We start from the raw sequence: 72,089 nt of genomic DNA on the forward strand, positions 1-72,089 counted from the left end.
ATTAAAAATGTTCCCATACCTCAAAGGATCAATGACATTTAAACTACCTTGTTTTAAGCTGAATTCACCCCCAAAGTTTTATTTTCATCTGTTGCCTTCTAATCATCAGTTCTCTCTTGTGTTTCCACATCTCATTTATCATTGGGAAAAAGGGAGTTTTGGATGAGTGATATCTTCAGTCAACTGAAACTACTCCCTAAAGTGTTAAAACATTTATTGTAATTGCATTTGACTTATTTATTTTCCTACCTTAATAGAAGACATTGAAAATAATAGAAACTTTTGGATAACTCAGGAATATGATTTGAGATTTCATTATTAGAAATAACAAAATATATTATAGAATATATTGGATTTGAGTCAGAAAACCTGGATTTCAGATCTGGTTCTGCCACCTATGACTGTGTAACCTTAGCCAAGTTACTTAACTATTGAATACTTTGAGACCCCAATTTTCTTATCTGCAAAATTGGTAACAATAATTCATAACTCATGGTTGTTGTGATGCTTGGGTGAAAGAATATAAAAGACTGTAGTTCATGATTTCCTATTACTATATGCTTACTTGGTGTATATACTGCTTATTGATGTAAATTTTTTTCACAGACAGATACTCCATTTAATATACTATGTTTAACAATGGGGATGGTACCTTTTGCGGTATGCGGGCCTCTCACTGCTGTGGCCTCTCCTGTTGAGGAGCACAGGCTCCGGATGTGCAGGCTCAGCGGCCATGGCTCACGAGCCCAGCTGCTCCACGGCATGTGGGATCTTCCAGGACCGGGGCACGAACCCGTGTCCCCTGCATCGGCAGGCGGACTCTCAACCACTGCACCACCAGGGAAGCCCCAGGATGGTACCTTTTTAAGTAACCAATGTAATGAGCTAAGCACAGGATTATGAGATGAAATCATTTCTAGCAACAACTAGCTTGTTAACGTGTTGGCCTTGGTCTCTTCATCTTCAAAAATTAAAGACCTGAGAAGCTGACCCCTTCCAGTTTTGATTTTTCCCAGTAAAAACAATAATATTTACTATGCCTTTATGTTATGTGCCAACATGGTTTTAAATTTTTTAATCTTCCTCTTAACCAACTAAAATTTTGGCAATTAGAAGGAAAAATCCAAATGCACCTGGATCTCTGCCAAGGCACTCAGTCTTCCCTCCTCTTTACCCTGGATGAACTACCCATCCTCTTATCCAAGGCCAACTCCTCCACTTGTGCACTAGACTCCAGCCCTTCTCGCTCCTTTTGGCAGTAATTTTCCCCACTCGCTCCTGCACCACCATTTCTCTCTCTTTCTTGGATCATTTCTAGAAGCATACAACCATGTTGTAATTTCTCTCATCTTATTAAATTAAAAAAAAAAATCTCTTGACCTTACAGTTGCCTCCAGCTACCCACTATTTCTCTGCCCCTCTTTTAGAGGAAAATTCCTGGAAAGCATTCTCTATACTCACCAGCGACAGTTCCTCTCTTCCAATCATCTCTAAAATATTTTGCGACCAGTCTTCACTCTAATTAAACTGTTTTAATGTGATCATGATCTCCAATGACCTCCACGTTGCTGTTCCTCACCTTATTTGACCCGTGAGTAGCATCTGACATGCTGATTGCTCACTTCCTTGAAATACCCTCTTAATTTGGGTTTTAGGACACTCTCCTCTCCTCGTTGGCCTCCCACCTCACTAGCCTTACCTTCTCAGCCTATCGTCCTTATCGATCCTCATCTCCTGGATCTCTTAATTTTACAGCACTCCAGAAATCAGCAGCAATCTTAACCAACCTCATGGTATTAAACATCACCTATATTCTGAAAACTCTCACCATTATATCTCTAGTCCAACTTCTCCCCTAAATTCTGCATTCTTGTGTTCAACTGCCCAGTATTTGGGTGTCTAATGGACATTTCATTCACACCTTACATATAATAACTATATTATTATTTTTTCATAATATACTCTTCTCAAGGCCCCCTCTCTCTCAGTTACTGATGATTACATTGGTCCTGGTGCTCTGGCCAGAATTTTGGATGCATCCCTGACTTCTCTTTTGCTCTCATGCCACTCAGCAGTTCCTTCCAGCTCTCCCTTCAAAACAAGTCCAGTGTATGACGGCTCGTCACCTCTTCCTCTGTTGCTACCCTGGCCCAACCTTTCAGGATCCTGCCTCTGAATTATTTTAATCACCTCCACTGTTTGTTTGTTTTTCCCCTTCTGATCTGGGTCTTCTACAGTCTATTCTATTCAGAGAAATCCTGCTAAAATCAAAGTCATACCATCTCCCTCCTCTGCTCAAACCAGCCCTCCACCCCCGTGTCTTTCTAGAATAAGTGCCTTACATGATACAGCAACCTCTGTCCACCAGCTCCGCACCTGCGGTTGCAATGTGCGGGCCCCATAGGCCTACTTGCTGGGTCTTGAATGTACCAGGCAGCTCCTTTCCCAGTGCCTCCCTGCTCAGGGTCCTCAAACCATTGGTCACGTAAGAGAGATGACAAGCTGTCACTCTCAAGCCATCTGGAATGTTTTTACTCAGTACATCAGAGCCTGATTCCTCATCTCTTTCAGGTCTTGACTCAAAGATTATCTACTACGTGATGTCTTCTCTGACGAGTTTAATTAAACAGCATTGTCTATCTCCTTTCTCTGATTTGTTTTTCTCCATAGCCCTTAACACCATTGACATAGTATATATTTCCCTCTGTTGTTTGTTATTTGATTCATTTATTAGTTTATTTTCTGTCTCCCCCACTAGAAGGTAAGCTCGTGTGGGCAAGGATGTTTCTCTATTTTCTTCACTGCTTTAGCTCCAGGGCTTGGAACAGCGTCTGGCACATATTGGGCGCTCAATAAATGCTGTTAAATGAACAATGAATGAGTCATAGAAAGAAAAATCCCTAGCCTTTTCAGAAATAACCAGGTTCACAGACACAAACAGAAAGATAATGTTAGGGAAAGAAAAGAACTCCTGGACATAAACCCCTATGTTTTTAACTCTGAAAGATGTTAAGAAATGTTAAGAAACTTCTTATGAATGCATAAAACTTCCCTGATTTTGGTATGTTTATCCATTAGTCCTCATCTCTTCTTTTGTGAAGCAGAGCAAGAAAAAAAATCTTGTAAGTGAAAAGCAAACCATTGATCATACAAGACAGAGAACAAGCTGTTAATGAGTTTCAAGTTGTTACAATGTATGTGTTAAGGCACAACTGAAGGTGCTAATAGATCTTAAGTTGATATGATTTTGTACTGGCATGGTTATTTCCATGATTCTTCACTTCATCTCCCTAAACGCTTTTCCAAGGACTCAATTCATTTCAACAAGCATTTATGGAAGGCTTGTGTGAGAAAATACCTGGAGTGTACTTTTTGATTAAAAAAAAAAAAAAGGGAAATGAGACTGGCCTTCTCTTTGTAATGCAAATACAGAATTTTCTTTCGGTTCCCAATTTTTGTTTAGATCTGGACATACCTTGCATAGATGGTAACCCCTCTGGGAGGGATCAACAGCTCCCTAAGTCAACAAAAGAAAATGATGCCATGTCAAAATAACAGGGAGAGGTAGAGACACTAGCACAGAATTCAAGCTTGAGAAGTAGGGTGATGAAGAGAAAGCGACAGGGCTTTGGTAACAGAAAGAAAAGGATTTGTGCTCCACTACTTCTAAACTATGATCCAAAATATCTATTTTGCGATGCTTAGGAAAACTGTGACCCTTCTGATCTCTCCCTCAGCCACGTCCCCAACCTCCCAACTTCTGTTCGTCTCCTGTGTGACCTTTCAGTTGTCTCGGCTATGCACATTCACGGAGAAGCAGAAAGAAAAATGGTGACCTGATCTCTAAGCTCCTGCTCTGGCTCTAAAGAGACTGCAGCAAGGAATAAAAGAGATAACAGAAGATATGGTGGAGTTCCCCTTCCGATATGGTGGTGTATCTCCCTTACAGACCAGTCCTCCCACTTACAACAATTATAGACTCTGGAAAAAAACACTTAAAGATTTTGAAGAGTAAACAAAAGCAGGCAGATTATGGAGAGAACTAGAAATCTGGAGCAGCAACAAGCATGGGGGTGAGTTTTGTGTTTTCCTATGGCTTTGCCTCAAAGTTGGGCTGCAGTAACAGAGTTTATTGCAACTCAGGAAGCTAAAACTGTAAGAGAAGCCCCACCATCTTTCTTGCTGGAAGAACCAAGGAAAGAGCCTGGACAACAGCCACCACTGGAGAGTGGGAAGAGAATCCCAGAGGAGTAAATCCCCTAATTCTATGCATGAGAACTTTTTAAAAAGGTTAAGGATGACCCTGTTACCATGCATATGTGGGACAGATTTAAAGCACTACAGCAATGGCTTAAAGAATTGAACTAAAATTTAGATGACTGTCCACAGAAAGTAATAAAAGAGTTATAGCTTATGTCTTACCAGGTTAATTGATGGTGAAAAAGGAAACATCAACAAAATTTCTCAGAGGAATATAATAGAACCCAGAGTCTATACAACAAAACTTTCAGAATGCCCATGATAGAATCCAAAATGTCTCAAAATACAAAGAACCAGAAAAATACAACACATTCTCAATGACCTAAAATTCCACCGCAAGAAGCTAAAATCTGAAAATTACATCAAGCAAAGGACTTCAATCCGGAATATATAAAGAACTCTACCAACTTGCCAGTTTACAAATGGGCAAAAGATTTGACAGACATTTCACAAAAGAAGATACACAGATGCATAACAGCACGTGAAAAAAAATGTTCATCATTTGTCATCAAGAGAAAAAAATTAAACAATGATATACCTAAATTAAGCACTTTTCAAAAGAGCTAGGATTAAAGACACAGGTAATGCCAACTGTCGGGGGTGATACGTCCTCATAAACTGCTGGTAGGAATGTAAAATTGTACAAATGCTTTGGAAAACATTTTAGCAGATTTTTAAAAACTTAAACATACACCATGTATAACCCAGTGATTACACTATTACCCAATTCCATATGAAAACATGTTTACAAATGATCGTAGCAGCTTCATTTGTAATATTCTAAAAGTGGAAATAATGCAAATAGCCATCAGCCGTGAACAGATAGACAAAATATGGTATGACCATACAATGGAATAGTATTCAACAGCCAAAAGGCACCACCTACTAAAATTTGCATCCACATGGAATGACTTTCAAAATTATTATATTGAATAAAAGAATCCAGGCAACAAAAAGTGCATGTACTGTATGTTTACATTTTTATAAAAGCCTATAAAATGAAATGTTACCTATAACGATAGAGACAGATCAGTTGATCGCATAACATAAGGAATAAAGTGAGACATGAGGTACAAGGGCACATAGAAATTTCGGAGGTGTTAGAAATGTTCAGTACCTTGATTGGGGTAGTTTTGGGGTGTAAACATATGTCGAAAGTCATCAAATTGTACACTTGAAATATGTGCAGTTTATTGTATATAAGTTTTATTTTAATAATAAGTGAAACTAAATTAATAAACGCTACTTGCTTGAAAAAAAGAGGATATGGTGCCTGCTCTCGAAGACTTTTGTAAGCTAGATATGGAGATGAGATAAAGATGAAACAGTAAAATTTTTACTAATTAAGGTAGCTAGGTCCAAAAAGTAGAATGAAAAGCAATACTTAATGAATGTTGAATTCTCATGCGTTAGGTGTACTTCCTTTTTTAGATTTTTTTGGTTCTCTGCTATTTTTACCATACTGTTTCATTTAAATTTCCTACATGCTTTGTGCAACTGAAATAAAATTTCAGTATACATAAAAAAAATAATTTTGTGCTAGTAAATGTTAAACTCTAATTTTTAGATGAATCAGCGGGGCTTTCTCACCATTTATGACTTTGTTCACGCAAAGGTAACCAATGAATCTGATTATTAATATTCAAAGCATATGGGCTTCCCTGGTGGCGCAGTGATTGAGAGTCCGCCTGCCGATGCAGGGGACACGGGTTCGTGCCCCGGTCCGGGAAGATCCCACATGCTGTGGAGTGGCTGGGCCCGTGAGCCATGGCCGCTGAGCCTGCGCGTCCGGAGCCTGTGCTCCGCAACAGGAGAGGCCACAACAGTGAGAGGCCCGTGTACCGCAAGCATAAAGCAGGTCTCAGTTGTCTGTTTAAGTTTTAATTAAAAAACATATTAGGACTATGTTTGTAAATGGACTTTAAAACTTCCCCTGTGCTTACTCTAGACCTCTGCATCTGTGGGCCTTTAATTCTCAGTCATGAGGACAATGACGATGGAAAGTACAGTTCCTTCTCCTGAAGAGCTTTTCCTAATGTGTGAGACTTAAAAGAAAGTCTCTGGAACTTCAGAGCACCCCACATCTCCATCTTATGGTGCATTCACTGAAAGGGACTTGTTTTAGGTTGCCAACTATTTATTAAATTTCATAACGTGTCTGGTACTGTGCTAGGCACTTTGTGGAAGGAGGGGATACATGGCACGAGACACTGTCCCTGCTTTCATCAGTGGCTAAATTAACCAAGCATGCATAAAACAATTAAGGAATAACGATGATATAATAATAAATGTCAAATGTGCTTGTAGTGGTTAAACTATAAATGTAATTAAAAGATAGGAGAAAAAAGCAGCACTGAGATAGAGAAAGGAGTGAAGGATCTTATGTCTGGACTTGAGAAAGATAGATGGGAATGAGAAGTAAGGGAACCATTTAATGTAATTCCTTCCTTCCTTCCTTACTTCATGCATTGGCTATTAAAAATCTACAATGTCCTAGGCACTGAGCTAAATGCTATGCATATACTCCTTACCCCATATGCTGCTTACAGACTACTGGAGGGAGCAGTCATCAAATAAATAAACGTGCAAATAAAAAAAATAATTGCATAAAGACGTAGACAATGGACTTGAAGACATGGGGAGGGGGAAGGGTAAGCTGGGACGAAGTGCAAGAGTGGCATGGACATATATACACTACCAAATGTAGGAACAGATAGCTAGTGGAAGCAGCCCCATGCACAGGGAGATCAGCTCGGTGCTTTGTGACCACCTAGAGGGATGGGATAGGGAGGGTGGGAGGGAGGGAGACACAAGAGGGAGGGGATATGGGGATATATGTATATGTATAACTGATTCACTTTGTTATACAGCAGAAACTAACACACCATTGTAAAGCAATTATACTCCAATAAAGATGTTAAAAAAATATATATATATAATTGCAAAATATGGTTAGTGTTATGAAAGGATGGAATGGGAAGTACTATGAATAAAAGAGGGATCATATTTCAGTTGGGAGGGTCCAAGAAAGTGACATTTCACCTGGGATTTAAATGAAGGGAAGCCAGCAGGGAAATAAAAGGGTTGGGAGTGAGTGGGATGGGGTAAAGCGATCCACAGAGAGAGAAGAACTTGTATGAAAACTCAGAGGACAGAAAGTACTTGGTACCTTTGAAAAGCTTCAAGGACAATGTGACAATGCACGGTGCATGGGTGCAAGAGAGGCAAGAGCTGAGAAAAGGTAGAACATGGACAGGATATGCAGGACCCCACCAGGCATGTCCAGGAGTCCAGATTTCATGCGCAAATTTGTGAGCAAGTTGCGTAAAACAAGCGTGCCCTCTGAGGTCAAATAAATTACAGTAGAAAGATGGTACATGAGGTTATATGGTCCTGAAGCATAAGCTTCCTCCAATCACCCCTCCCAGCACCACCAGCCTCTCTCAGTCTCTACTTATCTTTGGGTTCACTTCTAAAGCCCCCAACCATCCTGTTCCCTTTGACTATTGCCTGATTCACTCTTTCTTTCCCCTTCAAAGTCCTGAGAAACACTTTCTGATCATCCCACTTTATTACCTTCATCCTTGTTTGGGCAGAGCTTTTTGTACCAAGCCAGCGATACACTGTTGGTCAGTTTATAAACTGGTTGCCCTTGGGTCACATCCCTGGTAGCAGGATGGACGAGGAGTCATATGGTACAGAAATGGCCACCTAAGTAGGAAGAGCAGTTTCCTTCAGAAAGGACCCTGAGGATGGCAAGGTCCATGACTGATCTGCTCAAGACAGTGAGAAATAAGGTTGCTCAAGCAGAATAGAAGTGAAAAATGGGAGGCCTTCAGAAGTCAGGGAAACTGAGACTTTTTATGGAGATGACTGGAATCATATGAAGGACATAGACAGAGACTAACACGATGGAAGAGTAGTTTCAGGAAGACAGGGGGTTTATCTTAATTCTCTACTTCTTTTGCAATTAGACCATACGTTGAGATTTAAAGGCCATAATATTGCCTTTCTATTGCCTTTATTTTAACCATAATTTGCCTTTCTTTTAACCATACAGATCAGATGTGATGAGAAATACATACAGAACAATCAAAGGGACGAAGGTAAGATATCAGCCTTATTCTTGGTAAAGCTAGATAATAGAATATGCTTTAGCTTTGCCCTTCTCTTGTAACATCTGCCAGTCCCAGGCAGGGTAGGGGCAGCGCCTGAGGGAGAGGAGGTGAGGACACTGCACTGTGGGAGGGTTAGCCTAAGGGAGAGAAAGAAGATGGGGGGGGCGGGGGGGGGCGGGGGAGACTGATTGATTGATCCCAGACCCGGTCTCATCACACAATCACCTCTCTGACCTTGTGAAACAGTGAATCAAAGTAGGAGCTGTTTCTCGTAATTGGTCCTTTCCGAAAATTTGGCCAGTGACAAGAAAGTACTTTCTTCCAACATTATTTCTATCCTGAAGATTTGTGATTTCTCACCCCTGATTTGTCTGTTTCATCCTCTGCCAATACACGAGATGCCTCCCTCCTCTGCTGCTGCACCATTACCTGTTACTCCTCTCTCAAAAATCTGCTCAAAATTCAGGCTGTACATGATGTCCCCCTAAGAGAAATGCCCTGACTTACCATACCTTTATTTTTTTGCCCCTCAGAATGTGTGTAAATATTTTTAAATGTAGGTATTTTTCACTTTACATCATCATCCTAACTAAATTGGTTGTAAGATGATTCTCGCTAAAGCAATTGACAAAGGGCTCTCTTTTTTAGATCAGAAGTTCTCAATAGGGTAAGGTGGGAGGTGGGGGAAAGAAATTATATCAAAATACAAATGGAAGTGAGAGGCTAAGGGAAGAAAGAGTAAGAGAGAGAGGGGAAAAAAAGGTGTAATTTTAAATAGTTTTCCAGGCATTCCATTAGATACTGAAGCAGTAGATGTTATACAGTTTGGGGCAGGGTGAATGTAGTCAACACTGGTATTTTTAAACAAGTATCCAATCTTCTAATATATTAAGAAATCTGAAGACCATGCTTTAGACCATGAACAGCAATGCAGAAGGCTTTCCATCCAGTACTCTATGAAAAAGTTTGAAACACAAAAACTTCAAGAGAAGTCGTAGTAGACAAGGGTACAAGAAATTCTGGCAGGTGAATTATTCACTTTATTCTGCCTCATTTACTACTCACCATGAAGTATCAATGATCACAAAGCCCTTATAGTTAGTTTTTACTAGTTCGTTTGATGACCATAAAACTTGAAAAGGAGGAGTAGAATATTTGCTTCTAGCCCAAAAAAGGAACAACCATCATCAGGACATGTGGTTGTGAGACAATCAACCACAAACAATAGGCAAATTCATACACAGTTTGAGCCTTTTCATCCCAAAACATGTTTGTCTCTTTAAAGCCTCATGCTCTCATTGACGGTGTTTACAAATATCTCCTGATCCTGGCTAAGTGTGTCTGAATAGCAGACTTCGGTTGGCAACAACTGTGACGCTTAAGGAAAAAAGACATTAGGCACTTAAATACCCAAAACGGTTGACCAGGGCATACAAATTCTCTAAACCTGGGGGAGGAACCATTCTTTGGTGTGAAGTAGTGATTTAATTCATGCATTTCTTTACTTTTCCCCCCATACCCCCTCCCTCTTGAGCCTCCCTCCCACCCTCCCTATCCCACCCCTCTAGGTGGTCACAAAGCACTGAGCTGATCTCCCTGTGCTATGCAGCTGCTTCCCACTAGCTGTCTATTTTACATTTGGTAGTGTATATTTGTCAATGCTACTCTCTCACTTTGTCCCAGCTTCCCTCCACACCCGTGTCCTTAAGTCCATTCTCTATGTTTGCATCTTTATTCCTGTCCTGCCACTAGGTTCATCAGTACCATTTTTTTTTTATTTTTAGATTCCATATATATGCGTTAGCATACAGTATTTGTTTTTCTCTCTCTGACTTACTCTGTATGACAGACTCTAGGTCCATCCACCTCACTACAAATAACTCAATTCCATTTTTTTTATGGCTAATATTCCATTGTATATATGTACCACACCTTCTTTATCCATTTGTCTGTCGATGGGCATTTAGGTTGCTTCCATGACCTGGCTATTGTACATAGTGCTACAATGAACAACTGTAGCATGTGTCTTTTTGAATTATGGTTTTCTCTGGGTACATGCCCAGTAGTGGGATTGCTGGGTCATATGGTAAGTCTATTTTTAGTTTTTTAAGGAACCTCCATACTGTTCTCCATAGTGGCTGTATCAATTTACATTCCCACCAACACTGCAGGAGGGTTCCCTTTTCTCCACACCCTCTCCAGCATTTGTTGTTTGTAGATTTTCTGATGATGCCCATTCTAACTGGTGTCAGGTGATACCTCATTGTAGTTTTGATTTGCATTTCTCTAATTATTAGTGATGTTGAGCAGTTTTTCACGTGCCTCTTGGCCATCTCTATGTCTTCTTTGGAGAAATGTCTATTTAGGTCTTCTGCCCATTTTTGGATTGGGTTCTTTTTTTAATATTGAGCTGTTTATATATTTTGGAGCTTAATCCTTTGTCTGCTGATTCATTTGCAAATATTTTCTCCCATTCTGAGGGTTTCTTTTCATCCTGTTTATAGTTTCCTTTGCTGTGCAAAAGCTTTAAATTTCATTAGGTCCCATTTGTTTGTTCTTTTTTTTTTCCATTACTCTAGCAGGTGGGTCAAAAAAAGATCTTGTTGTGATTTATGTCAAAGAGTGTTCTTGCTATGTTTTCCTCTAAGAATTTTACAGTGTCCAGTCTTAATTTAGGTCTTTCATCCATTTTGAGTTTATTTTTGTGTATGGTGTTAGGGAGTGTTCTAATTTCTTTCTTTTAATGTTGCTGTACAGTTTTCCCAGCACCACTTATTGAAGAGACTGTCTTTTCTCCATTGTATATCCTTGCCTCCTTTGTCATAGATTAGTTGATCATAGGTACATGGGTTTGTCTCTGGGCTTTCTATGCTGTGCCATTGATCTATGTTTCTTTTTTTGTGCCAGTACCATATTATCTGGATTACTGTAGCTTTGTAGTAGAGTCTGAAGTCAAGGAGCCTGATTCCTCCAGCTCCATTTTTCTTTCTCAAGATTGCTTTGGCTATTCGGAGTCTTTTGTGACTCCATACAAATTTTAAGATTTTTTGTTCTAGTTCTGTAAAAAAAATGTCATTGGTAATTTTTTTTTTTTTTTTTTGGGTACGCGGGCCTCTCACGGTTGTGGCCTCTCCCGTTGCGGAGCACAGGCTCCGGACGCGCAGGCTCAGCGGCCATGGCTCACGGGCCCAGCCGCTCCGCGGCATGTGGGACCTTCCGGGACCAGGGCACGAACCCGTGTGCCCTGCATCGGCAGGCGGACTCTCAACCACTGCACCACCAGGGAAGCCCGTCATTGGTAATTTGATAGGGATTGCATTGACTCGTGTTGTTTTAAGTCACTATGTTTGTGGTGATTTGTTAGAGCGGCAATAGGAAACTGATACAAGTCATAATTTCACTGAAACATGTTTTCCTTCAGTGTACCGTATCTTGGTAAATGGCATAAACATTAGCTGTTTGTTCAAGACAGAAACATGTGCCATCTTCTTCTTCTCCTCACACTCCCAATCCAGCCAACATCAAGTTCTCCAGATTCTACTTACCAAATACTTTTTCAAAGTTACCCACTGTACTACTTCTCTAATACAGACCATCACCATCATTATCACCTTCCTTTGGCAGGGAACAAGGAGACAGTACATACTCAGCATTCTCCATTTAGCCGCCACAATAAACCTTCTAAGTTGACTATTTCTGGCAATTATTCCTGTCTCCTGAAACTCTTCCATGGCTTGCTCTTTCACTCAGAATAAAGCCCAAACTGCTTGACATGCCTTACAAGGTCCTCCGAGGTTTGCCTCTCTTCAGCCTTATTTCCTGACCCACCCTGATGCTAAACTTCTGACCCTGGAAGCATCTGGAGGTCCCCTTGCCCCATTATCCCCTCACAGAAGAGGCTCCAGTGTTCTGCACCCTCTGCCATTCACCATCAGGGCCCAACTTATTCCCTTCAGATTGTCCCTGATCCCCTAAATTGTTAGCACCTAGATATTAGGACCTTGAACTTTTGCTTCTAGACACTCATCACAATATTTAGTAGTCTGTCCCAGGAGTGCAGAGTTTTTGTCTGACTTGTCCACTACTCTATCGCCACTTCTAGCACCCATCACATAGTAGGTGCTCAGTAAATATTTGTCAGATGGCAATTGCTCACTAAACAGCTGTAAATCACTATGCTTAAAATCTCCACTATGGTTCCTATGACATTTTTAATAACATTTTCCTGTGAAGTCCTTACCAATGGAGTGTCCACATACTATTTAAAACACAGTAATTTAGTGCCTATCACCAGTTTTCACATTCTGGACTTTCCTCCTCCTTTGGAAATGGACAGGAAGTGGTAGGAGAGAGAATGGCTTTATTCTAATTTTTTTTACATTTATAATGTCATACCATGTATTTATCGAGCACCTTCTATGTGCCAATCACTAAGCATTGAGAATACAGTAAGCGAATAAAACATAGTCTCTGTTTTTACAAAGTTTGCATTCTAGTGTGTGTGAATAAGGCGAGGAGAAGTCTGAATGTAAACAAACTGAAAATTATATACAACATAGTGCCAAAGTCAGAAAGGTGATGGGGGTGGGGGGATAGTGTATGTGAGAGAGAAGTGTTAATTTTATACTTCCGATGATCGGGAAAGCTTCCCGAATAAACCGACTTTTCAGCAGGGACCAACAACAAATGGGGAGTTGGTGTCAGGTCACAGTGAAGCATGAAGATCAAAAACTCAAATCGCAGGTTATCAGTTGCAAGGTGTATGCGACTAAACATGTCAAAGTAGTCCCTCTGGGCCTGCCTTCTAGTTGTGAAAGAACAATACTACTACACACTTCGTACGCTTGTTATAAAAAAAAAAAATGATCAGCAAGGAAATTAAGACGAAGTAAGCGTTCTATCAAGAATTCTAACCATTGGCTGAGACTGGGAAACCAAGCGGTGGAAAGCCCACCGGCCTTCCCCCACGCCCACCGCCCCCTCTGGCTAGAGTACAGCTGGTGATTGGCTATTCAACCCGCCCGTCCCGCCCCTCCCGGCCGTCCAGCCCAATCCCGGCCGACCTTGCGCTGACACAGGTTCCCAGGGACCCCGCCGAGGGCGCGGTCCCCGTGACGTTTGATGACGTGTTACGTCACCGTGGCGGAAGTCAAGGCAGCTGTGTTGAAATCATATCGCCCGGTCTTAGAAGCTTCTGCTCACGCCGAGGCCAGCGACGGTCGGGCGGACCCCCTGACGCCTACTCTGCAGCCCTGCTGACCTGACGCCGCTGCCACGCCATGTCCACCCCTCCGTTGGCTGCGTCAGGGATGGCGCCCGGGCCCTTCGCCGGGCCCCAAGCCCAGCAGGCGGCCCGGGAGGTTAACACCGCATCGCTCTGCCGGATCGGGCAGGAGACGGTTCAGGACATCGTGTACCGCACCATGGAGATCTTCCAGCTCCTGAGGAACATGCAGGTGGGAAGGAAGGAGGGCTCCGGTCACGGCCGTGCGTGGAGAAAGCGGGATGTTTCTGCGAGGGAGGGGGCTGCTGGTTTAATTGTTACGTGGGGCCCCTGGGCGTCGACGCGGCTGCCCTGGCCAAACCTCGAGCATGTTGGTCGCCCCCATTTACATTCAGAAGCGTTCCCCAATAATGTGTCTGTCCCCAAGATGTGGAGGTGATGTTTTCTAGGCCGGATTTCTGGAAGATTGAAGCCACATTTTCTAGATTCGACCGGGTTCTCAGGTTTCTAGGCGAACTCTTGTTATCTTTCAAGGTAGAGGTGAGTCTCATTCCGCCATGCTCTTGGGATTATTTTAATCTCATATTTTTTCACAGAATACTTTTTGAGGGTCCAAGGTGTTGAATTCAGATTCTGCTAAGCATTTTGTTAAACAGCTTTATTTTGGTATAACTGACGTACAGTACAATGCATTTAAAGTTTTGACACATGTGGACGTGTGAAACCATCCATCACCCCACAAAGTTTCCTCGTGCCCCTTTTAAATCTTTACTTCTGGCCTTCCATCCACAGCCAATCTCTGCTTTGCTTTCTGGCACCGTAAATTAGTTTGCATTTTATAGAGTTTCATATAACATACACTATGATTTTTGGTACAGGCGGGCGGTGTGGCTCCTTTCACTCAGCATATATCAGTAGTTCCTTCCTCTTCATTGCCGAACAGTGTTCTACCGTATGAATATAACACAATTAGCGTATCTGTTCATCTGTTGATAGACATTTGGGTTGTATCGACTTTGGAGCTCTTATAAATAATACTGCCATGAGTGTTCAGCTACAAATGTTTGTGTGAACATGTGTTTCATTTCTCTTAAGAAGATAGATGCCTGGGAGTGGAATTGCTGGGTTATAAGGGAAATGTCTGTTTAACATTTTAAGAAACTTTTCCAAAGTGGCCGCACCGTTTCACATTTTCATCAGCAGTGCTTGAGCCTTCTAGTTACTCCTCATTCCTGTCAGCACTTGTTATTGTACGTCTTTTCTTTTTTTTTCTGTATTGTATGTCTTTGTTTTATCTCCCAGTCTGTGGCTTTTCATTCTCTTCATATTGCCTTTTGAAGAACAGATATTTTAAATTTTGATGGAATCCAATTTATTGATTTGTTCTTTTACAGATTTTGCTTTTGGTTCCATATCTAAGAAATCTTTGTCTAACCCAAGGTGGCAAAGATTTCCTATGTTTTTTTCTGGAAGTTTTATAGTTCTAGGTTTTACATTGAGGTCTGTGATCCGCATGGAGTTAATTTTTTTATATAATGATAGATACGGATTTTTTTTTTTTTTTTGCATTTGGATATCCAATTATTTCAGCACCATTTTGCTTATCCTTTTTTTTTTTTTTTTTTTGCGGTACGCGGGCCTCTCACTGTTGTGGCCTCTCCCGTTGCGGAGCACAGACTCCGGATGCGCAGGCTCAGCAGTCACGGCTCACGGGCCTAGCCGCTCCGAAGCATGTGGGATCTTCCCGGACCGGGGCACGAACCCGTGTCCCCTGCATCGGCAGGCAGACTCTCAACCACTGCGCCACCAGGGAAGCCCTTGCTAAGCCATTTTTAATGCTTATCTTTACTACTATGGGATGTGGATATCATTCTTGTTTTATGGATGAGGATTCTATGATTCTGAGAGGTGAAGTGACTTGTCCAAATCTAGTCAGTATAGGGTAAATTTGAATCCAGGCCCTCAGACTCTTAGAACTTTAGAACTCTTATTTTCAGTTGGTGCACTAAAGAATGTTTTATTGCCTTTTTTTTTTAATGGTTGAGGGGTTTTTTTCCTATTGATTCTAGAAGTAATACAGTTGTATGGAAATATTTTAAGACCATGTCAATAAAGCCAGCGTGAAATAAAATACAAAGGGAATCCAAGAGAAGATATGAAATCTTTGGCAATAGTTTTAAAAATTAATGGATTAATATATAAGATGACTAAAGTATGGGTTAAATGATCTCAGAATTTAGCAAATATTTCTTTATTTTCAACCTGCTGTATTGGACTAGTAGAGCTAATAGCTAACATTTATCAAGTACTTTCCTTGGTCAGGTATACTGTTATACGAACAGTTCTAAGAAGTATTTTTATCCCTATTTTACAGTTAAGGAAATTGAGACTTAAAGAGAGAAGACTTTACCCAACATCACACATGACTGGTAGCTCATCCTGCTAACCTCTTTATAATACTAACTTGCTGTCAAACAATTTGTACTATTAACAGAAATATAATACACATCCATAACTGACACTGAAAGAACTGAACTCTTTCAAAAAAGTATTATTAATAACTAGATTACATGTGGACATATATTCTAAACCAATTTGTAAGGGACTACAATAGTTATTTCTTTGTGCTTCTTGTATTGTGAATCCTGTGATTTAACTCCTCTAAGACCCTGTGGGCCATATCATAATTGGCTGGAAATGAAGCAACAGTGTGCTCCTTCATTTATAAAAAGCTGAGAGAAGTGGTACAAACAAGACTACATATAAGCTATTTATTAATGCATTCTTTTAAATATTCAAATTTTTAAAATTATCTTCTATATTATTAATCTAGAAGGATGAAGTGCCATAAATATCAACTGCTGAGGTTATTTCTGAGCATCTGTTTTAGAGAAACGGTTCTTTATTAGTTGTCCTTTAGCCTCTTGAAAATCTAATGAAAACCATGGACTCTCTTCTGAGAAAAATGCACATGTAAACATTTTGAATAAAATTTCAGGGGGTTAACAGAGTCTCCCTAAAGATCGCTAGATCCCAGATTAAGATTCCCTGCATAAGAAAGTATTGCTTTGGTTCTATTTATTATGCTTTAAATCTTAAAAAAAAATTGTTTTGAATATATAATAGAATATATTCGTATATTCTGAACATATTCAGAATTCAGAAATAAAAAAGGACATTACAGTGAACATTCCCCCTCCCATCACTAGCTGCTAGCTAACTTCTCTCCACAGGTGATGATGATTATTGATTTCTATTACTATCCTAATATATCCTTCCACATAGCCTGTGCATATTTAAGCAAATGTATATTCTTTCATTTCCTCCCTTTTTGCACAGATAATACTGGTATATTATGCACATTTTGCACCTTGCTTTTTTCATTTGGTACATTTTGGAGTTTATTCATATCTATACAGAAAATACTTCCTTTTCCTTTTAAGGTGTATAGTATAGTAATCCACTGCATGGACATACTGTGCTTTATTTAGCCAGTCCTCTAGTGAAGGGCATTTAGATTGCTTTTAATCTCTCACTGTTATACTGTAGTGAATACCTTCCTACATAAATGCTCAAGTATACCTGCAGCATAATTCTTAGAAGTGGCTTTGTGCTTCTGTAATTAGAAAAATTATGATGAATTGCGCTCCATGGGAGTTGTACCAGCTTATATGCTACCATTTCCTGACCAACAATCAGGCTGAGACTAACAAGCAAATTATATTTCTGGATCTTTGATCATTTGATAGGTGAAAATCTACTTTACATTTCTCCTAGTCTTAATGAGTTCCAGCATCTCTTCATATTTTTATGAATCATTTCTGTTTCCTTTCCCGTTAACTGCTTGTTCATATTATTTGCCCATTTTTCTTTTTTTTTTTTTTGGTCTTTTTTACCCTCTCCCCCAACTTATAAGATTTGGCTATTTACATATTAGAAAAACTTGCTCTGTATGATATAACTTGCAAGCATTTTTTCCCCCAGTCTGTTGTTTACCTTTTGCCATAGATATATTTGTTTAAGGTAGCTGAACTTATCAGTCTTTTTAGGTTCAATGTCTAAGTCAAGAAGTCCTTCCCCACTCCAAAATCAGGAAAAATTCAGTTTTGTTTCAATTTTTATACTTAAAACTTTGAACTGTATGGAATTTATCCTAGTATGAAGTGTAAGGCATGGCCCCAGCTTTACTTTTTCCAAAAAGTTGATTGAATAATTCGTTTTCCTCCTCCATTGATTTCAGATGCTACTTCATATAACTGAATCAATTTATGGATGCTCTGTTCCACTTAGCTGCCTTCTTTTATGTAGTAATGGCAAACTTTCTTACATTTATTGAGGCTCTATAAAGTATTTACACTTATTTTTCAAAATCGCCTTGGCCATTCTTGCTTATCTTTCCACATGTACTTTAGAATCACCTTAATAGTTCTGAGAAAATCCTGTTAGTGCTTTTATTCCGTTGATTTAACCTAGAGAGACTTTATATTGGTATGATGTTGAGTGTTATTAACCGAGAACACAAAATATCCTTTTCTGTGTCTCTATGAAGTATTTTAAGTTTTCATATTTATCTTGACATTTTTTAAGTCAAATATTTTATCTGGATATTTTATCTTTATTGTTGCTGTTGTAAATGGGGTCTTTTCCTTTCTCATTTTCTTTTGTTTTTATATATGAAAGCAGAGCTATGGTTTTCTGTGTATTAATTTTATACCCATCTCTCTCTTGACTTCCTTTATTGATAGAACTTTATATCATTTGTAAATAGTGACGATTATGCCACAGCTTTTTAATATTTCAACTTTTTTTTCCTTCTCTGATTGCATTGGCCATACCTCCAGAACAGTGTTCACTGGTAGTATTAGTGGTCTTAGTAGACATCCTGTTCTGTTCCTGACTTTAGTGCAGATGCTTGTAATATTTCCACATTCATCATGGTGCTGACTTTTTAACTGAGATAAATGTATTGGGGAATTTTTATTAAGAGTTTTATATTTGTTTTAAGAATGGATGGTGAATTTAATTGAATGCCTTTTTAGTGTCTAGCGATATGATCACATATTTATTTACAGATATTCAGTATTCATTAGTGAGATGGTTACTGATGAGCTTGTTAGCTAAGCATCTACATTATATAGTATTATCCCAAGAGCTCCTAGGCACTATTATATACTCTATGGTATAGGAAGCTTATCTCTCTCATGTTCACTGCTCTACCTCAGCTTCTAGAACAGTGCCTGACAACATGAAAAGTAAATTTTTTGAATGAATTAATTGCTCCCTTCTTTGAGAAGCTGATGCTCTATGTGAAAACTAATACCCAAACTTGCTAAGAGGGTGAATTTGAGGAGGGTGGTTCTTTGTATTTCAAAGGATTTTGTTTTCCTTTATGAAAGGATTTATCAAGAGTTCTTTTGCATAACACAGAATTCTTAGTGAATTTTAAGTGTCCATTTATGGAAAAAATAATTCATGAAAGTAAAATAATCCAGACTGTACTTCAAGACTTTCTGTGTGTGTGCACTATACTAAATACAGGGATATAAATGTCAGCTGCTTCTAGTCTTTATTAAGTACAAAATATGGGCAAAGTACTCAACGTAGTCAGTACCATAATAAAGGTAGAGCCTGCTTCTGTATGCAAGATGTAATCATTATACTTATTATCACCCAAACAAGAAAGCAGTGACCCTTTGAAACTTTTCTCTTATTTGATGATGTTTGTGAAAGTTCATAAATTGAAAGGTCATGAGAAAGCCTATGTTGTATTGGGGGGTGAACTCTTATAATGCTTTTCTCCTTTAAACTATTTTGACTAATTCAGTCCTTGGTACTTTTATCACATTTCTTTGAGATATAATCCTCAGAATGTTTTAATTCTTGAGAATTTCCAAAAATCCTAATAAAACTCATTTCAAAGAATTTCAGAAGATCCATCTCCTTAACTTATAAACATAACATTACAGGAAATTTGGAAATGAGAGAAAAGAAGAAAATGAATTATTAAGCCTACCTTCCTATTACATCTTTTATCAACTATTACACCTTTTAACAACTACGTATAGGCCTTTACAGTCTTTTTTTTTTTTTTTTAGTGTTTATGGTTTTACCTACTTGTAACGATAGTGTGTCTTGTTTTCTTTCTTCTCTGAACACTCTACCAGGCTCCTCTTTTTTTTTTTTTTTGCATTCCTACCTCATCTGTTTAGAAAAGAAAAAAAGGATGAACTGAGGTTTAGAAAGACTGGACTGATCTTCTAGCTATTAGACAGTAGTTTGGGTCTTGGTTTTAAGTCACTTTATTCCCCAAGGTAAGTGTATGTATGAGTGCTTATAATGAAATTACCTCGTATACTAGAAAACATGGTACAAATTTTGTTAATTCTAATTTCAGGATGATTTCACAGATCAAATTGTGGGAATAAAATACTGTAAAGATGTACAGAGAAAGGAAGATTTTGTTTGTGAGTTTCAGCACTGCACAAAAGGTGCATTTAGTTCTAAATAGGTAGTAGTTTTTCCATTTATCTGTGATTTTTGTCATTTCAGTATATATTTTTGGCTTCTTTTGATAAAATTCCTGAATTAAAAATATATAAGCATCCAACACAGAGTTATGATCATAGCAGTTACTTGTAATAATTTATTAATGATATTCAAGTACAGATTGATTTGCACCTATCTCCTGCTATTGATTTCCTTTTAAAGTAAAACTTCTGTACACGGGCCTCTCACTGTTGTGGCCTCTCCCGTTGTGGAGCACAGGCTCCGGACACGCAGGCTCAGCGGCCATGGCTCACGGGCCTAGCCGCTCCGAAGCATGTGGGATCTTCCCGGACCGGGGCACGAACCCGTGTCCCCTGCATCGGCAGGCGGACTCTCAACCACTGCGCCACCAGGGAAGCCCTTAAAGTAAAACTTTTGGTGACAGCTTTATGTTTTAATGCATACCTTGAGTATCTTAATTATCTTATCATATTTAAGGTATTTTGAGATTATTTTTGCAACAGTGGCAGCATACTCTTCTTTTTCTTCTGCTGAAAAGTCCTGATCTTAATTGTTTTCTTTTCTTCTTCTTTTTCTTTATTGAGAAGCTGCCAAACGGTGTCACTTACCATACTGGAACATATCAAGACCGGTTAGCAAAGCTACAGGATCATCTTCGCCAACTCTCTATTCTCTTCAGGAAGCTGCGATTGGTCTATGATAAATGCAATGAAAACTGTGGAGGGATGGATCCCATTCCAGTAGAGGCAAGTTTTAGTGGTAGAGGGAGGATGAGTCTAAGATAGTCTCAGGACATTTGTAATTTTTTCCTTTCTCTCTTCTGTTTTCACCATATTTCCAGATTATGAAACATACTGGTTTTGCTTTTGACTAGAGAAGATGAAATTGTGATATATATAGATATATATATATGCATAGAATTATTACTGTCTTTTCTTGTTAATAATTTCTAGTAGACTTTAACATCCAGGCTGATAGTAAATTTTTGTTGTTGGGAGGAGAGGGTTGTCTGTGGCAATTTTTATTATTGCTTCCAGTGTCTCATTTTAATTAAATCAGTGCATGATGTTTTAGTAGGCATATTAATAGTATTGTAAAATCCTTTTAAAGTGGTTTTCATGTAAGTTCTTTACAGATAAAAGGTTATAACTATTTTTATCATTATTAATTTAAATTATCTTAGTGGAATCACTCTAGTTTTTTAAATATTTTTTAAATTTAATCTCGGCTCATAGATATATTTTAGTTAATTAGGTATATGATATTTTTATAGGTGCCCTTTTCCTGTTGACAAGTTATATGTCTGCAACCAAAGGTAGCTGGGAAGGTTTGGATGTTCTCTCATTACATATAAGGAACAGTTTCCTGTGATCAGTGCTTTCTTTTTTGAGTGATCAGCATGTAAAGAGTGCACAGAGAAAGAGTAAACTGCAATACAGCCTGAAAAGAAGGGGTCAGAGATGTGGAAGATGGGAAATGTGGTTGACATTGACAGATGCTGCAGAGAAGTTAAGGAAAATAAAGAATGAAAACTGTCCACCAGATTAATTGTTGGTATATTTGAGCAGAGCTTCTGTGAAAAGGTAGCAACAAGAAGTCAGATCATAGTGAGCTGAAGATTAAACAGGAAATAAGGAACTGAAGCCAGAAAGTGGATATCCATCTTTCAAGGTTAGATTAAAAGCAAGAGAAGAAAGCAGTAGATGGAAGGAGGGATAGAGTTGAGGGTTAGGGATTTTTTCCTCCAAATGGGAGAACATGTTTAGATAAAAAGGAAGAAAATGGTAGGGTGAGTTTGGGGAAAATAAATAATGAAGACAGGAGGGCAGAGGAATCAGGGCACAGGAATGGAGACAAAGTGTCTTCAGGAGGAAGGACCACTCTGCTTGCGTTAGGAAAGAGGAAAGGAAGAAAGTGGCTGTGAATGTGGGCAAGTTTATATTTGTCCCAAGAAGTCATAGAAGTTTGGGCAGATTGACTCCTGATTGTACCAGTTATTTACCTCTGTCCTGTTCCTGCATTGGTAATATAAGATGGAAGGACTAGATAATTCCTGAAGTCTCTGTCACATCTACAAGAGGCTTCATCAAATAAACTTCATCACAAATCATACGTATTTAATTATAATCCTGCTAGAAGTTTCAATGCTATATAAATTTTCTTCTCTTACAAAAAAACTTTCTCCCAACTAAAAGACATCTAGAAATCTGCACAGATACTAGATAGTAAGTAAATGACATTTATATAATACGCATCCATGAACTTCCTTTCTTTTTAGTATAGATGAAGGAAAGCCTGTTCCATCTCAACGAACTATAAATTTCGTAAGGGTAGGACTTATTTGTCATTTGTCTTATTTGTCATTATTTTTGCAGTGTCTCCCCAGCCACTATCTGCCAATTAAATATTTGCTGATTGACTGAGTAGGATATTACTTAATTACATGTGACAACTAATTTTGCTAAAAGGACTATTTTGCAAAAGAAATCTGAAAAGCTAATGTGTAGAGTGCACTGAAATGATAGACTTCTAAGGCTTTTATTTTAGGCTGTCATTTGAATTAAAATATATTTTTGTACTATTAAGAGAAAAGTATAAAAAGAGATCTTAATCGGATGCATTATCTATACCAGTATAATTGGAAATTGTGTGTCATATGTTTGACTTTTTTAACTTTTGTCTGTCACTCCCAGCAACTTATTCCATACGTGGAAGACGATGGCTCAAAGAATGATGACCGGGCCGGCCCACCTCGTTTTGCTAGTGAAGAGAGGCGAGAAATTGCTGAAGTCAATAAAGTGAGTTGCTAGTCTGTATGTTTTATATTTCCGAATTATTGATACAAATTACAGGGGAGTCTGTGTAACTCAACAACATAATTTGAATTATAGAATTACCTGAAGTTGTTTCTGTGACGAATTTAACCTACTTAGAGTACAACCCAGCACTAAAAGGTAAGCAGAAATGCCATCTGAATAGTCAGAAGAGAGACCACAGAATTCAGGCAGTAAAGCTCTTAGAAAAGCCTCATAGGCACTCAGTCACAACCCATTTACTTTCTTCTTTTCTAGGCAGAATTGTAGCTCTCTAGCTTAGAGCGTATTTGGAGGAGCAAACGATAAAAATTTACAAGTAGGAGAGGTGAATGTCTCAACAGCTGAATAAGAAATTGAGTTATCAAAGCACTACCCCATCCCACCCTCCACCCCACAAAAGTTCCTAACTTGAATTTATTGCTGAGTACTTTTCGAAGTTCAGAAGATAATATTCAGATAGTTCTCTAGAAACATAGGGAAATAAGGAATGTTGTCAGTTCATTCTGTGGTGGAAACATGGTTACCAAAACCTAACAAATAGCACAGTAAATAAAACTACCAATCTCGCTCCTTCACTTACAAATACATGCTCCCACCTCCTGCCCCCTCCTGAAATTCTTAATGCTAGTTAATAGAGTTCATCAGGGTATTAATTAATCCACCACAGCCACAGAGGGTTTTCTGAGGTAGAGGAGGATGACTCAGTTTACATATAATATCAGTAGATTAAATTGAAAAAAAGAATGCTTAAAACTATTAACAAGATAGTCTTTTTTTTAAAAAAACTTATTTCAGATAAGTAGCCAACATTTTTCATTGAGATGAAATATAGGCATAAAACAGGATGCCTTACACCACTGTGTTTAATACTATTTTAGAAGTTATAGCCAGTGAAACTGAAATAAACTTTAGGAAACGGGTTATAATATTATATATATAATATTATGTACAAATCTGTTAAGTTCCTGAAGCTTGTACATAACATTTTAACTCAAGCTTAAGCTCAAAGAAGCTCATTGATGAGAGTCAATAAGTGTTTGAAAGAAGAGCTTAATACAAGATTGATACCATTTTTCTATAATGCCATAAAGAAATTAGAATATGAGATCCTATTCACAATTGCAACAACAAATATTAAGTAGTTAGGAATTATTTCCATGATATATGTAACTAAACTTATTAAGATATATAAAAGAAGTTTTGAATAGTTGAAAGAACACATTAAGTTCTTATATGGGCAATAACTATTCTAAACAGTAACAGTCCAAATCCAAATATGAATTCTCTTGAAACTGCACAAAACTAGTAAGATTTTAGCGCAATACCAATCAAAAAACAAATCCAAATAAAATGCAAATTGGATTTTCTTGGGAACATACTAAAATACATATATAAAACAATTCCTATAAGAGTAATAAAGAATTCTGCTTCAAAAACTAAAACGTGATATCAAGTATATTGTAAAAATAATAATTAAGTGTGAAATACCGGCACAAGAATAGATTAGTAAAATAATAGCCAGAAAAAGTCTTCCTATTGTATATGAGAATTTAATATGACGTAAGAGGGATTGTGTGGAAAATTAGTCTTTCAAGAGAGACACTTTGGGGGAAAATTAAGCTAGCTTTTACATTACACCATGTGTCAAAATGAATTTCAGAGTTGAAAATAAGACTTGCAAAACAAAGTATTGGAAAATTAAAAGGAAAATGTATATCAAAACTCAGGAAAAAAGAAAAAGATGGATAGATTTTTCTAAAATAACATTTAAAACAGTTTTTAAGAGGTGAAATATAAATTAAGAAGAATAGTTCCAGCAAATTTGACAGTAATAAGCATAAACAATTTACAGTAGGAAATTACGAGGGGATTGGGAACTTTTAATTTAGATCTTGAAGAATAAGTGGTGTTTGGTAGTACAGAGATATAAGACATTCATTTATTAAGTGTTACATGTTTCTGTTGATAATCTATGTATTAATTCACAATGGATGTGTTCTATTATTTTTCTCTATAGTAAGGATATTATTTATAAAATACAATGAAATGTATATATAAATAAAACACAATTGTGATGGTAACTTTGATTTCAGAGTACCACATGTGACATACATATAGTTTGTTCTCTACCATAGAAGATATTATGATATTTGCGGGGGGGGGGGGGGCGGTCAGGGGGAGGGGGGGGATAAGCTTGTGTAACTTCAGAAAGATGTAATTTTTCTAAAGGTAAGTTTCATTTCACTTTCCATTTCTCTAAGTTCCTCTTTTTTTCCTAGTATGATGGTTTAGTCATAACCTATTCTTGATTTTTTTAAAAGACCTATCATATAATCAGACTATAGTAATACTTTGACAGTGTGTAATCAAAAAACTCTTACTAGCTATTGATGTAGAATTTTGTGAATTTTAAGTAAAGGATGTAATTGATAGCAAGACTGTGATGTATAAGAGTATTTCTTTCTCCACATGAGGATGTAGCTCTCTGTACAGTCTCTCTCTGTCCTGGACCCACCTACATACTTTCCTTCCCCCAGTCCTTTCAATGCGGTTGTCATAATTGGGGTTCAATAAATATTCTGTGTTCATATTATTATGGCATGTAAATACTGCGTATTGCTAAGCCACATAGTAAACTAGAATTACATTTCCTTGAATAATTATTTTGTTTTCCTAAAGTTAATAGTTCTGTAATTTTGAAAAATTTTGGTTAGTTCTTTATGCATCTGTGGCCGCTCCTCAGTACTGTTTTCCAACTTTCCAGAATCAAATTATCAGACGACTTACAGGTTCCCCCCCCCACCCCCACCCCAAGTCCTCCCATCTCCTCAGGTCTTGGTTGAATGCTCCCCGGGCCTGCTGTTCATCTATTGCCCTGGGGCTTTCCTTCACCTCTTCTGCTGGTTTCACTATTTCCTCAATCTCCTGTCTTTCTCTTTCTTGGTTTATTTCTCCCTCGGTAAGGTCCATGCGTCAGTGGCTTCTTTAGGAGGAATGCAGGGACTTCAGCCTTCACGTATCTGTCCAGTTGATCGTTTGGCTAGATATAAAATTCTATGTTGTAAATCAAGTTCCCTCAGAAATCAGAAGGTATTCTTCCATAATCTTCTCATACAGGGTTTGGCAAACTTTAAAGAACCAGATAGTAAATATTTTAGGCTTTGTGAGACATGTGGTCCTTGTTCTTTTTTTAAAAAAAATTATTTTATTTATTTATTTTTGGCTGCGTTGGGTCTTCATTGCTGCGCATGGGTTTTCTCTAGTTGCGGCTAGCGGGGGCTACTCTTCCTTGCGGTGCACGGGCTTCTCATTGCGGTGGCTTCTCTTGTTGCAGAGCATGGGCTCTGGGTGCATGGGCTCAGTAGTTGTGGCTCATGGGCTCTAGAGCACAGGCTCAGTAGTTGTGGCGCACAGGCTTAGTTGCTCCGCGGCACATGGGATCTTCCCGGACCAGGGCTCGAACCCATGTCCCCTGCATTGGCAGGCAGATTCTTAACCACTGGGCCACCAGGGAAGCCCATGGTCCTTGTTCTGATGTAAAAACCATCCTTAGCTCGTGGGCCTTACAAAAACAGGTCACGTGCCATAGTTTGCCAACCCCTGTTATGTTTTGTCGTCTTTGCAGATGGAGGCTCTAAAAGATCTGGTGAGCACCTGATGCTTAAACGTGAGCCATTTATATTTGGGAGGGAAGCACTGGAAAGCCTATCGTAGGCTGTGTGAGTTGGCTTCATCATAGCGAGATTTGGAAGCAAGTTGGCTCTTCTCTTTGGGGGGAGCCCCAACTATCATTTACTGAGGCTTTTTTTCTTTAGGGCTATTCCATTTCTTCAGAGGAGAATCTTCCAGTGCCCTAAATAGAGTGTAGTCTCATGTCTTCTTGCCGTCTGCTGTGCTGGTGGCACTGAATCCCCAGCTGTTCTGGTTCAATTTCACAGGAAACAAACCTCTCGCTCCCTGAAAGGTGGGACAGGACACGGGAGAGGGTACTCAGTCCCCCGTTGGTGAGTGGGAGTGAGCACCTGGGCTCTCGTGCGTCCCTGTAGCTGTTTCCCTCCAGTTTCTGTCCCCGGGGCCTCACGTGCTGACTTTGCGATGGCACCTGTCTCCAGGTCTCCGTGGCGGATCAGCCCGTTCTCACTGGCATCTTTCCTGCATCCATCTGGGTTGTACAGTAGTTTCCTCCCATGTCATTTATTGCTCCCCTTCTACTTTTCATTCTTAACATGTGCCACCTGACATCTACTGTTGTCTCCTTTCTGATCATTTTTCTCCACATGGATTTATATAGCTTTTCATTCCTCTCCTGCCATTTTATTAGGGTTTGAGAAAAAAGAAAAGATAAACACATGTGTTTAGTCCACAGTGTTTATCTGCAACAGGCTTACTTCAATGCACAAAGTAGTATTTCTGAACGTTCATCTATTTATGGAATAAAAGCCCATATTTTAAATTCTGTGTTCCCATTTATACTTCAGGCATTTGAGAACTCGTTTTGATTTTGAATAAACCATTTGAATCTGTTGAATTTGCTGTTGTACATACTTCTAACTTTGGCATAAAACTTGTTTTAGTTAACATAGTATTGAACCGAAGATTATTACAAAGAGGAAAGAATCCATTACATGTTTTAAATTAAACAGATTTAAAGCTTAGCCCTATATTTCCATGGGAATTTTTTTTTTAAGAGAATTTAGAGAGAAACTATCTTCTCTTGAATGGCAGAGGAAGTATTCATTTGATTGGCCTCATGGCTCTCTCTTACTTCCTGGGAATTGTTACTATAATTTGAGACAGTACTGGAGAATTAAGCAGTAAACAGAAACCAGAAAAAAAAAAAAAAGAGGGAGAGGACTAAGATTTGGTTAACTCAAATTGAAATTCCCCTAAAAAAGGCAGAAGAGAATAAAGTTAACAGCTGAAAACCAAAGTGGATTTTTTGACCCAAAGAGATTTTTGATTCATTCCTTAAATAAAACATCATAAATGTGAATTGAATATAATACATATTCTGACTGTTAACCAAGTTATCTTATGTATAATTAGTGGTACTAAGGTATTTTATTTTTTCTTTTCCCCCACTTCTTCCAACTTTATACCTCCCTTCTAGAATATAAGATTAAAATATAATTGAAAAATTTTAAAACACTGAGTAAACTCATGATCAATTGATATATATTTTTCTGCCTTAATGGCACACATACCTGAGTGTTTCTGTGAAAAATATGTTTATTTTAAATAGCCACCTTCAGATGGTAAAATGTTGGCCTAATTACATAATCACACAGATGCTATTAAAAGTAGTTTAAATTAATTGAGTTAATTTTTCAACTACAGTTGACCCCTGAACAACACAGGTTTGAACTGTGCAGATCCACTCATATGCAGATTTTTTCAATAAAATACTCCAGTACTACACAATATGCAGTTGACTGAATCTGCAGAAGCAGAACCATGGATACAGAGGGCAGACTGTGGGACTTGAGCATCCTCAGATTTTGGTACCGCGGCAGGTCCTGGAACCAGTCTCCCACAGTGTTTAAGGGTCAGCTGAGTATCACTGTGTACTTGAGATTGTACAGAACATACTGATGGTCAGTCTGGTTTCTAACAACATATATATCGATGTCTACCATAGTGGCATGAAACTTTGGGGCATGAAATTTGTAATCAGTATTTGATATAAATGATCAGATGAAGAATGGCCTAATTTTAATAGTCAAATTTTTGGCTTTTTAAAATACTTTTCTTTTCATATGTCCTTGAATCCATAAGCCTTAATACCCAAGTAAAGGATGAACACTTGTTTGAGACTATATTTTAAGGATCTCAGAATGAGTTCTATTTTGCTTAAAAGTATTCTGTTAATGGTAAAATGAAACTGAAAGAGATATGTGGGTAGTTTTTACAGAGTTGACATATAATTGAGTTCAAGCTAGAAGTTAAAGCATTTTTGACCAATTGTCACAGCCTCTGTATGAATAGTAAATTGTATGAATAATAAATCACATGGTATGACTTAGCATAAACATATTTTTTTAAGTATCTACTCTACTTACACATTCACCTGTTAATGTAACAAATTAGGCACAGATGATGGATTTTGATAACAGCAGCTGTCAACCTCTGTTAAAATCAATCAGTGGCAAGATTGTATATATTAAATCCTATATCATGTCATGAAAATTTATTTACAGTTTAACCACTAATAAGCATAACTGTCAGCTTTGCTGTTGATATTTTCATGATGTGTTTTGGCTCTAGGTATTTTACTTGTATGCTAATTCTTTTAATTTAAAACTTTGTGGCCTCTTTGAGACAAACTGTCCAAATGCCTTATGACATATCATACTTAAAAAAAGTTTTACTATTCCCTAGAGTTGAATATTACCTTGAAAATTTCCCACATTTTTTAGTTCTCTTACTTTAAGAGTTAATGACGCTAAATTTTTTAAATGAGTATATCAGAATTTATATTTCCAAATGAGTATTCTTGAAAGTAGCATTTATTCCAGTGATGTAACCATTGTGGGAGCCATCTGTAACCTCTGTTTGGATATTGATTTGAAAGTCTGTTTTTAACCACTCAAGAATATAATTTTATTACTTCTAGTTACTCCTTAATTTATACTGAAAATGTGATCACTAAGCTTCATTCACCAGACTTGGCCTTTGAATGGTCTTCAACTGTTTCAAAAACTTAAATACCTCCTCTTTCTCCTTTTCCATGGATACAGATTTGTCACTATTGAAGTTATTTAGGAGAACCCATCGCACACATCTGCCCAGTTAACCTTTTTCATTGCAGTTTAAATCATATTTCTTCTTCTTCAAGAATTTTAATGGATCCCATTATCTACTAACAAGGCCAAATTTATCCTTCCTTCCACTCTTTGCTCACCACCAACTTTTCTAGACCCCAAACAAAAATATTTTCCTTGTTTGCTGACCCTACCAGTTGGGGTTCCACAGCATCTGATATTTTTTCCCTGCCATCTGCCTTAACCAGGTTATGGTCTAGTCGTTTGGGCAGTAGCTTCTTCCTACTTCATGCGGAGTTTCTTCAAGGCAACGGACCGTTTCTTACTCATTTTTCTTCCCTTACAGTGCCTAACCCAGAGCCGAGCACATAATATACCCTCAGTAAATATTTATGGAACAAAATGTGTTACAGGCTAAGAATTCCATTCCAAAGAGAAGTTCTGAATTTTTTTTAAGTGACCATATTCATATGTCAGAAGGTACTAATTCAAATAATTTTTTAAAAACCAACTCATGTTCTTTCTCTTCCTTTTATTCTTATTCAGTTGCTCTTCCTACTTTCCTCCTGAAAAATGAGAATTGAGCAGGGAATCATGGTAGCTGAAGTCTCTCACAGCTTAGGGGAATGATGGCTTGGTGGAAAAGGGCAGCTGACTGAATCATTTTGAAGCCTTGAATTAGTTCCCTGAACTAAGCTTACTGGTTTTCATTACATGTGTCTGTGTAACTGATTTTCATCTTATGTATGGGTATAAACAAATTAGAACTGGCAAGGGCCTAATAGATCATATAATCCAATTTCTTGCGGAAGAAAACTGAGGATAAGGAATTTGTCTAAGATCAAATAGCAAGTTAGAGGCAAAGTCAGAACTGGAACTGAGGTTTTCAACCTCCCAATATACACCTTTATTCGTATATTCCTGTTTTGCTGCCACCCTTGATTGCTGGCAGAAGTTTCATGGTCTCTAGGCTGACAAAGACTCAACAGGCAGCTACCACATACTTATGACAACAGAACTTAGAAGATCGGGCGTGTGAAACTGAACAAGGAGACTGAATACCTAAAGTACTAATAGTATCTTTTTCCCCAAAACTATGTTAAAGTGAGGTTTCTGGTATTGAATACTGTATGCTTACCCTGTGTACTCTACGGTCATATGTTTTAATCTGACTGTGTTGTGTTAATTCTCTTTTCAGATATGAATTAAATTTAATTAATATTGAAGTCTCTTTAAATTGCTTTTCTGTTTTCCAATAAGAATTTCTTCTTCCCTTTTACCTTCTTAGCTCCTGTTACCTCTCTAACTCTAGATAGAATATAAGCAATTTATTTAATCTTAGTTTGCTCTTTAATGAAATCAAGATTAAGATTTTTAAGTCTCTTTATAATGAACATGTACTACTTGATCTGGAGGTATTTTAATATAGTATCTTTAAAATTATCTAACTAAATAATATTACTTCCAAATGTAATGTTTCCATGAGGTTACTTAATAGCAATGATTATTATAATAACTAGTAAGCACTTTGAAATTCTCTATGTTATCTTGTTTTATCTACATAGACATTTACTACATAGGATTTGAAGAAAGGATGCTTAAAAAGAAGTTAACAAACTGTGGTCTAGTAGAAACCCAGATCTAGAGATACAGAGACACCTGCCACGTGCATTCAGGGCATCCAGCAAATCTCAGTTATGAAGAGGCTTATATCAGGGCTGTGCCATCTTGTCTTCAGTTTTCAGCATTAGGTCGCACTGCATGCTGAGAGCAAACAGTGGTTCTGCCACATGTTTGAAAGACCAATTGCATCAGGCATTGCATTTTTATTATACTTTCTATTCTATATTGATGGTTTCTGTTCTGTGGCTACCAGTAACATTTGCTGAATGCTTACTTGTATGCCAGGCACCGTTTTGACACTTGACATGAATCAAATCTTTTGATCCTCATAAAAACTCTTATGAGGTAGGTTCAGTTATTATCCCCATTTTTCTGTTGTGGAAACTGAGGGACAGAGAGCTTAAGTAATTTGGCCAACATCATATATTTAGTTAGTGAAGGAGCTGAGTATAAACCCAGAGAGTTTGGCTCTAGAGATTGTGTTCTTAACCATTATGCTACACTGCCTCTTGGAAAATCTATGTACTTAGGTTTTATGACAAGTACATATTTAGCTTATTTTCTTTGGTGGTAGAAGTGGAGGAGTGAAGGGAGGTGGGGGATGGAGCTGTAGGCCTCTGGGGGCTGAATTAGACTTCCTCATGCCTTGCAGTGAATGTTTGCGGCCAGAAAAGGATTGAGACCTTCTGCCTTAAGGAAATTAGCTTAATTTGGGTCTGGATCACTGGAGTTCTAACTTGCGACATTTTAGTCTTCTACCTTCATGGTATACATTTCATGAAACGTTTCTGATAAATTCTTTTGTTTTCACAGAAACTCAAACAGAAGAATCAACAGCTGAAGCAAATTATGGATCAATTACGAAATCTCATCTGGGATATAAACGCCATGTTAGCTATGAGGAACTAAACTGATATTTAAATTTCCAGCATTACACGTTATACCATTTTTCCCCCTGAAGTATTTTTTCCCTTTAAAGAAGATTATTTTATTCTAGTCACTAGAATGAAAGTTTCTTTCCTTTTTTTTTTTTTTGCGGTACGCGGGCCTCTCACTGTTGTGGCCTCTCCTGCTGCGGAGCACAGGCTCCGGACGCGCAGGCTCAGCAGCCATGGCTCACGGCCCAGCCGCTCCGCGGCATGTGGGATCTTCCCGGACTGGGGCACGAACCCATGTCCCCCGCATCGGCAGGCGGACTCTCAACCACTGCGCCACCAGGGAAGCCCTCTGGCTATGTTTTATTCTAAACTCTAACCTGCCTGAGACAGACCCGGGTGGCTGATGGCTGCCCTTCAGAAGGCTCTGCTCCCAGCCTTTCCATGTCACACTCTGGCAAGTCCAGCACTGGCTTTGCCTCTTCCTCAACCTGGATGCCCTGTCCTCCCTTCCTTCTGTCTGGTTAAATCCTTAACAATCCTTCAAGGCTCCTGTGAACCCACTGCTGGCCCTCACATCTTTCCACACTGATTTCCACCATCTCTGAACTCTGCAGACTCCTGGGTCAATCACACCCTACCTTCTGCTCGTATGTTCCAGCTTCATGTGTGTGCTTTGTCTGCCCAGATAGACGGAAAGCTCCCTGGGATTCAGATGAATTTTCCCTCTTCCTCCACCCAGCACAATGCTATAACCATCACAGATACTCAATTAATAGTGTTCAAACTTGTTTGAATCGAAATTCATTTTAGTTCGTAAATTTCTGCTGATTAGGAAATGATCTTTTTACTTTGTACGTTACCTTAAGCAGTTATTTCTCTTTTCTTTTCACTATTCTTGATGCAAGAAACAATACTTTTGAGGTCAAAATATTTCCATATTAATGATTAAATTTATACATTAATGAATGCATTATTATTAATGATTGGCACCCATAAAATTAAAGATAAACCAAAAATCTTAGAATGAGCTTCTATACTACAATATCAAGAGGAGTTCAAACTCCATCATAGATGGAGTGCCACCTATGAACAGACAGTACAGAGGGCGATACTTTCTACACATTAAGTCACTAAGTCATTAAAACAATCATATGAATAAGATATTATCCTTCCCTTTTTACAGGTGCTAGAAAGGGGATGAGGACTGAAAGCAAAGAATATATTTTCCTTGGAGAATTAATCATAGAGGATCAACCAAAATGATAGATTTTGTGTGCCAGGCCCTGTTCTACACGTAATAACTCATTTAACCTTCACAACTTCGTGAAATAGTAACTATTAATTCTCCCACTTTACAGATCAGGAAATGGAAGCCCAGGGATAAATCACTTGCCCCAGGCCACGCAGCTAGAAAGTAGCTGAACTGGATTCAAATCTTAGTCTGGCTCCAATGTCCTCATTCTTAACCAGTACACGGACTAGAAGATTCAAAAACATGGGTAAAACATAGACAGATGCGCATGGTATTCAAATCTGAATGGCCCTGGAAGATCTAGACCTTGAGCTCCTCTTAGCAATCAGGTGACCCCTCACAGACACACACACACACACACAGTGAGATGATATTAGTACAGCCCTTAGCGTGGGCCTGGTCCATACAAGTGCTTGGTAAATGCCAGGCACTCCTGCCATGGCCACCACTGTTTTCCCTTCAGGGGCAGTGGAAGGACCAGCACGACTTCAAGACTATGACTTCCTAGATCACGAGACTGGAATCTTGCTTGCTTTCACAGGAGGAGATGCAGCACCCTTTATCTTATTTTCTCCTTCTGCAGTGTTATAAAGGACTATTTGAACAGGCAGGTCGTGGAAAGGAAAAAGAAAGTAATATTTGAAAAAACAGAGCTCACATCGTCTTCCTTTTTTCTTCCTGCCCCAGATATCTTTTGCACTTTCTTTCATCTATTTTCCTTGTCTCTAGTTACATACTTGTTCAGAAGCCACCAGGCATTTCACCATAAGGAGAATCCAAATGCATCCAGCAAATCAGACCAGTACTTTGGCTGAGCACAGCACTCCACTCTGTGAGGCCTGGTAGCTAGAATTCAAGACCACCTGTGCTCCAAGGGCTCTGGGCGGAGTCCGAAATGCTCTTACAAGCCACAGTTGGTTACAGAGCACAAAAGCTGGGCAAGAGGGGGGTTTACTTCCTGGGGCGGGGGGGGGGGGGTAGATTGCCTTCTTCAGCCAGGGCAGTGCTTTCTGGAGGAATCTCCTGAAGAAAGAGCAGCATCTCAGAGGACGTGAACAACTGACCCGTGATGGGGCTTGTCGGCCACGCGTCATTCAAGGTGAATGTATCATTCTGAACATCAACAAGAAGGGAATCGTCCTGGCACATGACAGGCACCCAATAAATATTTCTTGAATAAATGACTCATAAGGTTATAAAGAATTTATGAAAATAATACACAACAGGTATTAACTTCTGTGCCCTGTGGTTTATAACCACTGCCTCACCTAATCCTTATAGACACTACTATGAGGTAGGTTTTATTAACATCCTCATCTTACAAATGAGGAAACTAAGGTGAAATAGCTCGCCCGGGAGACATTCAGATAATCTTAGATTGAAACATATGCTCCTGGGACTTCCCTGGTGGCGCAGTGGTTAAGAATCCACCTGCCAATGCAGGGGACATGGGTTCAAGCCCTGGTCTGGGAAGACTCCCACATGCCACGGAGCAACTAAGCTCACGGGCCACAACTACTGAGCCTGTGCTCTAGAGCCCGCGGGCCACAACTACTGAAGCCCGCATGCCTAGAGCCCATGCTCTGCAACAAGAGAAGCCACCACAATGAGAAGTCTGTGCACTGCAATGAAGAGTAGCCCCTGCTCGCCACAACTAGAGAAAGCCTGCATGCAGCAACGAAGACCCAACACAGCCAAAAATAAGTACATTAACTAAATTAGTTTTTTAAAAAAACAACATATGCTCCTAAGAATCATGCTTCATTGCCACTCTTGAAGGAGCAGCTTTGCTTGACTATGTTCCAGAATGTTCTGGAATGTAAATACAGAACTTTCTCAACTTCTGTTGGGGTTATGTCCCAGATAAGCCCATCACAAGTTGAAAATATTGTAAGTCAAAACGGCATTTAATACACCTAACCTTCCGAACGTCAGAGCTTAGCTCAGCCTACCTTAAACTTGCTCAGAACCGTTCCATTAGCCTAAAGTTAGACAAAACCATCTAATACAAAGCCTATTTTACAGCAAAGTGTTGAATATCTCATGTGATTTACTGAATACGGAAAGTGACAGAATGGTGGTAAGTGTATCGGTTGTTTACCTCGTGGTTGACTAGGAGCTGGGGCTCGCTGCCCCTGCCCAGCATCACAGGAGAGTATCTCTTCTAGGCCTGGGGAAGAGATCAAAATTCAAAGTACAGTTTCTCCTGAATGCCTATCACGTTCCATCATAAAGTCGAAAAGTCGTAAGTCAGGGACCGTCTGTACTGAGCATCTGCCTCCAGTTCACACTACTCATGAAAGGGGCATCTTGAGCAATGTTTTGGTTCTGAATCTGGTGAGATGTCACAACCATATGACCTCAGCCTGCAAGGTAAATGTGGGTGTGGGGACCAGGGCTGCCTTCCTTGGCAGCTGGTCCAACTCAGCACCAGCCTATGCCAGATGGGCCTGCAGCCACTTTTACCAAAGACATGGGTCTCTGCACCTTGCAGTATAGTGTACTGCAACAAAGTAGATAAGAGGAGCATATAAGAAGTTGTCCACTCCAGCACTCTTGAAAGTTTCCAGTGAGGAAGGGCCATTTTGTACACTTCCTTGAGAAGGAAGGAAGACACAGGGGTACTTTAGTCAGGCAGTTCAAGAACCGAGCCTTGGGCGCCTTCTGGCCCTTTGGAAGTGGAAGAGACCAATGCCTTTTGAATTCCACTTGAAGACACAGAGGAGGCTGCAAGAGCCATTGTTGGCCTGACAATGGAAGATGATTTTCATAGACAAGTTGATTGCTTTCTAAGAAGCAGACAAATAAAGCCAATTTCAGCAACCACCAAAGAGTCTGTGAGAACAGCCACTTCTGAAATGACAAAGAGATGAGAAACAAAAGAGGAAGCTTTACCAGCCAGTGCATTTCCTCCATCTGGGAGGAAGATGGGTTTCACAGTGATTTCATAGTAGATCAATGAGCATCCTGTCCAAGGTTCTGGTCAAGTCTGTAGCCTGCTGAAGCTTATACAAACTTGGAAAATGTCACCAGGAAAATCTGATATGATGAGGCTTAAACCAGTCTAGCCAGCTGTAGAAAGAGTTCTTAAATGGAGAGCTATTGTTAAGTGCTCAGACTGTTTTCTGACCCTTTGAACTCTACTGCGATAATCTCCCTTCCTTCCCAGAGAAGGGAGAAATAGTCCGCTTCCCAACTAAGCAGTGAAAAAGATGTTAGGAGAAAAAAGAAACGTGTAGGTGTGGGTATGCATATTTACATATACATGATATTTACAAAGTAATAATATAAAGCAATGTAAAGCAAAAAAAAAAAATCATTGTACTGTTCACTCTATACATTAGAAGGTTCATAAAATAGCTGTAGCACTATTCATATTCAGCCCAAAGCAGTGCATCACACTTCCAATTTTTCTTTACATTTAACTAAAATGTGCTGAGTATCTATTCTGAGATGGCATTTTGTCAGGTGACTTACGTAGATCAAATTATTTAGTTACCCCCAATTCTCCTAGGTGGTACTGACCTCACTTTTTAGATGAGAAAGTTTAGGTTCAGAGAGATCACATAACTTGTGTCTCACTTAGGATGCTTTGAACCGCAAGCAACAGAATACCTAGCAATGGCTTAAACAAAAACACTTCAAGTTATCCCCCAGAACAAGGAGTCTGGAAGTCTGGGTCCCAGGGTTGGGTCATTAAATTAACAACGACATCAAGGACCCTAGCTCTATCCATCCTTCCTCTCCTCCATCTTTGGCATGTTGGCTTACAGTCTTTAGGCCTCGTGTCTCATGGTTGTGTGATGGCTGTTGTAGTTCCAGACACCACATGTTTACACCACGAGACCACAAGCAAGATGGAGGGGAGCTGGGACTTCTTTGGCTACAGCACCCTTTTTCATCAGGGAAGAAAATTTTACCCTGAACTCCCTAACACACTTCTCCTTAAATCTAATTTGGCAGGAATGAGTGGCATGACCACCTGTAGCCATAAGGGATACTGGGCAAGTGGGTATATAGCATTTTAGTCATTGGCACTGGATGCTGGCTTTGCCAGGAAGGAAGCAGAGAAGAAGAAGAACTGGGCCAACATACACAGTGTCTGCACACTTACAAAGATTAGAGGTTGATAGAGCTGACTCTCACTTCAAGAAGCATGTACCGTTTATCCCACAGTATGCAGAAGCATAAGGAAGGAAAACCCTTCCTCAGATGGGAGCAGCCCACAACTTTTAATACCAGTGCTCTATTCTTAAAGGAACAAATGGAAGGCTACCAAGAAGACTGATGGTGCTGTGGAACTGCGATTCCTTCTCCAGAGCATGGCTGATCCGACTCCCTTTCCCGAGTGTCCCTTGAGTTTGAGGTCTGTAGGGAGCCAGGCAGGCCTCTGCTTGAGAAGGCCTTGCCAGAGTTGAACCCACACTCCTGGGGTCTGAGAATGGGTGGGGATCTGAGAAGGGCGTCTCATATCTGGCTTGATGCAGACTTTTCACTAGGTCAAGGCACTTGCCAGGCTTTTATTTTTATTATTATTTTTAAATTTTTATTTATTTATTTGCTATGTTATTGCTACCCCAACTTTCTGATTCCATTTGCACGGACTATCTTTCTCCATTCCTTCATTTTCAGTCTGTGTGCGTCTTTAGATCTGAAGTAACCTGTGGACAGTATATAGATGGGTCTTGCATCCACTCGGTCACCCTATACCTCTTCATTGAAACATTTAATCCATTTACATTTAAAGTAATTGATAGGTATGTACGTATTGCCATTATGTTAACTGTTTTCTGGTTGTTTTTGTGGTTCTTCTCTGTTCTTTTCTTCTCTTGTTCTCTTCCCTTGTGATTTGATGACTTTCTTAAGTGTTTTGTTTGTATTCCTTTCTCTCTTATTTTTTGTGCATCTGTTACAGGTATTGGTTTGTGTTACCATGATTCATATATAAGAACCTATATATAGCAGTCTATTTTAAGTTGATGGTCACTTCAACTCAAGCACATTCTAAAAGCATTACATTTTAATCCCTCTCCAATGTGTTATGGTTTTGGTATCGTATTTTACGTATTTTTATTTTTTGTATCAATTATTTTAGATATAGATCATTTTATTACTTTTGTCTTTTAAATTTCGTACTAGCTTTATAGCTGGTTGATCCACTACCTTTACTATATGTTTGCCTCTACCAGTGAGATTTTTTTCATTCATAATTATCTTGTTTCCAGTAATGGCCTTTTCTGTTTAAAAAGGTCCTTTTAAGATTTCCTGTGAGGCCAGCTTAGTGTTGATGAACTCATTTAGCTTTTGCTTCTCTGGGAAATACTTTATATCTCCTTCAATTCTGAATGATATCCTTGCTGGGTAGAATATTCTTGGCTGTAAGTTTTTTCCATTCATTACCTTCAATATATCATACCATTACCTTCTAGCCTGCAAACTTTGCAGAAAAATCAGCTGATAGTCTTATGGGAGTTTCCTTTTATGTACCTATTTTTTTTTCCTCTTGGTGCTTTTAAGATTCTCTCTTTAATTTTTTCCATTTTAATTATAATATGCCTTGGTTTGGGTCTCTTTGGGTTCATCTTGTTTGGAAATCTATGCTTCCTGGACTTGGATATGTTTTCTTTGCCAGGTTAGGGAAGTTTTCAGCCATTATTTCTTCAAATAGGCTTTCTGTCCTTTTCTCTCTTTCTCCTCATTCTGGAACCCCTATAATGTGAGTGTTAGTATGCTTGATGTTGTCTCAGAGGTCCCTTAAATTATTCTTTTTAAATTTTTTTTTGGCTATCCCAATTGGGTAATTTCTACTACTCTGTCTTCCAGATCACTGATCCATTCTTCTGCATCCCCTAATCTGCTGCTGATTCCCTCTAGTGCATTTTTCATTTGTTATTGTATTCTTCAATTTTTTTTTAATATTTTCTATCTCTTTGCTGATGTTTTCACTGAGTTCATTCATTCTTCTCCCAAGTTTGGTGAACATGTTTATGATTATTACTTTGAACTCTTTATCTGGTATTGCTTATCTCCATTTAGTTTAGTTCTTTTTCTGAGGTTTTGACTTGCTTTTTCTTTAGAGGGTATTCCTGTCTCCTCATTTTGCCTAACTCTCTGTGTTTGTTTCTATGCATTAGTTATTTCAGCTAAGTCACCCAGTCTTGAAGGAATGGCCTCATGTAGAAGGTGTCCTGTGGGGCCCAGTAGTGCAATCTCCCTTGGTCAACAGAGCCAGGGGCTCTAAGGGTATCCCCTGTGTGGGCTGCATGAATGCTTTCATTGTGGTTGGGCCACAGCTGCTGCAGACACTCTGCTGGGCGGGGCTGGTCCCTGGCCCAGCTGTCTACGAGGTCTGGCTATGGCTGCTGTGGGCGGCACTGGTGAGCAGCACTGACCCCCCTAGAGTGGGAGCTGCTTTGGAGGGGTACCAGTGCTGTCTAAGGCTGCCCATCAGGTGTGATGTGGCAGGGGGACACTTTGGAGGAGTGTCAGCTGGGGCAAGTCTCCAGGTGAGCAACAGGACAGGTGCTAGCAAGGTAGATGGCCAAAGAAATGATATCCACCAGCACTGGGCCAGCTAGGTAGAAGGAGAGCAAAAAGAAATGTGACCTGCCAGTGTCTCCATACCCAGAGAAAGTTCCAATAGACCCTTGTCCCTCTAGCACATGCCCTAAAATTAGTCAGTGACTCTGCTTCTTGTACGAGCCAAGTGCTTTTCAAGCTGCTGCCTCTGCACTGGGACTCAGGGAGAGTAAATTTGTGTGCAACCCCCTTAAAAACAGAGTCTCAGTTTCCCACACCCCTCCAGCTCTCCCAGACATAAGCTCCACTGGTTTTCAAAGCCAGATATTATGAGTGTTCATCTTCCCAGTGCAGGTTTCCCAAGCTGGGGAGCCTGACGTGGAGCTCAGACCCCTTGCCCCTCAGTGGGGACCTCTGTGGTTGTGATATCCCTCCTGCTTGTGGGTTGCCAAACCAGGGGTGTGGGTTCTGATTAGACCACATCTCTGCCCCTCCTACCCATCTCAATGGGGCCTTTTCTTTATATCCTTAGGTATAGAAAATCTGCTCTGCTAGTCTTCAGGTTCTCAGAGACAGCTGTTCTACACGTAGTTGTAGTTTTGGTGTGTCTGCAGGAGGAGGTGAGCTCAGGATTTTCCTCCTCCATCATCTTGATCTGACCTTGCCAGGCTTTTACATGTCTTTCTCTCGGGTGCCCACTGCGATGTACAGAGCCTCTCCAGCTCCATTCTGCTATTGGGTTTGTTACCTTCTCCTTGAGCGGTCTGTATGTGTGCTCATACCATACCACATACACACTTTCTTGTACATTATTAGCCAATTCTATCAGTTGCATATTGAAAATTATATACAATAATTATTGAATAGTTTGGAATTATTTGTAACACATTGACTGTGTGAACATATAAGCATATAAATAATGTGGATTTAACATTTTCATTTGCACAGTTATCAGTCCCCAAGAGCTCCAAGAAACAAAGCATTGTGTATAGACTTTCTGTGTATATAAACAACAGACACACACAGACACGATCCTACCTGGGTGTTCAATGATGAAATAAAGAGAGAAGGCGTAATCCTTATTCACAAAAGTTTACAGCTAAGACGCAAAAAGGACAAACATGCACAGCAAATGCAGAAGCAGATTTGGGTTTAAATTCTGGCTCCACCACTGACTTGCCCTTTGACATCAGGCACATTGAATCGTATCACTGTGCCTCAATTTCTCACTTGAGAATTAGGACAGTAATACCTTCCCTGTATAATTGGTGGGGGATTTGGAAAAAAAAAAAAAAAGCAGGCGAAACACTAGCACAATGCTTAACACCCATGAACACTCAAAACACTCTATTCTTGTTCAATCGGAAGAGAGATTTGTTGTCTCACTATCAAACTTGGTTTTCTTAGCCCCAAGAGCCAGTCCTAATCTTTAAAAGATTGATTAGGAACCCTAAAGTGGTACATATAAAAGAGGGACATCAGGCAGAACCCCTCATTACAGTGGATGTCCCTGGTCCTCCCAAGTCCAATGTGGCCTCTATAGGCAATCGATTTATCATGTCTGCAGGCATCTTTAGTAAAGCAGATTTCAGAGTCAGCTTTTGTTTATGATCCCTATTTTCAGTCACACAGACAGGCAGGGAACTGCCCTTTGATTCTGGTCTCTAGGCAAAAGAAATCTTTCTACCCATTCCAATGACTCCCTTCCTGAGGAAGAACATTGTGGAACTGGTTAACCAAACACCAGGGCAATTTTTCTCATGTTTGGAGCTCTCCATCTCTGTTCGCGCTGGTGCTAACTAAGGTATGACTTTTCAACCCCTTGGAATATAAGTTTTGAGGCTTTGATTTGCATTCAAGGGAAAGGGGCAAAATGAGTCAACTTGCTTTGACTCTCGGCTGACATTCTCAAAGTGGTCCATGGACCAGCATCACTGCCTCACCTGGAAGCTTGTTAGAAACACAGACTCTCCGGCCACGACCCACAGCCTATGGAACCAGAATCTGCATTTTAACAAGATCCAAAGGTGATTCACATGGACATTTTGGGAAGCACAGCCCCAGGTGTGTAAACTGGCTTCAGGTAAAGAAACCTTGCACCTAGCCCAACCTAGCTATCTGGAACACTGCAGTGGGATTTCGTATAAATTTCTATGTGGTTAAACTATATTAATTTTATATATATATATATACTTTTTTTACATTTATATATATAATTATATTTAGATACATAGCTACATTTATATCTAATTCCTGTATGTACTGATAGCATTAACTGTTCCATGCACTTACATTTTCCTCTGGGACTGCTTTGTGAGGGGCTGCCTGTGGTCAGCTAGAGCCAGCTGGCACAGGCTCATGAGAGCCAATTCTTCATGTCCCTTCCCAACTTCCCATTCAGTGATGACATGTTGGTAGCAAGAAATTGGCCATGATGGGAGTATTTGCACCACAGAAATAGGGAGACACTACAAGTCATAGTATTTTTCCTCCCAGAGAACTGGCTTACAGGACAACATATGGACCTGGTCTAAGTCAGGGGTGCTCTCTCACTGGCATGATACTGTCATTCAAGCATCTCAATCCTATTGTCCAACACGGTCTCATTCTTTTTGCAGCAGATTAAGTACATTTCTTTTTACTCTATCTTCAGTAGAAATGGGGAACAATCAGCTACCACCTAGCATTATCTCATTGAAATGCTATTGCCCTACAATTTTAATTATTATAAAAATGATCTGGAGTGTCTGTTAAAATTTCTTCATAGCTTCATTCCCTGGATTTTTATTTAGCAGATTTGTAATCACACTTGGGATTCTGCATTTCAAAATACACTCCAAGCGATTTTAATGGAGGTGATCTTTAGACAAAGCCTTGAACATGATCAATTCTGAGGCACATCCCCAGGGAGACAGCTCACTGCATTTACCTGGGGGTTCCGAGCTCTCCCATCCTCTACCACTGCTCACTCCCAATGCCTGGTGTCTCCCTAGAGAAATAAAATTCTATCAATCAAACACCTCAACTCTGAACCCAGTTACATAACACCAAATTGCAAAGCTTATAGTAGCCACCTGTTCACATAGCAATGGATGGTTAAGTAGCGTGTTTTCCAAACCCTTGGATTCACCATCAGAAAATTGAGACCCCGTAAGAAAACGGCAGGTTTCCAGCTTTCCAAGGGATATCATCTCCAACTGAAACCGGCGATGCATTCTCAGAGCCTTTGGCTCAGGTCTCCCAAGCAGGTCATTATTATCCTCATGGATTTGGGAAATTACATGTTCTCTAATAATAACCCATGAAAGGAATGCACAAATAGAAATAGAGAGAAGTGACTTGCCACAGCCCTTTTAAGCAGTTAGTGACTGTGTAAGCTCAGCTGTTATTAGCTGATAGAATTAGATTTAGTCTACTGGGCCTCACTGAATAAAAATGAGAGAATTTCCCATTAAAATGTATGTTCCAGGCTCTTGAAAAAGTCAGAAGGTCTGACAATGCTGGGCCCACATTTCTGTGTGGCAACTGTCCAGAGCGGAGCAGTGATGGCTGTGTTTGAAAGCGGCACAAATTCTCCAGGTCGCAGTAGTTCCTATCACGCCCACTTTCCTTGTTTCCCATACTGGCCTTGTCCATGGAAGCATGTGAGTTTGCAACCTTCACTAAGCTTTACGTCCGTCCCTGCTTCTCCTTCCCTCTTCCTTCCCAGCTCCTCTCAGCATAAAATCCTTGGAAACTCTCCTTTCTGTTGCAAACTGGCCTAAACCAATCTCATGCTTCACAATTATTGGATTCTTTTTGGTATCAACAACTCAAGTCAGAGGTAGGTAAGTCTGTAACAGAATGTGCATGAATCGCCTGGGATCCCATTAAAATACTGACTTTGATTCAGTAGGTCTGGCGTGGGCCCGATTCTGTATTTCTAACAAACTCCTAGGTGATAACTACGCTGCTGGTGGCATCCACCATTGTGAGTGGCAAACGTGTAAGTTTCTGCCCCCAAAACTTGGCTCCCAGGTTCTATCAGAAACAGGCCTCAAACCAAAGTCTGCAAAGGAACACAAGAGGCGTACAACCTGCTCTATAAACTGGATGAACTCCCCGAACTTTGCCCTCTTAGTTGTTCTGACCGTGCCCTTGCATACAGCAAAGTGACGGTGTTCTGGAAGCGGAGATTCTGTTCATTTTAGAGGATGAATCAGGCTATCGCAGGACCCACTGCCAGATAAAGGGCAGTTTCAGAGTCAAGCTTCAGGCACCACTGTGAAGAGTACAGACTGCTGAGTTCCCTGGATTGCGGTGCTCTATGCAATTACAAGAGGGGTTTTTATAATATGAGATTTCTAGAATCCACATATTTTGAACACCAGTAATCTCAATGGTAACCTATTATAACAACATGCTAATATCTGAAGCTCTGCCGCCAACTGGCGATAAAGAAAGCTGAGCATTTACGGCAACCATCGCTGCAGGGAACCAGCCCTGCAATGTGTATCCCAATTAGGGCAATTAGCAGCACCTATTTTTATCATACTGTCTTTGGTAATATATCTTAAATTACAGACTACATAGCACACTCTTAGTAAGAAGTAGGTGCTCCAAACCGGATTCTTCCTGTAATCTAAAGTAGGAGGAATTAATTTTGCATTTGAGAGAGACCACTGTGTGGGGGGTAGGGGAGAACGACCCCTTCCAGCGAGACGCGGACCCTTCCTCTGCCTCTTCCTGAGCAAGCCCTGGGGGTTCCCTCAGCCAAAGCCCTGATACCCTCCACACACTCATTTTTCCAATTTACTTCTCTCTGGGCCTTTTTCCCGCCATGTGTTCAGCACAAGGTACTCTCATGTCACCTCATGAAAAACAGAAACAGAAAATAAGAGGCAGAAGCAATCCTAGAGATGGCCGACGCCGGTGGGTTTTCAATCTTAGCCTTGAAAAGCCTTTCGCAGACCTAACATTGCCCTGCAGTGCAAACAAACAGTTCATGCAAGAAAAAGCTGTTCTCCACGGTGGCGGCGGGGCAGGGGATGAATGTGGATGTAAGGAAAACTGAAACACAACCTTTTCCCACTCTCCCTGTCCCAAGACCTTTGTCCTTGAAGCGCTTCCAAAGGACACCGTTTAATAACACTAACCTGAGCTGAAGGCACTCTTCCATCGCCCGTTTTGCAGATTAGGAGGCTGAGCTGTTGAAGGGGTAAGCAATTTGCCCAAGTTCACATGGTGAGATGGGGCAGAACCTTACCTCTCCTTCGGCCGCAGGTCAGGTTCCAGGACCAGGATGTAAGCAAGCGAGAAGACGCACACTCCGGTCGGGAGACGGATGAAGCACCCTGGCGCTCAGTGGGATGGTGTGAGTCTGAGTCCCAGCCTGGTTGTCCATTTCCCTACCCCTCTCCCAGCCAGGGAGTCCATCCCTTTATCTCTAGGTAATGGCTCAGTTTTTTCTGGGTTTCAGGTCCATCTCCCCAGTTCCAGAAGAAAACGTCTCTCTCTGCAGTCCCTGGCGTCACCTAAAAACCAAAATAAGGATTCTTCACTCTCACCGATGCCATCCAGCACTGTAAAATGTACTGCCAGCAAGACATACTGTAGCTCGTCATGGCCAAGATGACACGGCTGCTGCCCAAAGATGGAGCATTTTCTGACTTTCCTCCTGTGAGTCAGTGCTCTTTTTATCTGCCTCAGATGCACCCCATTAGCTGATATTGTATCAACCTGCTCATCCACTTCCCTAAAGCTTCCAATGTTCTCTTGGTCTCCACCTCCCACTCCATTTTTACATCTTCCCAACCTTTATGGTGGCCCATAAGGGCCTCATTCGTACAAAAGCAGGTTTTCCTGATGCATGTATTTATGTTGAAGTGTTAACTGCAGTAGTGCTTATAATCAAGGATAAATTATCCCCATGATAAGACGGTAAAGCACTTCAGGAAATAATTCATGTTTATGTTCTGTACATTGTGGGTACTGTCCCCCTCGGGATTTTCTGTGGCTCTTCTTCGCCCTATTCTCTTTCCACCTTCCCCCTCTGTCCTCCCCTTTCACGCCTCCCCTCCCTCGCCCCTTCCTCCACCCACCTTCCTTCTGGGCCAGGGATTGTAAGAGGGTGTGTTTATTAGCCTCTGTGTCATCTGTAAAGTACTAGCATTGACTCCGCCTACATTCCACTCACCATCATGCTGCCATATTATTTGCCAAAATCAAGTGGGTCTACAGCCTATTCTTGGGATACAATAACAATAATGACAGGATGAAGATTAATGATGGTAATAAGGGAAAAGAAGAAACAAACAACAAGAGAGAAATCTTAGAAGAAGGAAGAAGAAAAGAAAAAGGGGAAGGAAGGAATTAAAGAAAAATAACCAAACTATAAGCTGATATCACTAATTATATGAATAACTAGCATTAAGGAACTCTTTTTATCACACACCACTCTGTGTGTGTGTGTCTGTATTTACACTGAGCTCCTACAAGTACCCTATTATTTTCCCTCATTTTATGCATGAGGAAATCTAGGTACATCCAAGCCCAACCAGTAAATACAGAGCCAGGGTTCAGTGCCAAGGTCTAAATACGGGCAGCTCGATTCCAGAGTCTGGGCTCTGTAGACCCAGTTCCTGTGTTTCAGGACTGAGAATGACGATAGCAGAAGAGTCGAGGTATCAGGACTGTACACGTTGGTGGCTCGGAGATTCAAAGGTCCAAAGGTGTCATAATACGAAGGGTTTCTCCACATCAAGGCCACAGTATTGGGAGGATTCTGAACCGTTAAAAGCAAAGCTATTCCTAATCAACACTCCAGAGACCACGGTTTTACAAGGAGAGCAACAAGAAGCAAAAGGCCAGAGCAAGGCTTGTGTTAACCTCCCAAGATCATTATATCAATAGTTTGCTAGATACCTGCCTATTTTAGGAGGAGGCTCAAGCCAATTTGTTTTCTTTTGAAAAATCGCTTAAAAAGCTTTGGAGGTTGTTCATCAAAACTGCTCTCTTAACTGTTGTATTTCAGTCGCTTGTTACTCACCTGTGGATTACCCACTTTGTGGGCCATTTCTAGGAAGTTTTTAATACTGGTGTGGCTTTCCCAGGCCAACCACTGGACTCCTGCCTCCTTTATCTATTGCCCTGCCATCGACACTAGTTAATTTTTATATGACTTTTTCAGACATTAGTCAAACAAACCCCTGCTTATTTTGAACTTTCTATGTACAATTTCTCCTCCTTTTGTATCCCCACAGCAGAGAGGGGTTGATGGACAGCTATCCTATCGTGCTTGAAAGCAGACCTCTATTGTGTAGGAATTATGTTCACTTAAAATCTGAAGGAATGTAAACACACCTCTCCTACAAGGTACCCTCCTCTTTACTGGCTCCTTTTCTGCACTAATGAACTGTTCCTTTTGGAATGTTTAGGAATCAAACATTCTGGCCTTCATCGTGGATGAAATGATACTATTAAAACATAAATGAGAAGTGAGACTTTTTCTCGCAGAAGACAAGTCAAGCTTCCCTGTCATCAAGTCCCGCCTGCTCTGCTTCCTGCCTCTGTCTGATCTTTTCTCCTGCATTTTCCTTCTTGCCATCTCTGCTCTGACTACCCCAGCCCCAGCCCACATCCCTCACGTGTCTGCCTCAGGGCTTTTGCACTTGCCTTCCCATCTCCTGGAATTCTCTTTCCCCAGATACCTGCTTGCTCATTCCCATCATTCTCTGATCAAAGATCATCCATCAGAAAGCCCTTCCCTGACAGCCCAGTTTGTAACAGCTATCTCCAAACATTTCCTATGTCTTACCCTGCTTACCTTTTCTCCACACCATAGCCTGGTATTTTATTATGTATTTCTTTCCTTGTTTGTTGTCTGTCTTCTCTAGAATATAAGACCCATGAGCTTTGTCCACATTAAAACAAAAGAAAACAACAACAAAACACTATCATTTCCTTAGCACCTAGAACTCCACTTGGCATGTAGTAGTATTTGTTGCATGAATGAATGCTGAGCTATGGTAGGGGAGGGGCACATGCATTTTTGGGAAAGACACCAGATCTCCAGAAACGTATATTAGAAGTTTCTGGATCCAGCCCTGTTCCAAGGATGCAAATTGTTTAATGGCACATAAGAGTTTTTTTTTCACCTCTTCAGCGTACCAGTTCTGCAGCTCCTTATATTAAGAGCTGCCATCTTTTTCCAGCGGGATTCTTCCCATTCATCCTTGACAAAAGAAGACTTTTGCTGAATGCACTGTGGTTCTCACAAGCTAAGTGACTGCCTGGGGAATCGCAGCTGAAGGTCAGGAGCCAGTTCCCACTTTCTACCTCCCAACACGCCTGGGCCAATCTCCCTCACTCGGGGCTTCTCCCTTGGGCTCCCTGTGCACTGAACAGGATACTGGCAATTCAGACCAGTCCAGAATGGATACAAAAGCAATATATATTAGCGTCTCATTGCAACCACAGTGCCAACTTAAGAATTTAATTTACTCTCTTAAGTTTGGAATCTCATGTGAGCATTTGAGCAGTACTTGGGACACAGAGCTACAACTTTTTCGCATCTCTCTCTCTGCTTCGATTCTGCTTTGCACCACAGTTGCCTACGTTATAGTTGAGTTTGGGAGCAGGCGTTGGAGTCTGAGAGTACTGTGTGCAAATTTCAATTCTGACAATACTATTTGCATTCCACAGAAACTACTATGAATCCCTCTCAGGAGGGGGATAAATCAACATTTATTGACCAGTTACCTGGTTCTGGGTCAAGCACCTTTGAATCCTCACAATTCTAAGAGGTAGGTAGCATACCTGACCAAGTTTTACATGTGTAACGAAATCACCTGCTCTACCTTTGTTTAAAGGAGCCAGACTGTGTCCCACCTGTATCACTGTCAAGGCTCAAAACTGGCTACAAACTGAGCAAGAGTGGGCTTTCCATCCTGCAACCTTTTTTTTCATAGGAGGACACTGTGGAATGAAAGACGAAGGCTTTCTGAGGGTCTCCTACTTTCTTGAGGGGCATGTCCTTAGGAAAAGTTGATCTAACCTGACCCCTCAATGTTCTCAACTGTTCAAGAAGGCTTTGGACCAAAGTCTCCAAAATATTCATAAATGAATAAATCAGTAACACTTATTCTCCTACATTCAATGGTTCTGTAATCAACAGCCAACTTCCGATGGGTTCAGTTTCTGTAACCTCTCTAGGCTTCATTTGCAGGGCTCTGTTGACCCATTTCCTCCAGCACAGAAGTCCTCATTCAAAGCTGTGATAATATCGAGTCATCTGGTCACCCAACTGCCTCCTTAGATAAAGTGTAATTTCATCTCTCACGTTCTTGCTGATCTTTTGAATACTGCCACAGCTACTATGACTAAAGACGGCTAACACTCTTTGGGTCACACATCCTTCTAATCATCTTCCACTTAATTAATAGCTCCTTTAATCCTCACAACAACCCCATGAAGCAGTGACTATTATTAATACCCACCAGACGAAGGAGAAGGAATCATCATCCCGAATCATTCGAGCTCTTCTCTTGCTGAACTTTCTCAGCCAGCTTTGGCTGCTGGCCTTGGCATCTGTGAGGGCCTTTGAAATTAGCAAGGGAAGGGGTGGGGGAAGGAGGGGCTGCCCAGGTTCACAGGGAAACTAGGCGGGAAGGCCTCTTCCTAGGTTCCCTGCAAAAAGAGGCTGCCCAGCTGCCACTCAGGGCTCATACGTCCTTTCGGCACCGAAAGAGCCAGCGGCTGTTTCTCACCGGCCCTGTGTAAATCTAAATCTGCCGCAGAACACTGCCGGCCTCCTTCCTGCTACACTGGAATCTTCTCTCCCTGGTGAGATGCCTTAAAGACTCTGAAATGTCCTTCTGTTCTGCAATGGCAACAAAAAAGGCTGCTGCTTCGATTTTCTTGTTCTCCTTTTCCCCAAACACTCTGGGGGAACTGGATGCATCGGCCCACCTGGGGGTGGGGACGGGGATGCCTTGAGTAGACATTAGGATGTGCTGGAGGTACTGATGGCAGAGGCAGTAGCTTTCTAGAAGTCAACAAAGGTGAGAAAATGCACCGAGAGGGAGATGTTCTCAGCCTCGCTCTTTAACCAGCTCCGTCATCTTATCACTTGCGGATGAATTTTCAGGCTCAGGTGACAGAAAAGGGGCTGGCTATCGCCAGCCACTCACAGAGCCCTGGGGACCTAGTCTTAAGCGAGCTTTGCCTAATGAGGCTTCAAGACGACCTACCCTTTGTGTTTACTTCCTCAAGACAGTACAGGTTGCTACTTTCCTGCCAGTGAAGGCAACTCTCACAGTTACATTATTTTTGCAACAAGAAGGGCCAGAAATTTTTCCAAAGTGATGTAAATTTCACCTTTAGCTCTGTTCAAGGGGACTGATTTTTCTTTCTTTAAAAAAATGTTTTCAGTGGTTTGGAAGTTTCTTAATCTCAGCAGTTTCCAAGTCAAGCTGGGAAGAGTTCACATGTTTGGTCATTGCACTCAACAATTGTAAACATGCACCCTGCTTAATAAAGCCGTGGGTCTGCTCCTACAAGCGGCACAGATGTCAAACTTTGGCGAAGAAAGTCTTCTCCTGTTAACTCACACTGCGTGCCAGAGCTGCTTTATCTTATCTCCTGAGAAATCAAGGAACAGCAGCAACTCCTAGCTTTTTAGATTTAAGTATCTCTTCTTTTGATCTTCCCTAGATTCTTGCTAGAGGTTGATATCTACTAAAACTTCAGTGCACCAGAGGAGGCTGCTATTTAAAGGAGTTCTCACAAACACTTCAAAAAAACAAAGGAATTCTCCTTAATGCCAAAAAATCTCTTCATAATTTATTTGCTTTGTTAGTTTGGATTTAGTTCAATAAATCTTTGACATTCATAGGGATATAATCAGAGATCTTCAAGAATTTCCAAATGCAAAAAGGTCATTATAACATATTCTCTGCTTCCTGCCCCAATAAAATTCAGCAAAGTATGACTGAATAGTCTGACATCTTCAGATGCTTGTTTTTTAAAAAATGCAGCATATTCCACTTTTTAATTTATCCTGGACTTCTATGCTGCGGATAAGAACCAGTCATCAGTGGCATAGATCTATTCAATACCTTTTTAAAAAATTTTATCCATGCTCTTTATTTTTAACGAACTTTGATTTTTATCAAAGCAATACATAAACATCGTTAACAGCCAAATAGTAGAAAAGGGCTTATAAGAGAAAGTATCTATTCTCTTTCCCAACAGCAGCTACTTTTGACACGCTTAGCTGTTTTTTCTAGAATATACCTCCTTAATTTCATAATGCACTGATTTTATTTTTTCATGTTATCAATTTGAGGCACTGACTACTTATATTCCAGCAGATAAAGGCTAGCACCCCTCCTCACAGACACTAACACACAAAGTCTCACTCATAAGCCTGTCCTTTAAAATTATTTCTATCCACATTTTTTGGTTAAGTCAGACTGTGTGTTTATATTTTATGACTATGTGAATATTGTTCTCTGCTCAGCAAATTTTCCTTTCTTTTTATTTTTCCTGGAGTTTTTGTTGTCTTTTTTTTTTTTACTTGATTAATTTTCTTATGTGCTGATCAGTACCTCTTCCCTACGGCTCTGAAAGATCTACTCTACCACCCCTTCCCCAACACACACACACACACACACACACACACAATTCTCCACGTTGTCAAATGCATCTGATAATCTATCAGCTCCAACTCTTTCCTGGAGCCCTCATCTTCCTGCCCAAATCTGAGCATTTGCCGTCTAGGCCAGGTCTCTCACTGTTCTGGGACTTCTCTTCATCTCATTTTATACTCAGTGGCCTATTTCTTGGTTTCGTGTCTTGAGCTTTCTTGTTTACTACCTTGTTTAGCAAGAGCACATCTTCCAGTACTTTTCTGAGTAACAGGGCCTAGGAGGTAAGCTTTTTGAGTCCCTGCATATCTGAAAATATTTTTAATGCTACTCTCTCACTTGATCAAGACCTGGGAGGATGGGACTTCCCTGGCAGTCCAGGGGTTAAGACTTTACCTTCCAATGCAGGGGGTGCGGGTTCAATCCCTGGTTGGGGAGCTAAGATCCCACATGCCTCGCGGCCAAAAAACCAAAACAGAAAACAGAAGCAATACTGTAACAAATTCAATAAAGACTTTAAAAATGGTCCACATCAAAAAAAAAAAAAAAAAAAAAAAAGACATCTTTAAAGAAAAAGACCTGGGAGGATTTGGAATTTGAAGGTGAAGACATGCTTCCTCGGAATGTTTGTAATGTCCTTTTGTTGTCTTCTGAGCCAACTTCATTCTGATTTTAGGATCTTCTCTGTATATCCGGTATCTGAAATTTTATCATACTGTATTTGGTGTGGGTTTTCTTTTATTCACTGTGTTGGGCATTGCCCATGAGCCATTTCAATCTAGAAACTGATGTTACTCAGTTCTGGGCAATTTTTTTGTATTACTTCTTCATTTACTCACTTTTCTTCTGGAATTTCTATATGTTGAATTTTTTAAATGTAATATTGGATTTCTAATTTTCTTATCTTTTTCTTGAATTTTCTTCTCATTGTCCTTTGATTCTGTCTTCTAGACTATTTTCTCAACTTTATTTTCAAAACTTTGAATTGAATTTTTAATTTTAGCAATCTTTTTTTTTTTTAATTGATTGTTCCTGTTCCCAGGGCAGGGAGGCAATATATCCTTGTATCTCCCTGAGGTAAATGTGTGTGTGTATACGTGTGTATTTTCTTCAGCATTTCTTTTTCCACTCACATCACTCTCATCCCAGTTCCTTTCTTCTGTTTGTTATACTGGCCTCAGTCTTTCATGTTGAAGATTTTCCTCAAATGTTAGGCAATATTTGGAGGAGGCACTAAAACTTCAATTTTGTGTAAGTAGGTGGGGCTTGTAGACTGGCAGTCTTTACCATAGGGTGATTGAGCAGTGAATTGAGTGAAAACATTTCAGGGTCTTTGTGTACCAATATCTGTAAGACTTTTCTCTGTAGCTGTTCAGTTGCTTTACTGGCAAATCCTTGCATCTCTTACTTGGCTGTATGCTTGTCTGTGGAGATCTAGGACTGGGTCTCTCAGTTCTGCAGGCTTTCACTTAGCTCCCCTGCCCCAAATTCAGCCTCACCTATGTCTACTTTTTCTGCTATGCTTGGTTCCACTTTGTAGTTCAGTTCTGTTTTGCTTGGTTCTGTTCCTATGGTTAAGTTTTTCCAAGGAATAAATTTCTGTCTATGGGGTGTGTGTGTGTGTGTGTGTGTGTGTGTGTGTGCGTGCGTGCGTGCGTGCACGCGCACGCGTACACTGGGGCAGGTGGAGGAGAAAACACCTGGTTGTAAGGACCCGGAAAAAAACCTGGGAATCCAGATGCGTAGTACAACATTTTCTATCAATCCACCTGCTTTCAGTCCTATGCCTCTCTCCTGCTTCCCAAGATACTGGGTGTCTAACTCATGCAGTGAGACATCTGCGGGCACACACCACATACAGTCCTCTGCTTTGCTCAGTCAGTCACTACTCCTTAATCCACTCCCATTTTTCAAAAATCTGTTATCTTTTGCCTCCTATTGTCTCTTCTTTTGTTCTCTTGGTTCTTATTAGTTTCCACTTGATAAATTCCCTTCCTCGGCTTCCTCGGTTTCAGTGACATTTACAACAGGAAAGAAGGTACACACTTTGTATGTAATCTTCCACATTTAACTCGAAGTCCTCTTGACTTTCTCTCCGTTGCCATTTTCAATCCAGCAAATGGATACATTTCAGGACTTCCTGTTTCCAACAAAGAAATCAAGTCACGATTCTACCTTAAGCGCTGCTGTTCTTCTACAACAAAACTTCCCCGTGATGTGCCTGCTGCTCCGGCAGTTAAGTCCACTCAGCAGGTAGTTCAAACTTTGCAGGAAAAAATGTAAATGTGTGCTTCAGCCAAAGGGCAGATCATCATCTCAGGAATCTTCAGGGGTTTTGTGAGTGGTGAACACCTCCACGGTGAAGCCCCGAATGCGATCCTATAGGCCCAGTTCAGATGTGGAGAAGCACAAACACTAGAATACTTGTTTTCTCTAACAAGCGAGATAGCATTTGATGACATGTGTGAAATACACTGAGCCTCTGAAACACCAGTGTGTGTGGAGTCGAGGCAAGCTTGTTAAGGGCTTATAATACACACACACACACACACACACACACACACACACACATGCACACACACACACACACGCACACATTTGTCCTAGGACCTAATAAGTAAAAGGTACACAGAAATCTGGTTTTGGTTCCCAAAACTTCTGAGAGGGAGGTTCCCTTTAAAAGACAAGGCAATTATTATCTACCCTGGGCCTGTCAGTTCTGTCTCTGTGGCTCGTAACCTTGCCTCTAGACATCTTTCCTGATTGTTGTTCACCTGGAAGGTGTCCTTGCCAAATGGGACCACATTTGCTTTCTACACCGTTCTTCCTCCGCCAAATAAGGATGCAGCTGCAATCAATAACAGGCTGCTTTCCAACTTCTGATGCGGTGCAGGCTTCCAGACGATGAGGCGCTTCAAAATCCAAGTGCCATGAAGCATATTTAGAGCCCTGAGGGGAGGATAAAGCCCTCACATTGCTCAACCATCAGAGCACTCCCACCTCTTCCAGCTCTTTCTCTGGCTGCATTCCAGGGTCATGGATACACCTGGAGCCAAGGGCAGCTGGGGAGCAGTGGCAGAGAACTGCAAACAGGAGCCTACGGCTGTCAGTGGGGTGCTTAGAAAAATCACCTTGACCGCTGCTTCAGAGGATCATATTCCTCTTGCAATGAATCTTGTCTATTGATTCTAATGCATATTCCTTCGTCTTTCAGAAAGGAATTGGAATCATTCTTTTTATTTGCAGTTATCAAAGTGGGAGACAAAGAATGGACATGGTCCAGTGTTGAAATTGAGAAGAACTTTCAACTGGACACCAAGAGTTGAGACAGAATCTCCTGGAAGCCAGGAGCTGGGGAAGAAAGATGGGGAGGGACCTTGTCATCTGCTCAAATGGCCAAAATCAGGTGTGTTTTATAGAAAACCATCATAAAATGCTTTACCGATGAGGTTTTTTTCTCTGTCTCCAGTCTTGGTGACAGAGGTCTTTTTTTTTTTTACAATAGTTTCAGTTGCCAGCCATTTAAATGGGATGATACATTATTTCACCATTGCGTTACCAATTCAGACTGAGTCAACAACAGCTTGATGAGGTACCTGATTTTACATACAGAACACAGCACCCTGAACTCTCTGTACTTTGAACATGCGGAGGAATCTCTTCCTTTGTTCATCAATATTAGGTGAAGTACCAAGGGCTCCATTTTAAACCATGTTTAGTAGCTCCTGAGACACACTGGAAATTAACCGGTCAATTAGACATGCAGCCTGGATGTATGTCCAATTGACAATGAATACATTTTGATCCTATATCTGCTTAGCAGATTACCTACAAATTGCTTTATGCATTGGATGGCTCCAAACTGTTATACATGCCATTTACAATGACAATTTTATCATTAACTGAAATCATGGCTTCACTCACCTTATTATTCTGTAAATTTCTAACTTTCTCATAAATACCTGGCACACAGTGTGTGTATGTGTGTGAGAGAGAGACAGAGAGAGAGAGAGAGTTTTCTGGGGTGAAGGATTTCTGATGAAATGTGTCCCATTCATTCACCCAATAGAATGTAGTTGTCCTTGCTGTACATATGTATACTTTGCCTAAATTCCTGTCCTCATCTGCGTGCCTAGGCTCTGACAATTTAAAGCTAGTTCAAGAAGTTCTCCTGGTGAAGCTCTCATGTGTTTGTGTAACAGTCTTGAGATACCAGAGAAGATCATCAGATAAACCCATATTAATAGATATTCTGCAAAATATCTGCTCACTACTCCTCAAAACTGTCAAGGTCATCAAAAACAAAGTCTGAGGAGCTGTCAAAGTCTAGAAGAGCCTAAGGAGACATGATAACTAAGTGAAATGTGGTATTCTGGATGGGATGCTGAGAAAGAAAAAGGGTATCAGGCAAAAACTCAAGAAATACAAATTAATTATGGAGATTTAGTGAATAATAATGCGGCCATATTGGTTCATTAGCTGTGAAAAGTGTATCATACTATGTAAATGTATCAAACCAATGTAAGACGTAAACAGCAGGGGAAACTGGGGTCAGGGTATAAAGGAACTCTCTGTCTTATCCTTGCAACTTTTCTTTAAAAGTATTCTAAAATAAACACTTATTTAAAAGCAAATTTTTAAAGAGATCTCATAAAGAGGGATTTCCCAATTCCTTCTGAGAGAGACACTCATCTCTAGGTGAAAACTGTAACTCTCTAATTTAATTTTTGTGCTGTTGTTGAGAGTGCACACCTGGTCTTAAATCACTCTGAAGAAATTAATTGCTCTGAAGCTCTTCCTCCTTATCTGTAGAATGGGAGGAACGATGTCTACCTCACAGACACCTCCAGAGAATCTATGAGACAAGGTTTAAAAATGCTACCACAGTGCCTGCAAATAGAAAGTGTTCACAGAAATGTCACAGGACCCTACGGGGCCTTCCCAGAACAGACCCCTCCCCTATATCCTCTGCTGTAGCTCCTGTCTGAAGTACCCAGGTAACAGTATCTGATGCACTTATCCTGGGTTGGTTTACTGATGCTAAAACCGCCACCATCGGAAGAAATTAACTACTTGATGATCATGAGCAATAGCCCCCAGACCTACTGGCGCCTAAGGATAGATAATGTTAACCCCACGACATGGCCCTGTTACCTCACCATCAACCAACCGCAGAACTGCGCACGAGCTGAACACGTACCCTGTGACCCCGCTCCCTCACCTGGCCTTTATAAGTGCTTTGCTGAAACCCATCAGAGATTTGGGGCTTTTTGAGCACTAGCCATCCCGGACTCCTTGCTTGCAGCCCTGCAATAAATGCTGCACTTTCCTTCACCACGTCCCCGTGTCAGTAGGTTGGCTATACTGCATGGGCAAGAGGACCCAAGTGTGGTTCCATAACAGAAACAGTAGCCGTTGTTACAAATAATAATAAAAGAAGGCTGGATTTTCCTATTGTGCAGCCACAAGCTTCCAGTTGAAGATCTTAAAAAATAGCACTCAGTTTTCTTGCCAACAGAGCTTCAGGGTTACAAGAAGCTGTTGGAAGGATGAGCCCGTATGTAAATGATGACGACAGGAGGGATTCTGTGAAGGGAGGGCAGTTGTTGAAGGCAGATGCCTCTGCTAACTGAAATAGAGGAAATGGCTTAGGAGCTGCGTACAGATTAGTCACAGGCTATCACTTGACTTAAATTCACGGACACATTTCAATGACAGGTCAGGGTGGTAGGAGCAGAAGGCAGAGATAAGAAGTGGGTCAATAAAGCCGCCCTTGTCTGTTCTTCCTCAAGCATTTCCTTCTCTGCAACGGTCTACTCACCATGCCATGGCCATCTACATGCTTGTAACTGTGATGGGTCATTGATTTTCACATTCAGTTTGATGCTTGCCTGGTGGTTTGTAATTTCGAAATCTATTCTACTCAGAAGGAAGCTACCAATGACTGTCAAACATAACAAATCTTGAACTCTACCCAGAAAACAACAGCCTCTAAAATTGATGACCTGATGGTCAAAGGCATTTTGTCTTCTGTTTCCAAAGCTCCAAGAAACATCAACTCTTTTAAAGGAAGAGTGGATATATCTTTCATTTTCCTAATCCACTGACAAACGTCAGTTCTTCTTGAAAACCTCTGTCTGCCTTTTCTAAAAGTCTTAGGAAGTACAAAATTTTTTTAATGTATCTATTACAAAATGATTACTCATCTGGGTTAGTACCTCACATCTGGTGGCTGGCTTACTGCACATCCAAATGGTCTGCTGTATCAATAACATAAAAAAATCAGTTGTTAGAATCAATATTTCAAAGAGTAAGTCAAAGCCAGTGGGCATCTAACAATCTACTTCCCCCCATTTTTCTATCGTTAACTAGTTGAGAGGCTCAGTAATTGGCCATTTCAAGATGATGCTGTCACCTGGGTTCACCAAACCTAGTCAGGAATAGCATTACATTGATTGATCTTTAGTTCAAGTTCATTCTAGTAAAAGCATCCCAAGAATACAAGTGACCTTTACAGATAGGCTAGGAAGAAACTGGTATGTTTCCTAGCTGAGGAAAAAGATACTAAAAATCCACAAAACTGGTGCAAATCAATACTATTACTTTTGAGTAAATTAGAGGGTGGCCAATTCTATAAGAACACAAGCACAGTAGTCATAAAAGACGGAGTCAACTTATCAGTTAGGGTGAGCTAGATGGCTTATAGGTGAGAACCCATTTTTAACCAGCACCCATTGTAACAGAAACCACCATCTCATAAAAAGACTCCCAAGCTCCAAACAGTGTCCAATTATTTCAAGTCATCATCCATTCAAGAAAATTCCATTAAAGGGAAAGAGTCTATGATACTCATCGGGTGTTTTATCAAAAACTATCAAGGGAAAAGAGGAATTGATTTGCAGAAGGGAGATTTTCAAAGACATTTTAGAAACATACCTATTACATGAGGTGAAACACACTTCATGCAGTTGCTGCTTAGAAAGGATGACCCTCTTTTTCCCTTGAACTCTCTCTAGGTCACCTTCTCCTTTTGCTATGGGAAAGGAATCAGATGGGAGGAAAGGAGTAGTAACTGCCATGTTATCCTCAGTAAGTACCAGCTCACAGTTCCCTATAGCCTGGGCACCACAGTTACATTCTCTACCTCTCTGTACCTCCATTTATTCCACCTTAAATGGACATCATAAAGAGTATGTAACTTCTGGTTTGTGGCAAGGATTACCCGTGTTAATGTATGCAAAGCCATTCAATAAACATTTACTATCATTATCATTACTTCCTAAACTGGAGTAGATAATGAGGTGGCCCCATGCAGTTCTAGCCTTATGATGAAGACAGAAAGTGTCATTTAGATAGTGAGACACTGGGGACAAGGGAGAGCTCTCCTCCAAAATATCAGCTTTGCTGGATGGCAGCAGGAGTCATTCAAGATTAACCTGGCTAGAGAGCATATCCCAATCCCCTGAACAAAGCAACGGACTCAGGGATACACACTCCATCTAAGTTCCTCCAGTGAGGTGCCAACCAGCAAGGTCAGAGGCTCCACCTGCCCTACCCACTGCTGCATCTCCTACCACTTATTTGAGGAATGTTAAATGAATCTTGGGACTGAGGAAGAAAGAAGCACTCCCTTTCCATTGGGGTTGCTAAACTGCAATATAAGTATTGAGCTACTGGTGGCCATCTTCTTCCCATGAAGGGAGAACCTGCTTGAAAATAAATCCAAACCAGAGGACAAAAGAGCCATATGAAAACGCTGTTGCAGCCATATTAGCACCTGGATACAGCTGTGCCTGAAGGAAAATTACTCTTGTACTTTTTAGTTACAAGTGACAATAAAATCAACCTCTTTCTCTCTCTGTTGCTCTTGTTATGATTGTTCTTTTAAAATCAGTTTGAGTAGGGTTTCTGAACTTGAAACTCAGAGTCCTAACTTTTACTGTCTCTGTGCTTGGGTCCACTCTAACACTGTGGATTAGATTGAACTGAGAAGCTAAGCGGAGTTCATAATCACAGTGGAGACGGGATAGGTGGTAGAAGAGGCAGGTGAGGTCTTTAGAGACCTGCTTCAGCTGGAGTCGCGAATGTCTACTTCCTCTGGTCTCAACGGGAGCCACAAAGAGAGGGAAGCTCACTCCCTACGGCTTCCGTCACAGAGTCCTAGTGGCCGGGATACCTTCTAGATGGTCAAATCCTACTCCCAATTTTTACAGAGAAAGAAGGACCCCAAGTAACCTTGCCCAACTTTACCTGGCCAGACAGTCTTTGCACCACACAATTTTTATTCTAATCCCTGCAAGGTGGCCATATTTGGAAACACATAGGTCTGTTTCTAAATAACACCTTTTTGAAAACCTTTATTACTTTCTGTTTGTTTCTTAAGCCGAGGTGCTGCTTTTGAACTGGCCTCAGTCCCTTCCACTTTAGTGGGAGGAAAACCCCTCAGTGGAATTGCTAAAGCTGAGGACATCTTGCTTGCATTTTAATTCCTGTTTGGCAGAGTACCAGGAAGCAAGAGCCTCCTTTAATCAATTCCTGCAGTGGCCAAGCCAGACATATTTCATCTTCTGATTGGGCCCTTAGGGCTGAATTTACAAAGAATGCACCCTAAGCCATTAAGCCAATAAATGAACCCATTTTCAAAAGGACCATTTAAGCAGTTAGTTCAGTTTTACTCACAGGAATTGGAAGGTGTGAGATCACTAGTTTGGGAATGGAGGAGAGGAGCCGCAGATCAGAGCTCCTCTGCCATCCGTACTGAGCTGTCGCGGCTCCAGCAGCCCCGAGAACCGTCACCCTGACCAGTAGCAACTGGAGACACAAAAAGATGCCCATGAGGCATCTGTCTCCATAGCAATGTATCTAAGTAGACGCTGAAGCTGAAGGTCCTAGAGCTGCCATCACATGGAATTTCAATGGAAAGTGAGTGGTAGTTAATTTCTGCAAGAAAGATGAGAATTAAAAGGTTTGGTTCCACCCTGTTAATGTAAAAACAGATTACAGTCTTCTATTCTTCATGAGAAAATCCTTCTGACCTTATGCTTATTATAATTAAATCCATATTAATTATGATTCAATTAATAAACAGAACCCGATGTCCTGTCTTCTCACTTGCACTGTTGGGAAAGTCAGGATCTCTTCACTGGGCTGTCTCTCGGCTCTCATTTCAAATCTGCCTCCTAAGGCTCTTGGGTGCCTGGAGTTTTCTTTCATGGATGCCCCCTTCCCCTACACAAGAGTCGTGTTTAATGTTCATGTTTCTCACGCAGAAATCGTTCGCATTAATTTATACTTCTCACCCGTATTCTCCAAAATGTATTCCATAGAAACTAGTCTTACAGATGCCCTGAAAAAAAAGAGTGGGGATTCCATGGTCAAGTAACTTTGGGAAACGTTACATGCTACTCTCTCCCCTCCATGCCTGGCATAGCATGCTAATGACTCAGAGAAGTTTAGCAGAAAAAAAAAACCAACAACAAAAAAACCCCTGTTTAACTGAGTCTCACCCAGTATTTCAAAAATCAACTTTGTCAATAGATATTTTCCTTCATGGACCTTTATTAAGAGTCCACAAAGATCACGGTCTGGAGACCCAGGTTTGGTTGGATCTAGATTCAGAGACAGATGCTAAAGCTTCCTTTATGCCCAGAGCTGAGGAAAAACAATTTAAAAGTGTATTAATGGTATGTCAGCATTTGTGCTTCAGGCAAGACTACTTTGGTTTAATTAAGACCGACTTGATTCAGAGGTGTGTCAGGATTGAAAATGACTGGCCTTCGTCGTTTCCTGGCCTAAAGTATAAGACCTTGGCCAAGACATTTGTAAATGCGTATTTTGATTTACTAGAAAATACAGTTTTAGAAAATAGTGCTGGCAATACAAATAAGAATGCAGTTCATAAAAGTTCTTATCATTGATTTCATAGTTCCTATCGGCAGGATCTGTGGTGGACTTCTTGGGAAGACGAAGTCTAACTGTGCCACCCACCTTCCAGTTCAACCTGTATCCCCATCCTTATCCTCCACAGTCACCAGTCTGTGGTTTGGGTTTTGAGGGAGAAGCAAGGAGGCAACAGGCAAAAGATGGGAGGGCAAGAAAAGGAAGGCACTGAAGGAGAAGTGAGAACAATGCAGGAGTAGGTAGATGGGATTAAAGTGACAGGTAATTAAATTAAAGAATCAGTTAATTAATTAATTAATGATGCCAAGTAATACCTCACCGGGGGAAGAACTATATTTGGCTCCTTACGGTATTTTTGATGCTAAAAACTCAAGGTCTTTTCATAAATGTTATATATATATATATATATATATATATATATATATATATATATATACACACACACACACACACACACATATACAATTTATTTTATTTTAAAATATCTTTTATGTCTAAAAGATGCCTGTCCCATTTGGGTGTGAATGTTAGTGTCCTCATTCGCTCCCTGAGATCACAAAGCTTACTCAGTGAGTCAACAGTCCAAGGTTACAAAGGGAGCCACGAGAAAGGGTGAGTCTCCCAAGTCCTCCTTCTGACCCGATACGCTAAATTCTATTGTTACATGCAAAATAAAGTTACACATGTGGCTTTAAAGTGCATTCTTACTTATGAGTGTGTGAAATATTTGATGTGTATCTGTTTCCAATACACCCTCCCTTTCTCCTGCTTCTCATTCTCCACCCCACACTCTTAAGCGATCATGTGTTTCTGAAAGAAGTAACAGGTTCGTACGATACCTTCAATGTCTGAGGGCATTTTATGTAACAGCAAAAACCCTCATACAGACCAGAGGAAATTCAATCTACGACTTGTTGTTCTGTCTACAAATGTCAAACAACCGAACACCTGGCTTGACTGATTTTCTAGACTGTGCTGATTAAGAGGACTGGCAGTTTCTATGTAATCAACGAGCCACCTAGTCCTTCTCTTTCCTAAATGTAGCTTTGTGTTCAGCACCAAACTCTATTTTCATGGACTAGGACGTCCATGTTTGAAAATATTCCCCACTCAGAATATGTTACTCCATTGTGGCAAGAGGCGTCTGCGTGTTTGGTAAACAGATCTGGGGGCTTGAGAGTCTCCGCACGACATCGTGGAAAAGACAAAGGTCAAACAGATGTGGCCTCTGCCTTAAGAACTGCAGAAAGAAGATCCTGACGCGCAACTATCTTGAACAAGAGAACGATCATCAGAGGGCTTCGTGGAGACGTGGCATTTGACTTGAGCCTAGATGTATGCAAAGGATTTGAATCGGGTGAGAGGAAGGGAACAGCGTAAGCAAAATCAGAGAAGAGGCAACACCATGGTCTGTTTGGCTGAAACGTGCGGCACATAAGACACCGTGTTTAGAAAGTTAGGTTGGGGCCGGCTCGAGGAGTCTTGGATGTTTGGTTCTGGAGGCTGAACCTCATAAGGTGCCCATGGAGGATTCCAAGTTCTCACACCTCTCTGAGGGGCATGGAGGAGGCTAAGCTGGGAGGGGGGCGGCTCAAACCCCAGTGCCACTGCTTGCGGGGATGATTGCTTAACCTCTCAAAGTCTAAGTTGTTTCATCCGAAAAACTACGGAAAACAATAGTCCCTTGCCCCTAGGGCTGATGTGAGAATTAGGTGAGTTTACTCATTATGCACAAATACTTATTGAGCACCTATACTATGTGCCAGACACTCTTCTAAGTGCTGGTGATACCACTGTGACAAAGAGAGACAAAGCCCCTCAGGGACTTACATTCTAACGGGGGAAAACAGACAGTACACCAGATAAATTAAGCATGTAAATCATGTTAAGTGCTATGAAAAAAATCAATCAATCAAGAAAGGAAGATTTGAGTAACAGATTGGTAAGATGTCCAGAGAAGACTTCATTGAGAAGGTCACTTTTGAGTACAGACCAGAAGGAAGTAGGTCTGTAGCCAGAGATATCTGTTGTCAAAACATTCTAGGTGGGGGAGCAGGGAGCATATGCAAAGGTCCTGAGGCAAAAGTGTGCCTGAGATGTCTGAGGAAAAATGAGGTGGTCCAGTATGTCCAGAGCAGAGTGAGGGATGAGTTCATGTAGGTTACAGTAGGGTAGGTAGGAGCCTGGGTGGGAGAACCATGCAGGGCCTTTGAAGTTCGTAAGAAGGACTCTGGCTTTTATTCTTTTATTCTAATGGAAAGCTTTTGAAAAGTTTCATAAGCAGGTGACACAATCTTATGATTTAAATGATCCTTTGGCTACTGGATAATGCATATAAAGTGGTTAGACAGGTCTTGGATAGGGGATGGCCTCAATAAATGTGAGCTTTATTCTTATTATTTTTCTTAGTTCTGGTGTTATAGGGTCTAGGGAATACCAGGATCCACGGGACAAATCCTTTTCTCGGCCCTATTTTATGAGAAGGGCTGGCATGACTGACAAATGGGTTGCCCACATCAGTAACAGAATCCGACACACCTGGCTGCTGGGCACGCCTTCCTTGGTGATGGTAGTCCCTGGATTTGCAGGGCGAGGTGATCATACGTGTAAGTATCAGGCTATTGTCAAGCTGCCATGTGCAGACCCAGTTAAAGTGTGTAGGTGGGAATTGGCCAGGAAAACACTTGGCTAGAAGTGCCAGAAGCTCTAGGATGCTGCACTGGGTTATTCCTAAGCCAGCTGATGGCAGCCTGCCATCACCAAGTAACCATCACCAAGCAGCCACCAACAGCTGAAAGCCCAAGAGTTACCTAGGGCTTGGGAGGGGGCCGCCTCTAGGACATGCTGGAAGCCTATTTTTCCTCCCTGTTCCCAGAAACTAATGATCGTATAATGAGTTAATAATAATAGCAACTTTAAGGTACGTCCTGTCCACCAAGACAGTCACTTCCATACACAGCCAAGTGTGTAAACTGGAAGTGTAAATTGGTAAAACTTTTCTGAAAGGTAATTTGGGTAATAGGTATCAAAAGTCTTCACAAAATTCATACCCCTTTACCCAGCAATTGCAAGTACAGACAGAAATGTAGTGAAGTGATCTACGCATGTAAAAAGTAACCTAAAATATCTACTCTGGTTCTCCGTCACTTAAAAGAAAAGGGCTAGATTTTGTGTTTTTCAAGACGGTTTCAAATGCTTATTCATCATGAATATAACATTCAGTGTAGTCAAGTAGCCAATGAGTGGTATGAGCAGGAAAGAGATGTGGCTCTGGGATGGGGTCACCAGAGAAGCCATCATGGGCAGGGAGGATCTGAGCTGGGGCTTGCAGATAAGTGCCCAGCCGCTAAATCACCAGCTGTCCTCTCACTTGCTTGCAAGGCTCCTGGCCTGCCTTTTCCAGGCGAGTCCCACGTCTTTCTTTTCCTCTCGTTCCATAATTAGAATTGCTGGGTCACATTTGGGAAACCAGGTTTAGGGAATGAAAGCCTTTTTCCTATATGAGTACTTTCCAAAATGCATCCTACACAATGTTAACAGATGTTAAAGGATACAATAGATGCTACTGGAAAGAATTCCACAGTCCATTACTTGGGGTCATGTGGCTGAAGTTATGCAAGCATCATGGCTGCAGAGCATCTCAGAACTTTTATTATGCACCAAGAAACTCCAAGAATGAGGCATCGTGAGCCTCCTGTGTTCCAGACGTATTTGACTACGGAGTTCTTTCCTGGCACCCATTAACATTCTGCAAACCACGTGTCCTGAGGAATGCAATGTTAGAAACTTCTAGATTAGCCAGAATATTGGACCTTGCCAAAGTAGAGAAAAACCTCTCCAGACCATCCTTTGTTACTATGATTTCAGGAATTAGTGCCCTTTCATCAGCTCTGGTCAGAGAGGATTCATTGGTCAGTGAAGAACCCAAACTTACAAAGAACTGTGATGGTACAAGGAACCAACAGCTACGAAGAGCCCTCCCACTCGAGATCTTAAACCCTGTCTATAAACAACACATGTGCCAGTTGCCAGAAGACTTACATATTTAGATGACAAGCCTTCTGTGCTGTCAGTCAAGAGAAGCCTGGAGAATTCTCAAGAGAGTTTTTTAAAAAATGCCCAGGCAGAGGCACACCTGGAACAAAATCCCACATTCTATTCTCACCCTGAACGTTGTCTTGAGGCAAAGGGCCACATATCTAACAGGACTGCAGAGTTCACCTTGTATTGTCAACAGTAAATATGTCAATCACAGTGAGAGAGTGCCTGACAGACTGTGATGCGCATTTGCATCAAGTCCAAAACAGCTGCCTACAGCTCGCCTTTGGATTAGTGTCAGTCTCAGGGACCACAAAGAGAAGCCTCTCCCAATCACGTAGTCCCTCTCCCTTGATTTCACATCTTGGGGATAGTGCATGTGGCAGTCATGACATTGGAAACTTGAGCCTCGGGTTCGGCTTCCCATATCAGAGCATCGCATGGCAGGACACTCCACCCAAGAAGAATGACAAGACACAATGAGAATAGCGTAAGTCAGCCCAGCCAGCCCCTTCCCCAACTGTGAACAAGCAAGGCTGCACGGACAGGCCCTGCCTGCTGACACACCATCAGATTTCCGCAGAGTTAGTACCCATGAGCCTTGCTGACTACCCAAGGCCAACTGAGAGGATCTGAATTTGCAGCTAGGGTGACAGCAGTCTTTCAAGTAAAACTTAAACTTCCATAAGAAGGTAAGCCCAGTCGACACTGTCAGGTACACAGTAAGTTCTCAACACATTGTTAGTCATTATCACAACTCAGTGGAGAATGTATATTTTTTTCCCATTCGAAAGACTGTAAAGTCAGGACCCCTGATACTTTCTCCAAAACAGAAATTCTATTTCTGAGCCAAGAGTCAAATGGAGGATTTTTCTTTACAAATATTTTCTCTGCTTCTCTGCTTCTCCCTCTTCCCCCAAGTACAATCTTCACAAACAGATATGATTCTCATGGATTTATGAATATGGCCAAACTCATCAAAATATATACATTAAAAATGTGAAGTTTTTTGCATATCAATAAAAAATAAAATAAAATAAAATCTGACTCATCTCTCATACAAAAATGATTCTCTGTGGACAAAACAACTATGCTGGCTTATTCCCTTTTCTGTCCAAAATGCATTTATAAACCATATGAAGTAGATAAGAAAGGGTTATACATATGGAAAGTTTCATGCTATTGCTGCATTTGGCCTTCCTGGTCCTTTGATTCCTGTCAACCTTTTACAAAGAGTCATTTCAAGGACTTTCATAAGCATCTCCCATGAAGTATTTGCTTCAGTTCAGTAGGGTTTTCTTGGGGGTCCGTTTCCAGAAAGCTAGTTCATTCCATCCCAAAGAAAAAGTCCATCCCATTAAGATAAAGGGATACAGTAAACAGAAGTCAGCCATGGCCAGAGGGGCTTGGTCATCCAGGGTGGGATCTGACAGCGAAGCCTTGTCCCTGGGGCAAGTGGAGACTGAAGAGACAGCCTCTGTGCCAAGGAGGACCCCAGAGAAGGCTGGAAAATAAATGCTGTGTCATGGGGATCGAGCCCAGCATCACAAAGAGAACCAGAAGAAAATGAGGAGGCACATGGAATCCAAAACAGGGAGACAAGGCTAAGTCATATAAGGTAACACACGGCCAGTGCAGTGGCTGGAGAGTTGGAAGGCTCGGCGAGGTCAATGCTGAAGGAGCAAGAAACAGCACAGGCAAAAGGAGAGTGCAAATCTGTCTCAGGACAGATTATGAGAGCAAAACCTGTGGAAGTGGGAAGTATTCTGTAACACTTCTCCACAATGTGGAGAAAAGAGAAAAGCCACTCAAGATCAAGACGTCACAGAAACTGGGCTGAGACCCTGACCTCGAAAGGAGAGACTGGCCGCCCAAATCAGGATTACACTCAGGTCCTGAGTTTGCAACCAGTCATAATGCTTGACTTAACTATTTAGTAAGATGGGTAACGTTTAATTTATAGCATACAATCCGTTATTCACAAAGAGAGAACTCTTATTTGAGAGTAGGTTTTCAGTCCCTTTTGGAAATTTCCAGCTCAAGAGACTGAAACAGGGCAAATGAGCGTGAGCTCTGCCCACTTGTGGAGGCTGGAACATGGTCCACAAATGAGGCCACCTGGGGCCTCTCTGCACTTCTTAGCCAGATGGCTTCGAAAAGTCACTTTTATCTCTTAGTTCTCTGTGTTTTGAAATCTGAAATGCATAAACAATCATTAATCAAATGAGATAATGTATGTGAGTGCTTTGGAAATAGCTAATGAAGCAGAACCACATAAAGAATGGAGTGAGACTTTGCTGGGGAACTTTAAATTCTTATCCATTGTATGGATTAAACTGTGTCCCCTGCTCAAATTCATATGTTGAAGGCCCAACCCCGAAGGTGACTGTGTTTGGAGATGGGGCTGTTAGGAGGTAAATAAAGTTAAATGCTGCCGTGAGAGCAGGGTCCTAATCCAAAGGGATTCGTGGCCTTATAAAAACAGAAAGAGAATAATCTTTTTCTCTCCCTCTTCTTACAAGAAGGAGAATATATACATGCATTGAGGAAAAGCCATGGGAGGGCAGAGCAAGAAGTAACCTAGGGAGAGAGTCCTTACCAGAAACCAGACATGCTGGTACCCTGATCTTGGGCTTTCAGCCTCAGGCACTGTGAGAAAATAAACGTCCGTTGTTTAAGCCCCCCAGTCTATGGTATTCTATGTCAGCCTGAGCTAAGACATCCATGTATGGTAATACCATTATCCATGCTTCCATTTCTATTTTTCCAGTTGAGGTAGGGCATTCAGAAATGAAAGCTGGCAAAAACACGAGAAGAAAACTACTCTTGTCATAAAAATCCTCGGTGGGAACAAAACTGGATTTTTGAGAAGTGAGAGAGAAGATGAAATGCATAGAAAAAAAATTTTTTTAAAGAAAAGGTCTCCAGTGACACAGTGACCCCTGGATAGAACTCAGTGTAAGACTTCTAAGATGCAAAGTGAGGCTGGAAAGAAGGCAGGTGCCAGCGGGAAGAAACTGGGTGTAAAGCTACAGAGTTGAGTGAACAACCTCTTTCGTATCAGTGCCAATTCAAGAGAAGTTAAGATCGATATGCTTTATATTTTCTCATTCAAAATAAAAATAACTGTTTTGAGACTCATGTTAAAAAAACTATATTCCTAAATCTAAGACTATTTTACTGAGTATAAAATTATAAGTGAGAATATTGGTCAGCGTGTTTAACTCATTCTTTGAGAAACAGGCCAAGAGCTCTGAAACTACAGAAAGTTTCTTATGATGGTAGTCTGCATTTTTCTTTTCTTAATTCTCCCCTCAAATTATAGGTTAACTTCATCTCCACATATACAATAGCATGAGACAACTACTGTTTTCATGGACCACTTTTGCTAGGAAAGATTCTGGTGGGCACATTATTATTATTATTATTTACTGAGGTAAAACATATGTAACATATAATTAAGCATTTTAAAGTGTATGATTTGACAATAAATGCTGGAGAGGGTGTGGAGAAAAAGGAACTCTCCTTCACTGTCGGTGGGAATGTAAATTGATACAGGCACTATGGAGAACACTATGGAGGTTCCTTAAAAACTAAAAATAGACCTACCATATGACCCAGCAATCCCTAGGCAATATACTGGGCATATATCCTGAGAAAACCATAACTCAAAAAGAGTCATGTACCACAATGTTCACTGCAGCTCTATTTACAATAGCCAGGACATGGAAGCAACCTAAGTGTCCATCGACAGATGAATGGATAAAGAAGGTGTGGCACATATATACAATGGAATATTACTCAGCCATAAAAAGAAACGAAATTGAGTTATTTGTAGTGAGGTGGATGGACCTAGAGTCTGTCATACAGACTGAAGTAAGTCAGAAAAACAAATACCGTACGCTAACACATATATATGTAATCTAAAAAAAAAATGGTTCTGATGAACCTAGGGGCAGGACAGGAATAAAGATGCAGATGTAGAGAATGGACTTGAGGACACGGGGAGGGGGAAGGGTAAGCTGGGACAAAGTGAGGAAGTGGCATGGACATATATACACTACCAAACGTAAAACAGATAGCTAGTGGGAAGCAGCTGCATAGCACAGGGAGATCAGCTCGGTGCTTTGTGACCACCTAGAGGGGTGGGATAGGGAGGGTGGGAGGGAGACGCAAGAGGGAGGAGATATGGGGATATACATATACGTATAGCTGATTCACTTTGTTATACAGCAGCAACTAACACAAAAATGTAATGCAATTATACTCCAATAAAGATGTTAAAAAAAATAAAGTGTATGATTTGATAAATAAATAAATTTTTAAAAATTTATAAGGGCTTCCCTGGTGGCACAGTGGTTAAGAGTCCGCCTGCCAATGCAGGGGACACAGGTTTGAACCCTGGTCCGGGAAGATCCCACATGCCTGTGCACCACAACTACTGAGCCTGCGCTCTAGAGCCCGTGAGCCACAACTACTGAGTCCACGCGCCACGACTACTGAAGCCCACATACCTAGAGCCAGTGCTCTGCAACAAAGAGCAGCCCCCGCTTGCCACAACTAGAGAAAGCCCACGTGCAGCAATGAAGACCCAACGCAGCCAAAAATAAATAAAAAATTAAAAAAATAAAGTGTATGATCTAATGGCATTTAGTATATTCACAATGTTGTGCAACCATCACCTCTGTTTCCAGAACCTTTTCAACATCCTCAAAGGAGACCCTATACCCATCAACAGATAGTCAGGTAGTCCCCAATCCTCCTTCCTCCGAGCCTCTGGGGCAAACACCAATCAGCTTTTTTAAATTAAGACAATTTTTTGGAGCAGTTTTAGGTTCACAGCAAAACTGCGGGAAAGGTATAGCAATTTCCCATCTATCCCCTGCTCCCACAGGTGCTTAGCTTCCTCCACTATCAACATCCCCCACCAGAGGGGTACCTTTGTTACACTGGTGAACCTACATGGACACATCATCATCACCCAGAGTCCATAGTTTACAGGTCACTCTTGGTGTCACACAGTCTATGGATTTGGACAAACATAATGACATGGATCCACCACTGTGGCATCATACAGAGTACCTGCACTGCCCTAAAGATCCCCTGTGCTCTACCTATTCATCCCTCCCCCTTCTCCACCCCCTGGCCACCAATGATCTTTTTACTGTCTCCATAGTTTCGCCTTTTCCAGAATGTCACATAATTGGAATCATGGAGTAAACAGCCTTTTCAGATTGGCTTCTTTCATTGGTAATACCCATTTCAGTTTCTTCCATCTTTTCAGGGCTTGATAACTCATTTCTTTTTAGTGCTGAGTCATACGTCACTGTCTGGATGTACCATGTTTATTTATGCATTCACTGGGGAAGTATTTTAACTTCTCTATGGGTAGCTGACTCAGTGGCTTAAGAGGATAAGTGAAACATCACTTTGGAGGTCATTACCCACTTCCTCTCACCCTCTTTCTTATTAATCCATGATACTAATTCATTGGTTCATTCACTGATCCATTTTTTTAGTAAATACTTATTGTTCACATTAGTTCCACAGAACTACATGGAACTCGTAGTATAAAGGAGAAGGGAGATGACCAACAGCTAAATTATATAATTAATTTTGTTTAAATACTATTATGATAATGGCTACAAAAGAAATATCAATTATTCTGAGAGTATAAAATGGGATAAGCTCATCTAGCCTAAGATGGCTCAGAAAAGTCTTTCCTGAAAACATACTGTTGTAGCTGGGAATGTGAGGTCTTAGAATGTGGTAGGAAGAGAAGGAAAAGACAGAAGGGCATCCCAGGGAAAGGGCTCAGATGTGGGAAGGGACAGGGGAATGTGGGAAGCCAGGAAAAAAAACACGAAAAAAACAATGTGTCCAGCGTATGGAAAACAACTGGGAGTTTGACACAGGAAAAACCTGGTGCTGGAGGCAAAGACCAGATAATTTATGACCTTGTGAGCTTTGGCAAGAAATTTACACCTTTAGAACAAAGGGAAGCCACTAAGAGTTTTAAGCTGGGAGTAGGATAATCAGGGGGTAATCTTCCCCGGCTTCCTATAGCATCTCCTATGCTATCAAAGCTTTGCTCTTCAAAGCATCATAATCTTGGTTAGAGAAAAATGGAAAGTGTTGTCTGGCATTTGATGATGTCACGTGATTGCCAATTTGGGGGTTTTGTTGTTCTTTTCTGAACACAGTTAAATATTTAAAGGCAACGCGCTGAACAGCTATCAACTCTGATCAGAGTAGAGTAATTAGTTAATGGCTGCAAAGTGCTTTGCGGATGGAAAGCAAAACGGAAAATATTATTTAAATGACCCTGCATGAGTAGTGGCAGGTGATGGAGCCTCAAGGCAAGCATTTCTTCTGTGGTGTTTTCCCCATGCCAGGTCATTTAGTCCTGCCTGTTGCTATAGATAAACACAGACCATTCTTGGGGAAGAGAACAACAGCATGAGTAAGGGTTTATTTGCTTCACTTTAATTTCAGATAAATGTTGTCCCATGGAGGACAGTCAGGATGCGTACTCATACATAGTCATTAGATACCATGTAACTGAC

General features: G+C 40.7%; 1 protein-coding gene across 3 annotated transcripts; it reads left to right on the forward strand.

Moving 5' to 3' along the window:
• Window positions 1–13,503: 13,503 nt before the first annotated feature.
• MED30 (mediator complex subunit 30) lies at window positions 13,504–33,153 on the forward strand. 3 transcript variants are annotated; one of them, XM_033419919.2, is made up of 5 exons: window positions 13,508–13,834; window positions 20,697–20,855; window positions 22,803–22,907; window positions 26,551–26,571; window positions 32,123–33,153. In XM_033419919.2, exons 1-5 carry the CDS (start codon window positions 13,658–13,660, stop codon window positions 32,216–32,218), a joined length of 558 nt encoding a protein of 185 aa, XP_033275810.1. In that variant the 5' UTR covers window positions 13,508–13,657; the 3' UTR covers window positions 32,219–33,153. The 3 variants fall into 3 exon arrangements, with proteins under 3 accessions (XP_004265418.1, XP_033275810.1, XP_033275811.1); XM_033419920.2 differs by lacking the exon at window positions 32,123–33,153 and adding an exon at window positions 26,741–27,773; XM_004265370.3 differs by lacking the exon at window positions 26,551–26,571 and having other exon boundaries at window positions 13,504–13,834.
• The last annotated feature ends 38,936 nt before the right edge of the window (window positions 33,154–72,089 follow it).

This window comes from Orcinus orca, chromosome 17, assembly GCF_937001465.1.
Source record: "Orcinus orca chromosome 17, mOrcOrc1.1, whole genome shotgun sequence".
Taxonomy (NCBI): Eukaryota; Metazoa; Chordata; class Mammalia; order Artiodactyla; family Delphinidae; genus Orcinus; species Orcinus orca.

Coding starts and splice junctions, on each gene's coding strand:
- MED30 (XM_033419919.2), top strand. CDS start 13,658: ATGTCCACCCCTCCGTTGGCTGCGTCAGGGATGGCGCCCGGGCCCTTC. Junction 13,835..20,696: donor AGCTCCTGAGGAACATGCAG/GTGGGAAGGAAG, acceptor TTTATTGAGAAG/CTGCCAAACGGTGTCACTTA. Junction 26,572..32,122: donor TGGAGGCTCTAAAAGATCTG/GTGAGCACCTGA, acceptor TTGTTTTCACAG/AAACTCAAACAGAAGAATCA.